The following is a 72,089-nucleotide window of genomic DNA, read 5'->3' as shown; positions in this document are numbered from 1 at the left end:
CGTTCTCGAATAAGTTCACTTTGATGACATTGTCTCAAAACAAAATCTTTGAAGTGATTTTGACGTCCATTTTGAATCTAAACCTGGCAAAGAATGACTTTTCCACCCTCTTCTTCTTTACCTTATTTTTTGTTCAACTTTAATTTTTTTTTTGTGACAACTTTAATTTGAATATAATTAATTAGTATTATGGTAAATAAAAAGGGAAAAAGTTGATAAATAACTTGAGTCTTTTATTTGAAAGTTTCAATTAAGCTTCCTTGAGTGTTCAGTTGTGTAATTGAGCTGATGGGTGGTTAGGTAAATGCTGCATTGTTGTGTGACGCAAGTCATGGAAGGCTTATGATATAGTTAAAAGCTGTAATTTGTTGAAGATTTCAATATTCTTGGTTGAATTATTTGGTTTGACGAAAAATTATTGTGGTTTCTGTGTTTTGTTTTAGCTCAGATTCATACTGATTTATGTTTAAGGGTGACACCATAATTATTTTTAAACTACACTTAATCTTGTTATTAATAACACCCTTTTGAATTTGGAAGGTCTGAATTGTGAAGGGAAGGTCTAAATTGAAATTGGAATTGTTATTTTATTCTATTTTATTGTTTTTAATTAACAAGAGTATTTAAGTAATCCTACTTGTTTCGATCTCTATATTTATCTTAAACCAAATAAGATACTGAGACATAACTCAGTCATGTATACTTTACATCAAACACAATATCAAGACTTAATTTAGTCTCTGTCTCTTAGTATCTATTTCTCAATCTCAGTCTATCTTGTAAACGTAGCCTTGCATACTAAATCCCATTTGGTTTTCAATACCCCAAATCTAAAACTGTAATTTTCCTAATATAAAACCTATCTCTATTTCTCTTCCAAAAATGGCAGAACCATTTTTGCTCCATTAACCATTTCTTTCCTAACTACTCTAGCAAAGGCTTCTTTTGCAAGAATTTACCATTTCTTCCACCAGCCATCACTAACAATAATGACAGCAGAGCATAGTGAAAGTGCGACTTAATTAGGTGAAGAATCCAAGAAAAGATAGCAGTGGCAGAAGTTGTAGAACAGCGCAAAATAGAGAAGATCAGAAAGCGAAGTAGGACCATACGGTGGCTCTAGCCCATTTCAGCAGTGGCGACAATAACTATAGAAATGATTGTGACAAGAACAACTTCCCCTTCTTCTCTACTCCTTGCGTCTCTTTCTTTTTTCATTTTGTTCTTCTCTCTTGTCTCTCTTCGCCAATTTTGTCGATGGCAACGACATCGTCCTTCTCTATCGTCACCGTTTTTCCCTTGATAAATCCATATTTTACGATGATTTTTGGGTTGAAAAGAGTATAATTTATCAACTTGCATTTATTCATGAAAAATGCATACTTTTGTGAATTTCTCCTAATTGTATTTAGTTGTTAGAAACATGCTTTTTATGCTTCAAATTGTCAAATTTAATTCACTTTTATTCTATTCAATGCCTTGATATGTTTGTTTGAGTGATTTAAGGTTTAGGAGACAAGAATGACTTGGAAGGATAGAAGAAAAGCATGTAAAAGTGGAGAATTCATGAAGAAATGAAGTTGTGAAAATCTGTCAGCGTGCGTATGCATCACTCACAATTCGTACGTATGCATGGGTCATGCGTACGCATCACTCCAGTCTCGTGCCTCACTTAAAATGGCACGTGACTGGCGATTTTTGGCCCATTTTGGGCCCAAACTAACTTATTTATAAAGCATTTTAAAGCAAGAATTCAAGGGGGTCAACCAAGTAGTCTTAGTTTAGGTTTTTTAGTATGGCTTAGTTAAAATTCTAGAGAGAGAAACTCCAACTTCTCTTTAGAATTCTAGAGTTCTAGTTTAATTTCTCTCTAGTTTTAGGTTTTAATTTAGTTTTCTCTATATTATCTTGTTCTATCATCTTAGTTTACTAGGTTTCTCTTGTTAGTTTCTTATTTTTGCTAGTTTTAGTTTATGAACAATTGTTGAATTCTTATTTTCTTTTAATGCAATTGATGTTTCTATGCTTAATTGATGCTTACTTGACTTGTTATTATTGTTTTCTTGCATTAGATAGTTGTAGATTTTACTAATTCTTGTAATTTATGATGCTTTATGTTTATGCACTCTAGGTATTTGATAAAATACTTGAATTAGTTTTTGAGTAGATTTTTATCCTTGACTTGGGATTGAAAACTTAGGTGACCTTAAGTCATTGATGTCCAATATTGATTGGTGATTTAGGATTGTTAGTTAATCTTGTTCCCATTGACATTAATCTTTTACTAATTCAATTAGTAAGTTGGTTAGGACTTATGGATTAGGATTAATTCTGCCTACTTGATTTTTCTCAATGTGTAAAGGTTGACGAAGTGGGATTAACTCTTCATAATTGCCATGTTTGTGGTCAATGACAAGGATAGTAATCATTGACTCTCAACCCTTTCCAAGATCTTTTTAGAATTTGAATTTGTTTTTCTTCCCTAGTTAATTACCTTATTTGCTCTTAGTTTAATTTCTTTTGCGATTTAGATATTGTATTGCTTCTTTAATTTCTTGCTATTTATATTTCTCGTTTATTTCACTCAAAACCCCAATTTTTTCCATAGCCAACGATATGCACTCAATTGTGATTCCAAGGGAGAACGACCTGGGATTAAATTCCTGGTTTTTTATTTGAATTGTGACATTCTAAACTAAACTTTAAAAAGCATTGAATTCCGGTTTAGAGCTACAACAAAATTGAGCTTTCAAACTTGTGAATTTTCTAAACCGGTAATTAGCCCTTGTTCACCCCTTCTTCTCTCTCTCTCTCTCTCTCTCTCTCTCTCTCTCTCTCTCTCTCTCTCTACATTTCATTTCTATTTTGCTGCCTCTTATCGAGCTCTCTCTTTCTTTCCTGGCTTTACTTCATGTCCCCCCTCTCTATTTCATGTCTTGCTTTGAATTCGCTCTCGTTCGAGGCTTCCATAATGCATTGTTAATGGATTGATGTGGAGAAGGAGAAGCAGTGATGAAGAGGCTAGAGAAGGCTCATGCGGTAGAATTTTGGGGTTAATGATATCAAATTGAGAATTTTAGGAATCTAAAAAATTGAAAATTTTGGTGGATGTGATGTGTTGAGTCAATGTTCCTTGTGATAACAAACATATCCTAATATACTTATTTTCTTTATGAGCATTGTAGGTATTAATGGATTGACAATCAAAGATCACAATCAAGTATTTCATGATTCAAGCAAAAATAACACATGATTGATTCTTTATAAGCAAGAATCAATTCATATATGGAGAGAAATCTGCTACACATTGGATGGAACTAAAGAAGGAATGATTTTTTCTTCAATGCTAACGGCTACAACTATATTAATGTGCAAACAGCTAGCTTGATCAAATTAGGAATGATTCTTACATTGAAGAAACCAATGAAAAGGCAATCATTTTCATGCATATTAAAGAATAGACAAACAATCCTTGTTTTTCTTATTTTTGAGTGTGTTCTTATTTCTCTTTTGTCTAAATTCAAGCTTACTTTGAGAGATATAAAAGGTAAAGAGAGTAGTACAAAAAAAAATCATTTAACCTTTGTTTGAGTGTTTTGATTTCGAAAGTATTCTAGATTAGAGTACACTTGGTTTTCCTTAACTAGGTTGGGTAGCATCTAAGTAATTTACTAAGCTTGGGATAGCTTTGGTAGTTTACAAGAGTGTGAGTCTCTTGGAATTGGCGTTTGTAATCAATCTTGATTATACTAAAAATTCTACCATTATTTTGGTGGAAACTGGATGTAGGTCACATTGCACTAAGTGGCCGAAGCAGGATATATCATGGTCTCACTACTCTTTTTCTTCCTTTTTCTCTACCATTTCAATTATGTTCTACTATGACAAGACAAAATTGAAAATAATCTCCTAAAACTAAAATTCTTCATAACTTATTTATTCAAATCTAAAAAGTAGTTTTTTGATTCAACTCTTCCTCCTTAATTCACTTGAAAACCTTCATGACGAGAGGGAGAAATTGGATGAGGGTGGTGGAAAGAAAGCAAGAGCGAGGTTGCACAGTGAGCATAAAGAAGGGAATTGGATGAAACGGGATATGAATATGATAGGATTCCATCTATACATATTCGTTTGCCACCTCAATCGATTTCATTAATGAAAAATGCTTTTTTTTATGGTTGGACATTTTATAGCATTTTTAAATACATAAGGGGTATTTTTATCATTAATAAAAATAAAAATTATTTTTGTCAGTATTTTTATAAATCGAAATTGAATTGCTAGTGTTACTTGATAGCATTATTGCCACTACTGTTATTTAATGTCAGTTAGTTGTATAGTTGTTAGTTGGTAAGCTGTACAGAGTTAGTTAGTGAGGTATACAGAGTTAGTTAGTGTGACAGTTAGTGTAGCTATAAATAGATAGTCATAAAGTTTATATTCTTTGAGACTCTTCATTAATGCAAGTTTCATTACCTAATTTCTTCTCTCCTTCTCTGATCATGTGTTCTTCTCCAATCTCACATGCAATTTAACATGGTGCGGTAAGCGTGGATGGAGGAATATGGAGATTGTAGATTGAAGAATAGATAGCTTGTTCTTTGATTCACGATCATTTGGCATGATTTGAGAAAATCTGAAGAGTCCAGCTTTACAGATAATGCAATTTCTCTGTTCTTCTCTGCCTTCCTCGATCAGATCTGAAACTTTCCTCTTTGATTGATCTCCTCTCATTCTTCATTTCTTCAATTAGATCTGGAATTGCCTTCCTCTATCAGATCTGAAACTCTCCTCTTCGATTGATCTCCTCTCATTCTTCATTTCTTCGTGTATTTTCTTTTCTTCTTCTCTCTCGAACTCGCACAACAATGTTTGATAAGAGCTTCATTAATTCACCTTTCTTCACGGTGACGTAACAAAGTGTTCCGATCAACGAGATTGAGAGAGAAATATTACGAGCCAATCGGTGAAACTCGCACTTATGGCTGAGAAATCAAGAAGCAGATCTGGATCTGGAGGTGTTGGTGCGATAGATGCTCAGCAGTTTGCGGCATTCTTCAATCAAGTTGCATAGATCCAGAGTCATCTCAACAAGACAAATCCAAATCAAGATCTTTCAAGTCCTTACTACATTTTGCCATCTGAAAATCCAAGTATACATATCACCAATGTCACACTCACTGGTTCAAATTATACTGCATGGAGCAAAGCTATGATGAATGCACTTTATTCTAAAAACAAATTCGAATTTGTTGATGGTACGATTTTGAAGCCTGAGAGAACGGATCCAAATTTTAAGGCATGGCAACGATGCAACACGTATGTAGTTGCCTGGATTAATCTCTCCCTTAGCCCTGACATATATCAAAGTGTTTTATGGAATAATGTAGCTTATGATTTGTGGAACGATCTTAGACATCGATATTACCAAGGGGACAGGTTTAGAGTAGCCAAGTTAAATGAGGAGATTTATGCGCTCAAACAGGGAGACATGTCCGTTACTGCCTATTTTGCTAGGCTTAAGAACCTTTAGGAAGAGGTTGATGATTTCAGATCGATCCCTGGATGTGACTGCGTTAAGTGTGAATGCGGTTTAGGCATAGTAAGGCAGCAAAGAGAAGAAGATAGAGTCACAAAGTTTCTTTGAGGTCGTGGAGAACAGTATTCAACCATTAAGTCTCAGGTGATGCTTATGGATGAATTGCCTAGCGTTAACAAAATTCTGTCCATGATTACTCAGCAGGAGAGGCAACTTTCATTTTTGATAGTGCTTTGGACACAAAGATTTTGGTGAGCTCCTCAGCCTGTCCTTCTCAGAATGAAGTGAAAGGGAAGAGCAAAGGAAACAAAGGCCAATCTACCAAAGGGCGAAATAGGCTACAATGCACTCATTGTGGAAAGAGTGGACACATAGTGGATGATTGCTACAAGAAGCATGGTTATCCACCAAACTTCAAGCCTCGATTTGATAAGAAAAATCCTGTTCTTAATTGCTTGACAGCAGCTGATGCTTCTAAGGATGATAATGACAATCTCAGTGTTCATCAACTAGCAAGGAGTGAACCGACCATTAATGAATTCACTCCAGAGCAAAGAGAAGCGCTTCTAGTTGTTCAGCAGACAAGATCAATCTCATTCTCATAGCATTAGCCAGATTTCAGCCAAAAATAATCCTTCACCTCATAAAGGTAGAATGGTTCACATTTTGTATTTTGAATCTCATATCATGGCTCTAAACATTTCGACTCAGAAACACAAGCCTTGGGGTATAGATACTGGTGCTACAGACCATGTGTCATATTCCTTGGCAGATTTTCAAAATTATTTCAAGATAGATCCCATTGTTGTTAGATTACCCAATGGTGCTCTCACAACAAGTTACATCATGGGAACTATTGTGTTTTCTAATGATCTTTACCTTACAAACGCATTGTTCATCCCTACCTTCAATTTCAAACTTATTTCGGTTTCAAAGCTCACTGCATCATTGCATTGTAAAATGCATTTTACTGACAAAGATTATGAGATCCAGGATCTGCACACTTTGAGGATGATTGGTGCAGCTAGTAATGTTGATGGTCTCTACATTCTGCACAAGGAAATCAGGACTCTCCCTCATATCACAGCAATTTCTGGCAACCATCACATTTCAGGCTCCTTGTGGCATGCTAGACTAGGGCATCCATCACATGATAGGCTAGTTGCATTGCACAAGTATTTTAAATTCATTGATTGTAGACAGAGTGACACACCTTGTCATTCATGTCATGTAGGTAAACAAAAGATATCACCATTTTCTGTTAGTTCAAATGTAGTAGCTGCTGTGTTTGACATTCTTCATATTGACATTTGGGGACCTGTGTCCATTCCCTCTTTTACTGGAAAATGTTACTTCCTTACTATAGTAGATGACTGTTCTCGTTTTACTTGGATTTTATTCATGAAAACTAAAGCTGAATCTTCTCAATTGGTTAAGGACTTTGTTGTTTTTGCTAAAACTCAATTTTCTGCAAGCGTCAAGACAATTCGCACAGATAATGGCCCTGAATTCTTAATGCCTACATTTTACAGCTCTACTGGTATCACACACCAAAGAACTTATGTGGAAACGCCACAACAGAATGGGATTGTTGAGCGCAAGCATCAGCACATTCTTGCTGTGGCTCGTGCTCTCATGATTCATGCTCATTTACCAAAATCAGTTTTGTATTATAGTGTTGGGCATGCAGTTTATCTAATAAACAGATTATGCACTCTTTTTTTGAAAAATCAATCTCCTTACCAAGTTATCTACAAGTGTCTACCAGATATTTTAAATTTCAAAGTCTTTGGTTGCTTAGCCTATGCTAGGACTCTTAATAGACATTAAGGTAAACTTGATCCAAGAGCCAGAAAATGTCTGCATCTTGAATTCAAGGAGGGTATAAAGGGCTATTTGCTATTCGATTTGCAAACTCGAGAAATTTTTCTATCTCGAGATGTGCAGTTTTATGAAAACTATTTTCCTTATTGTCACAAATCAGTATCTCACAAATCAGTTTCTAGTAACAAAGTCACTTCTAAATTTCCAGCGAACTTATCTCATCACTTTGATTATAGCTTTTTGGATGGAAACGAAATTCAAATTCTAAATCAGAATAATTCCAACCCTCGAGATAATGTGAATCAACTAAATTTAAAAACTCAACTTGATGAAGCACCTCATAATTTGAGTGATAGTGAGGATGTCTTGCCTTATGCAGAAATTCATGATCATATAGACACAGGTTCTGCATCAACATTTGCATCTGCATCACATGATCATGTAGACATAGGTTCTTCACATGTCCCTTGTCAACTCGTGCCTGAAACTGCTGGGATAAGGAGGTCCACTTGGCATACTAGAGCTCCTTCATATTTGGCAAACTATAAATGTAAGACCATCCGCACTTCTCCATCCAATTCCCTGCTCATTGCTCAAAGGTATCCAATTTCAAATGTTCTGTCCTATTCTAGACTTTCTCCTATGCATCTTGCATTCTCTCTTGCTATTCAAAATTTAGAACCTAAAAGCTATGAGGATTCTATAACTCAAGTCTGTTGGCAAGAGGCTATTCAAGCTGAGCTACTTGCTTTAGAGGAAAACAAGACATGGAAGCTAACCTCCTTGTCATTTGGTAAAAAGGCAATTGGTTGTAAATGGGTGTTTCGCACCAAATATCACCCTGATGGAATGGTTGAAAGGCACAAGGCCAGGCTTGTTGCCAAGAGTTTTACCCAAGTAGTTGGTATTGACTACAGAGACACTTTTAGTCCTGTAGTAAAGCTGGGGACATTGAGAATTGTGTTGGCCATTACAGCAGTCAAGGGCTGGTATCTCAAACAAATTAATGTAAACACGGCCTTCCTGCATGGAGAACTCGAAGAAGAAGTATATAAGTAGGTTCCCCCAGGCTTAGAAGCTTCATCAGGGCAGGTTTGCAAACTTGAGAAGTCCTTGTATGGACTGAAACAAGCAAGCAGGCAGTGAAACTACAAACTAAAATATGTCTTGCTTGAGATGAATTATACTCAATGCAAATCAAATTATAGTTTATTTACCAAACAAACTTCTTTGGAATTTACAGTAATTCTTGTATATGTGGATGACCTGGTACTAGCGGATGATGATTTAAATGAAATTGAATCAGTCAAGAGAATCCTTCATGACAGATTTAAAATTAAAGACATAGGAAATTTGAAATATTTCCTTGGATTGGAAGTGGCAAGATCAGAAAATGGAATTGCTTTGTATCAAAGAAAGTATGTCCTTGATCTGCTCAAAGAAACTGGATTTGAAGGTTGTAAACCAGCCACCACTCCCATTTACTATGGAGCAAAACTCAGCAAAGGTGTTGGGGAATTGCTTCATGATTTCTACTCAGTATAGAAGAATCATTGGCAAACTTCTATACTTGTCTAATACCAAACCTGACATTAGCTATACAATTGGCAAGCTTAGTCAGTTTCTGGATTGTGCTACCAATGCACATTTAAAGGCAGCTCATCAAGTACTGCGCTATGTGAAGGGATCCCCATCTACAGGTCTCTTCTTCTCGGCAAAGTCGGACTTGCACCTCACCGGTTTCTCGGATTCTGATTGGACCGGGTGCCCTGATTCTCGCAGGTCTACTTCTGTATATTGCTTCTACCTAGGACCCTCTTTGGTAACATGGAAAAGTAAGAAACAACTCACAGTTGCAACCTTCTCTTCTGAAGCTGAATATCGAGCTTTGGCGTTGGCAACCCGAGAAGCTCAGTGGTTAACCTATGTTCTTCATGATCTTGGTGCTCCAATTCAAAAACCAATCAATATATACTGTGACATCAATTTAGCAATCTATATTGCCATCAATCCTGTATTTCACGAGCGAACAAAGCATATAGAAGCTGATTGCCACATAGTTTGTGACAAGCTACAAGAAAAACTGATCCACCTTCTCCCCATTTCAACCCACAATCAAGCAGCAGATATTCTTACAAAGTCCCTTGCTCCGGGTCCCTTTCATGCTGCATATTCTAAGCTTGGATTGTTGAACCTTTTCTCCCCCAACAATGCAAGCTTACAGGAGGGTGTTACTTGATAGCATTATTGCCACTACTGTTATTTAATGTCAGTTAGTTGTATAGTTGGTAAGTTGTACAGAGTTAGTTAGTGAAGTATACAGAGTTAGTTAGCGTGACGGTTAGTGTAGCTATAAATAGATAGTCATAAAACTTGTATTCTTTGAGACTCTTCATTAATGTAAGTTTTATTACCTAATTTCTTCTCTCTTTCTCTGATCATGTGTTCTTCTCCAATCTCACATGCAATTTAACATGGTGCAGTGAGCGTAAATGGAGGAACATGGAGATTGTAGATTGAAGAATAAGTAGCTTGTTCTCTGATTTACGATCATTTGGCACAAATATCATTTCATCTTAATTAATTACATATCACTCCTCCTTAAAGGAAAATCAAAGCTTCGGAATCAGTCATCTGTGATTCTGTCATGTGAATTATTGTTCACTTGCTAAGCTTTTTGGTACATGATAATAACTTCAAGTAGCTATATATAATTTTTTGTTCTAATCATGGCCAATGCATATATGGAAAAGCTTTGGACCAAAATCTTATAAAATTTAGAGTATCTTTTATATTACCCACTATTAATAAAGAAAGACTAGTATTTGGCTCTGGAAGGTTTCAAGGGAATGTAATTATCTGTTTAATTTTATCTAGGCCCTAAAGTCCAAGATTCCATCAATTTGCTTAATAATTTGCCTAAAAGTCTAGATAGTCACACTGACATATTCCACCCAAGAAACGGAGAGAGAGAGAGAGAGAAAGTGAAAGAGACTTCAATAAGCTTTATAGTTTACATATATAATGATCTTTCGGCAGAAAAATCACATTGACATAAATGCTTGTTAGACTTTCTGCATCATCATTATTGAAAAAGAAAGTGCTGTTATATATCGATACCCTAATTTGACATTCAGCTCATGGATCTTCTTGCTAACGTTTACAAAGGTATCAGAAAACTAGAAATATACATATCAAAATTTGGATATTTGATTTTAAAAATTTTATTTTTAAACATTAAAATCAGTTACTAATACAAAATACATACTAAAATACAAAATATATATTAAAAATAAATTAAACAACACATATATTTATATATAAATATATAATAATTAATTTTAGTAGCTAATTTTAGTAAATACATAATATTTTTTATTCTCAAAACATAAAAATTAGATTTACATTTAAATAATCAAATTTTATAAATAACATAATTAAACTAAATATATAATCATAATCAAATAAATTTATAATTATAATGAAATTCCATAACCATATATAATTAAATCATATTCACGGTAATAAAAATGAATATTATTGTATACATACAATAAGACTTTTCATATTAATTCCTATTTAATTTTTTTATTATAGAGATTTTTTAAATTAATTACAAAAATATCACCTTATGTTACTTCACTTCCTTGTTTTTATGATTTTCTTAAAGAATAAAATAAAAATATTTGTAATGTTTTATTATTATTTTTATATAAAACCAATACTACTAAGTTATATAAACAAAAAAAATCAACTATCTGTATAAAATATATGTCAAAATATAAAATATATATTAAAAATAAGTTAAACAAAATATATATTTATACAAAAAATACAATATAATTAATTTGATGGCTAATATGCATACATAACATTTTTGAAACCCATAAACAAAATCAAAAACAAGTGCATTTTTGTAATTAAATTCAAAACCAAGAAATCGAAACAAAAAAAAATATTTTCCAAAACGAAACCTTCTGTTCTTGGAATTCCAATCGACACAATTAAGAGACCCTCCACTCTTCCTTCAAGTTTATAATCAAGGAAAAAAAAAAGAAGGGACTGTAATGATAATATGCAGGATGATTAGGAGGTCCATGATTATTAGCAGAATAAGGAGCACAAAGGTGGAAGATCCCAAATAGGTTCGTTATTAGATTCCTGAAGAGTTTCCATGTACTCGTGAACTCCATTAATGGCATAAAGTGAAGCTGAAATTTGTCTTTCAACCTTCATTCTTTCAAATTCCAGAAGCTCCATGTCAGTTGTGCCGTCAAGTAAATGATTAGCAAACGGAAGGCGGTCGAAGATGGGTCCGAAATCCCACCAGAAACTATTACTTTGTTGTGGATTCATCTCGCAGCTGCTCAAGTCCGGTTTATAAGCATCATCACGCACTACTTGTGGAACAGACTTCTCAATTTTATCATTGTTTGTTGAACTTGAGCTAGAACTGCCAAGGATTCTTGGGGCGCAAGCAACAACACTGTTTTCTTGTTTTTTGATGCCTTTTTTGTCGTTGAGAAGGTTCCTGATGCGTGAAGCCAGGGGAGAATCCGTGGAGACATGAGTGATAAAGTTAGTCCGAGTGTTTGATCCGCGGAGGAGGCAGGCGGCTTCGTCGTAGGCTCTGGCCGCCTCTTCAGCCGTCTCGAATGTTCCGAGCCACATTCTTATCTTTTGTGTTGTGTCCTTGATCTCTGCCACCCATCTCCCTGAAGGCCTCTGCCTCACTCCAACAAATTTGTTTCCAGTGTTGTTGTTGTTGGTTTTGCTTCTTCCTTTGAATTTGTTTCCTTTGCTGATCCCAATTCCTGGATTCTTCTTGTTACTTTTGTTATTATGCTCAAGATTTGGTTGCTGGAAATGAATTTCCATCTGGGGAGTATAGGGTTTAGGATTATTCCTTAATGTTTGTGTTGTTGTTGGCAACCATTTGGGGTTTCTATATATATGTATGAAAAAGTTGCTAAGCTTTTTGAATAAGTTATTACATGCATGTTGTATTTAAATTTGGTAATTTGTTAATTTGTTGAAAGAATATTAGTATAAGTTTTTTGTGATGCAGACAAGTTAACCTTCAAAATTTCAAGAATTAATGACGCTCTTATAGTTGTCTTTTCTGGGCATAGCATTACTGAAAGAGTCGAGCTTTGGCTGTATACATCAAAAAGAGAATCAATTGATGTAATTTTTTTTAAAAGAATATTACTAATTAACCAATAAATCTTATATGGTAAACAGTCCATTATTTATTAAACTTTACAAGTGAGTAACTATGGTTTTGAAATGGTCTAGAATTGATACTAAATCACAAAGAATAGCGCGTGCATCAAATCCCAAAAGTAGAAACGGTTACACAGCTCAAAATGCAGTGAATAAGAAATCTTACAATGTCTCAAATTACATCCCAAAATCTCCCACTTCCTTTGTACAGTATTAAACCCCACATATAGAATCACACCCTTTCAACCCTCCCTAATGTACAACCATTTAACCTAAAGTTAGATCACTCGTCACGAAATCGAATAGCAAATCAAAATTCGTTTGTCTCAACTTTTTTCTTTCTGTAAAAAAATTAATTCATAATTTTAACAATCTTATTTACTCCATATTCGTACAAATAAAAAAATTAGATAATAAAAAAAATTTTGTATACCGAGACTTTATTGACCTAAAAAGAGAGAAAAAAAAAAAACAGTCAAAGGCGCTAACTCGTATCCTCTCAATTCAAACTCATTTAACTCACAAATTATATGAGCCAAACTAGATTTACTAACTAGACTTGCTCTTTTTTACTAGCAATAATCCGAACCAACTCGCGAATTACGTTTTAACGATTCTACGATAAAATCACATCCCATTTATTTTAGAAATTATTTATGAAAATATATTATTTTAAAATTTTAAAATTTAATTTATTGTCAAAATTAAAACTTTTATTCCCATACAAAAAGTGGGTATTTGATATTCTTTTGTCCAGCGAATAAGGATTAACATATATAATTATTAGGTGAATGCTACCCAACCCCCTCTAAAATAACATGTAAGTTACCATTCATTTTGTGTTACGTTGTAATTGGTCTTTATCTTAACCATAGTTGGGTTATTTTATAATTTATTATTTGAGATTTATCAAAGCTTCACTCCCGTTAATTGAAGCACATTCCAGTACTCCTTCCAAGCACCGTCGCGTTCGTGACAAGAAGCGCCAACGTCATCGCCATCTACTGCCCTCCACACAACCTCTCTTTCTTTAGTGCATCATCCCTTAGTCATCTCGTTGAATTCTGTCGCCAATAACTTCGTCGTCCTTACCAGTATAGCCAAAGTCTCTTTTTGCTATGGATCACTGCTTATCCACATAATTAATGGTTAATTTTGGTTATTAAATTTTTTTATTAAAAAAACATATCTTTGTTTAATTATGTGATGGAACATATATTTATATGTAAAATATAATATAATAAAATAAATCTATTCAAAGTATTTAAAAGTATAATTAAAATCATGAACATACAAATATAATAATAAAATTTGTACTCCAAACAAATAAACATATTTTTTTATCATACATATATTATTTAAAAAATAAATATATTATTAAAATTAATAACAGAAATTTAAAATGATAAAATTCAACTTTCTTACCGTATTTTTTATAATATTTTTATTTTTTAAATTTTTAATTTATTAGTACTTTATTATTTAATTAATAATTAAACAAATTATTTTTACGAAAAATTATTTTTTATATTATATTAGAGAAGAGACCAATATAGCAGTTTAAAAAATAAATTGTATAAATATTTAAGAGATATATATGAAATACATACCTAAAATAAATAAAACAAACAAAATAGGAGTACTCTTGAAAAATAGAGAATTATTTTTGTCTGTTTTATTTATTTTAGGCATGTATTTTATATTTATCTCTTAAATATCTATCTATATAATTTACTTTTATTTTAAAAATTTTAATATTATCTTTTTTTTATTTAAAAATCATTTTTATATTATTTTTTAAACTGTTATATTGGTCTCTTCTTTAAGATAATACAAAAAATAATTTTTCATGAAGATAATTTATTTAATCATTAATTAAATAATAAAGTACGAATAAATTAAAAATTAAAAGAATAAAAATACTATAAAAAATATTTGTAAGAAAGTTAGATTTTATCATTTTAAACTTGTGTTATTAATTTTAACAATTTATTTTTTTTAAAAATAATTTATGTATGATAAAAAATATATTTTTTTCTGATTTTAATTATACTTTTAAGTACTCTAAATAGAGTTATTATATTATATTTTACATATGAATATATGTTCTATCGTGTAATTAAATAAAGATTTATTTTAATAAAAAAATTTAATAACCAAACTAAACATTACTTAGGTATGTATTTCATATTTATTCCTTAAATATTTATACAATTTATTTTTTAAACTATTATATTGGTCTCTTCTTTAATATAATACAAAAAATAAATTTTTATAAAAATAATTTATTTAATTATTAATTAAATAATAAAGTACTAATAAATTAAAAATTAAAAAAAATACTATAAAAAATACGGTAAAAAAGTTAAATTTTATCATTTTAAATTTCTGTTATTAGTTTTAATAATATATTTATTTTTTAAATAATATATATATGATAAAAAAATATGTTTATTTGTTTGGAGTATAAATTTTATTATTATATTTGTATGTTCATGATTTTAATTATACTTTTAAATACTTTGAATAGATTTATTTTATTATATTATATTTTACATATAAATATATGTTTCATCGTGTAATTAAAAAAATATATGTTTTTTTAATAAAAAAATTTAATAACCAAATTAACCATTAATTATGTGAGTAAGAAGTGATCCATGGCAAAAAGAGGCGCTGGCTATACTGGGAAGAGAGGTTGTGTGGGAGGGCAGTAGATGGCGATCACGTTGGCGCTTCTTGTCTCAACTATGGTTAAGATAAGGACCAATTACAATGTGACACATAATGAAGGGTAACTTACATGTTATTTTAGAGGGGGTTGGCATTCATCTAATTATTATCATTATTTTTAATTATTATATTTCTTACTGAGGAGCTCTTATTTTTATTGATATTGAGGATATCTTAGAAATTAAGAATCTAATTCTGAAAATATGTATAATAATAAAAAATTTGTAATTTATTTTTGAAAGTATTAAAATCAATTTTCAACAACTATTTTAGTACGTAGTGAATAAACAAATTTTTTACAATACCCTAATAAATATAGTATTTCCATGTATGATATTTAGATACATTCTTTAAAATATATTTTTTAACATTAAAACAAACGCCTATTTAACGTCTCCAATTGATAATAACATGACCTAATGATATAATACACACAATACAATACAATGTCTCTAAAATAGTGTCACTAGTAGAGAATTTGAGAAAGAATCTATATATTTTTTTTATTTTTTGGTAATAATCAAACTATCAAAGAGAAACTGTTGGAATTGGTGACCCTATATCTACAAATCTACAAATAAATATATATAGAGATCATAAAATAATCCATTTTGGTCAATGTCCAAATTGGCATATGATCCCAAGACCACGCCAAGGAACATGGAATCACCACCACCATCACCATGACACAACCAACGATGGAAAAACAATAAAAACAAAAAAGTAGGCTTGGATAGAATTGAGGGTAGCCATGTCTTTGTCCTCAGAACACACTTTTAGCTAAGTCAAATTAAATAGTTGAAAGGTTTTCGTTGAGACATGAATGACTGCCACTTGGAAGCTCCAAAATGAGCCTTCACAAGCTCCCATAAACTAAGAGACTAATGCCATGCTTGGCACTAACATACATCAAGTCAATGATCATCTAACCTATCTGTCTACACATAATAATATATAGAAAAATCATCGTGGTGCTCAAAAAATATTGCTAACTTGTCCTCCTAATGTATTGTTGAGTTTAGAAAGTAATGAAGATAATAAATATATATTTATTAGTTGAGTTTAAAAATTTAAAAGTATGTATAATAAGTGTATTATTTCTGTATACTAAACTTAGTATTTTGATAATAAAAATAGCCCATTTTAGTAATTTACACGTAGAAAAATTTTTGGCTTAATAAATATAGATCAGGTTTTTCAATAGAAAATAAGGCAAACGAGGTCCCAACATAATTAAATATTGCTAGTACTTCCAGTTGCTGCACTAGATTGGATAGATGAAAAAAGTAAAAAAGAAAGTGAGTATTTCATCTTTGACACCAAATCATTTACATCAAAATATGATAAAGGAAAAGATTAAAATTTGAGACCAAACAAAAAAATTTAATGGTGCTGAATTGGTTAATACAATCAAGGATAAGATGTTATGAACAAAAAGAAAAAAAAAGGAACAATAAAGTTAGCAAGAACAACACACTACTACTCATGATTTTCTGCCACTGCAATATTATTCCTTTGCATTTTTGCACCTTCACTACTTCTGATGTAATACTCTGGTTTTAGGAGAAGAATGCAAGCACATCACTATCTTTTATGTTTAGAAATTGTTAGCCAGAACAGTTTCAAATTTTGGAATAATGTACTTATACAAAAGGGGCATTCGACCAAAAATTGAAGGCAAAGAGTAAGACCACTAATTCTAAATTTTCTATAGTATTTTTATTACATTTATCTTTTCCATCGTCTCGGTTCATTGAATATGTTACTTTTTTAACCAGGACAGATACATTCAATGGCTAGTGGGGGCAAATGTCCCCAGTAAAATTTTCAAAATTACTGAGTGATTTTTAATATGAAAGGTTAGTTGTCCCACTGCAATATTAATTTTGACTCCACTACTCTTTGAATTCCTAACTCTTCTCATTTTCCCCCTTTTCAATCTTCTTTTTCTGCTCCCCAACCCACTATCGCTTCCCACTTGCCTCGTGTCACTGTCGCGATGTTGCCGACATCGCTAACTCACTGTCCACTACAAAAAAAATGCTAAGAACCGTCAGATTTAGTGTCATAGAGTAACGGCAGATTTATTACCGTCAGATTTACCATCGATAACAACGTCGAATTCATAAGGTTATATAATTACCGGCGGATTTAAGTTTCTGACGGTAATTTTGCCAGCAATATTTGGAGGGAAATGACAAAAATAAGTTGGCGTGACCTTTAGCATCGGATTTACCGTCAGAAAAATCCGATGGTAAACCAACTTAGTGAAACAATACGTTTTGGTGACCCACAATGGTTTATCGTCAAATTTTTTCGACGGTAAATCCGACAATAACTGGGACATAAATTAAAAGCACAAACCCTCTTCCCCTCATTTGAATTTCACTATCTTTCTTACTTCTTCCACTCTCTCCATCACCATCATCTACCACTGCCGATACCACCACCATCATAGCTCCCTCTCCGTTACCGTCAACCCACCGCCGACCCCACCCTTCTTCTTCTTCTCCCCTCTTCTCCTTTCTCCTCGTAGCACAACACCACTCTCCCTCTTCTCTCCTTGCCATTTCACCCTTTTCTCTTCTCCCTTCTCGGAACCACCGCACCACAGAGCCACCGTCATCGTGCCGCCGCTGCCCAGCTTTGCCACAAGTCTAGCCTTTAGCGCCGCCGCTACCCAACTTTGCCCCTGTCCCAGTCTCTCGACGAGTTTTCCATCCTTCACCGCCGTTGCAACCCCTCTCTTCCCTCTCCTCTATTTCATCTGTTGCCCTGCATCACAGGTTTTTTATTAAACTCTATTTTTCAAATTCTGTTTAGTTAGTATTGATTCATTAGTTTGGTTTTAGTTAGTTTAGTTAGATTTAATTTTTTTTTGTTTTAGTGAATTTTAGGTTGTTAAGATAGGTTAGGTGTAAATTACTTGGTTCTGAGATTGCTGAAAGTAGTTGGATTGTCTGATTATATTGATTCGCTGTGTTACGACTGATTTTGCTCTGATGTGGCTATTTGAATTGCTGGATTTTGCTTGATTGCTGCTTGTTTTGCGTTAACTGTTGCTGGTGTGCTTGTTGATTTGGAATTAGGATTGTATATTGATGCTTGGTATTGATTTTTGCTTGTTTGATATTTTGTCACACCAACTGTTCGATAATATGCCTCAAAAAGTTCTAAATGAAAATTTGGTTCGATCTTTAAAAATCAATGTTTGCTTTTACATGATTAGTGTTATTATGCATTGATATGAATGTGAGTGTTTCTAATTTACCAAGTTTAGTTTGATATGATGGATTGTTCGAGATGCTATTTCTCATTAATTGAGTTTTGGGTGTATATGTTATGTACAATTGTCATGAATGGGTTAGTTAAAAATTGAATTTCAATCGCAACATCACACATTCTAAAACTCTTCTTTTGCATAATCCATCATATTACATCAATTCTTGGTTGGCCTAAGTGATTATTGAGCTTCTTGTTGCTTGTTTTCTTATTTTTAACTCGCAAATATTTTGAAATCATCTTAAGTGTACTAATTGAGTTGAATTTGAACTTTGAAAAGTGTTTGGATATCAAATGTTGAAATTAATGTTGTGGTATTAGTTATAAGAATTACATTGATATTATTATAATTTATTGTTGATTTGTTGTTTTGAATTTCTGTTAATTGGAATGCTATTTGCAGACGTCACTTTAGGTAGAGGTGTTGCGGATCAGGCTACTGGTCGTGGTCGTGGTCGTAGTAGAGGGAGGGTTTCCTCTGGTACCCCTGGGGATTCTGGATCTCTCCCTTTACTCCGACTACTTCAGTGACATCATAGGTTGCATGTTTATCGGACCAGCCGTTCATCATGATCCTTAACTCCAACTACGTCCCTCTATCTATGGCGACAACGCCGCCTCCAACCGCTCAGCAGCCCAATGCCACAGCGACGCCGCCTCCAGCGACGAACATCGCGGTCCTGGAATCCTCTCATGGAAGTGAGGCAGCTGATGCTCTTCCACCACCTCCCATCGTATGGTTGACTATTTGGCCTAATGGCAGAATGGGATAAGTATCACTTTAAGTCTTCTATATTTCCTGATTATTGAATTGCTGAAAGTGTCTGATCTCTAATTTAGTGAATTTAGTGGATTTATGATTGTTGATTCTTGATTATTGCCTGTTGTTCATTAATGGATAGAGTTTGCGGCGCATTCTAGTTATAGATGAAAGTCTGTCAAAATTTTTATAAAAATCTCTATATATTATGGTTATTTGCTTCTGAAGTTTTAATTTATATTGCCATATTGGTTTGTTTGTGGATTGTTGATAGGTTTGTGCTAAACATCAACGCATGTACTCAGGAGATGACCAACGTCATCAAGCTAATGTACGACCATCCCTGGCCCAGCTACAAGAAGATCTCCTCTGAGACCAGAGAGCGATAGCTTTAGAAGTGGGCGGTAATTAATAATTTTTTTTAGTTTCAAACCTTCTTAAGTAGTTTATATCTTCTATTTTGAATAACTAATTTTAAAGTTTCTTTGTACAACTATATTTTATATGGGACGTTGAGCACGATGCCATCATAAAGAAGATATACGACCATCGAATGGGTTGGCGGCTGTAGAAGATGCTGGAGGATGTTCATGAGGGGCGGGACCACCTCGCGACCTGGCTCTGCCCAGAAATAAAGAAGGCTCTGTTAGTTACGTTCACTGGGAGACCGATGAGGGGTTCAGGCATCAGCGTCTCACAAACAGAGCTAACAGGGCATCGGCCAGGTCTTCAAGTATACCGGTGGCTCAGCGACCATCATGAAGACTAAGGCCAGGCTGGTATGTAGTTTCTTTAATTTTGTAATTAACTTAGTTATATTCTTTTACATATCATTACTAGGCATCTTAATCATATTGTTTCAATGCAACATGTGTAGTCAAAGTCGTTGGATCGCGAGGCGACATTGGCGGAGACGTTCAAGTACACCCACACGTTGAAGGAAAACAAAGCGAGATTTGCTGATCAGCGGTCTCAGGATCATTATGTGAGTAAACATACATCTCGTCTTCTGATATAAAATTAGAGATTAACTGTATAATTGTCGTACTAATCATAATAACATGTGTTACACAGGAGTCCTACACGCAGAGACTAGAGGCTGCAACTCAGCAATCATAGAAAAGTAGGGAGGACGTCGATAGCTCTGCTGCTTTAGTCGTTGATCCTGATGCAGTTTGGCACGAGACCGCCTCAGCGCTGTACAAGAACCACATATACGGGCTAAGGTCGTTCTTTGCTAGCAGCCTTTGCACCTGCACGTTGAGGACATCGTCCGCCTCTGCCACCAATCGAGCCGTCGACCCTGAGGAAGCCATTGATTTGAGGCTGCAGGTGCAGAAGCTCATCTACAGCCTTCACCAGTAGGCTCAGGAGCTGAACAATTATCGGAAGAGGTATCAGAAGATCCTCACATGCGTGACGGACACGGATGGCCTCAGGCTGGAGTGGAGGGAGCAGTTGGAGCGGCTTCATCGGATGGAGGCTCAGATGCACGCCACTGGCATCATCCCTGCTGGTGGCAGCGGTCCTGCTAATGGCACACAGACATCACCGCTTTCTGTGCCGTCTCATCAGGGCCACAGGAATGAACGACGACGAGGACTACCTAGATCTTTAGTGATTAATGCTTCATTTTATTGTTTCATTGTATTTATTTGATTTACTTCACTTTTAATTTATTTGAATATTTGATCATTTATTTTAAATAATAGGTTTCTATTATTTATAAATTGATCATTAATTGTGTAAAGAGTATATTTAAATAAAAAAAATTAAAATTGACATTACCGTCGGATTTACCAAGGAAATAATCTGACGGTAATAGTGCGGAAAATAACATATTGTGGTGCCAACATTATCGTCGGAAAAATTCGCCAATAACCAAATAGTTTTTCGAGCAGGTAATCCATCGCAGAATCTGACGTTAAATATTTTACCGACGAAGTTTATACCGTCTGATTCCTTCTAACAGTAACTTAATTACCGTTGAATTTCGTTCGTTTTTTTTGACAAAAAATCCGACAATACTCAATATTTTTCTTGTAATGATCGTGCAGATTTTTCTCCTTGCGTCACTGCTCGGCTTCTCCATTATCCACGATGAACCATTTGTTCTACATTCCTCTTCGTCTCTGGCCAGTTGCCACTCCATCATCGTCTCCCACCAGTCGCCACTATGTCGTCGTCTCTGAATGTCTGACTCTCTCGAGTCTCACCACTCCGTCATCATCTCTCGTCACTCGCCCACTCCATCATTGTCTCTGACTCTCCCGCCTCTCTAGTTTCTAGCCGCTTCAGTTACCACACCTTACCTCTTCAGTCTTCAGCTTCTCGAGTCTCTTCATCCCTGTTGCTTGCTGCGCGCCGCACCCTCTTCGTCCTTGCTGCCTGTTGGGTGCCACACTGCTGCTGGTTACTGCCTCCTCCTGCAGACTGGAGTCTTGGACAGTTGGACGCTTGGTAGTTGGTACATTCACAGATTCACTAATATGCCTACTTCATTGCTTTGATTTGGTATTTTGTTTAGTAAAATTTGATTTTATCTTATTTAGTAATAAGAATTTGATTTTGACAAAAGATTGTGTGAATTGTGATATTGTTCTTGCTGTTTAAATAATTAAATGATTTATGTTTGTGTATATTGAGCGTATAAATGGTATAATAATTGAATTAGCATATTGCACTTTAAACAATGTTGTGGGATGTGATTTTTGAGATTTACTCCAATCAATTGGTACCTCACGGTCACTTGTCATTGGTCACTGTAGTTGTGCTGTGCAGCATCTATATTCTTGAATTATTTTACTATCTACATTCTTAATTTAATACTATATTATTGTGTATTTTTTCTTATTGTTTGGTTTATATTTTGTGTTTATAATTTTATATTGCACTTTTAAATTTGTATGGAATTATGAATTATTTTTATTAATCAATTAACTTAGTTTTATAAATTTATCTTTTCAGTAATGAAAAAATATTTTAAAAGAACATTATTGTTGGAATAAAATTTTAAATTATTTGTTATTATTTTAAAGAGTAAAGTATCGTTTTTATCCTCCAACATTTGGGGTAAATCCTAAAGTTGTCCCTAACGTTTAAATCGTCCTATTTAAGTTTCTAACGTTTTAAAATTGGTTCAATGCTGTCCTGCTGTTAGGGATCCGTTAACAGAATTGACAGTCCTGCTGTTAGCGATCCGTTAATAGAATTGACAGCATGACAAAATTGAGACTATTTTGAAACGTTAGGGACTTAATTAGGACGAAAACGTTGGGGACAAAAACGATACATAGAAATAAATTTTAATTTTATCCTTTAATAATATCAATTTTTTATGGTACATAGTTATTCAATTATTTTTTAATCACATTTAAGTAAATTAGACTTAATCACATTACTTTTATTTTAAATAAATTTATTTTTTTATAATTTTACTTTTAAAAATTTTTACTCATCATAAAAGATTTTTATAAATTATGAGTAAAAAAATGATGAGTAATAAAAATAAGTTATAAAATTTTTATTTAGAATTATAAAAATGATGAGTAAAAATAAATTATAAAAATCTTTCGTGATAAGTAAAAATCTTTAAGAATAAAATTATAAAAAAATAAATTTATTTAAAATGAAAGTAATATGATTAAGTGTAATTTACTTAGATGTGATTAAAAAATAATTAAATAACTATATACAGTAAAAAATTGATATTATTAAAGGATAAAATTAAAATTTATTTCTGTGTATCGTTTTTGTCTCCAATGTTTTTGTCCTATTTATATCCCTAACATTTCAAAATCGTCTCAATTTTGTCCCGCTGTCAATTCTGTTAACGGATTCCTAACTGCAGGACAACATTGAACTAACTTTAAAACGTTAGGGATTTAAATAGGACGATTTAAACATTAAGAACAACTTTAGGACTTACCCCAAACGCTGGAAACAAAAACAATACTTTACTCTATTTTAAATTATTATTTTATTATTTTAATATATTGGTTAAATAATTTAAAAAATATTAATATTTTATAATATTATAGTACAATTATAAAATTATTATTATATTATTTCTAAAATTAAATAAAAAATAAATAATTCATTAAATCATATAATTGTATTATAACATATAAATAATTTAGGAGTAATAAATACATGTTTGAGTACGATATATTTTGCTTGTTTGAGTACATTTTATTTAATATTTGTCTCGTTCGTTTATTTATTTAACTAGTATTATGCTCAATTTTATCCATAAAAATGGAACCGAACAATCATGATTGAGGTACTTTTTAATTGTCACTCAGCTATTATATTTTTTATATTATATATGACAAAAATTAATTATATAATAAATATTTTTAAAAAATTTGTATTCTCTATTTTTTGAATTAATTATATTTTAATTATGTAAATTATTAATATAAATATAAATTTTACTTAAAAATTTATTAATATGCTTGATTTATTTTGAGGTTAGTATTGTGATTAAAGTGATCTATTTTAATATTAGTGTTAAAATTTACTGATATTATGATTAGATGATAAATTTTGTGAATTAATTGGATAATATACTCATATAATTGTTACTCTTATGGTATTAAATTAAGATATTATTGTAATAATACTAACAAATTTTATATTTATTTTTATATTAATTATTTTTAGAATTTAAAACTTAATTATTCTTAAATATTAATAAAAATATGTATTTTAAATTTAATTTTTAATTTTTAATTATTTTATATTTTTATATTTATATAAAATCAAATCAACCAATTTAACCAATAATTTATCAGTTGAATTAATAAATTCTTGACCGATTCGATTATAAAAACTATTATTTTACCGCATATAGTATAAAATTTGTAATACATTAACTTCTCCAAAACAAACTATAAAATTAAGTAGTCGATTTCACTTTCTTGATCCTTTATAATTTTAAAAGTTTTTATTCAATTTGGATAATTATAGGTAAAATAAAAATCAGTCCACCAATAAAAACAACTTTTAGTATCATCATTACAATCATCATCATCAAATACAAGAGCAACACCAAATTTCCTTGGGAATGATGTCATCTTCTTCATCTATCCCAAAAAACTATCAACCAGTACTAGTAGAGTAATAGTGGTTTGTTTCACTCATCATCACTCATGATCATACACTTTTAGTTTTTTATTTCATTTTATTTAATAATAATAATAATAATAAAGTTTAATTACTATGTTAGTCCCTATAGTTTCGCGAAATTTTCAATTAAATCCTTATACTTTTTTTCCTTTTAATTGAATTCCTACACCAATTTTTTTTTTCAATTAGATCCTTACCGTAACAAAACCGTTTGATTTAACAGAATATTCCATTCCTAAATTGAATATTTCCTCAATTTTTTTCTAAATTCATAAATTGTGTCTCTTTTTTATTTTGAGAAAGACAAAATTAACCATTTACTCTTTTTCCACCTTTTCGTCTCCCTCCTCTGCTCCTGCTTCTCTCTCTCACCTTCATTCCTCCCACCTCCACCGCACCCCCTCATTCCACCCCTGACCACCTTTCCTTCTACTTCCCAAACTCGATTCACCTGCAGCTCATACTTGATCACATACTTCTCCAAGAAACTGGCAAAGTGGACAAGCTCAACTTCCTCTTAATCAATCCCTTCATCAACAAAACCTTAGCAACAGAGCACCTAAGTTTAATTCTCTTCTCCAAGCTAAAAAACAACACCACTGGGCACCTAACAATCATCCCTGAAAGCCAACCCATCTTATTCACCAAGTAATCCATTGTCTTCATTATCTTATCCTCTGAAAGTATCATACAATGTGGGTGCTTCTTGAATGCCATAAGGATGTCATCATCTGACCAACCCCACCTCTTATAAACCTCGTAACAGCGGTTATATATGGATTTGTTACCCTCACCTGAGAACACATGAATGGCCAACACAAAAGTTGTCTTTTTTGGATTAAACCCCATTTCTTTAATCTCCTTAGAAAGCTTTGCAAAGTTTTCCTTTTTCTGCATCAATGCCTCCGGAAAATGAGTCAGTAACAGCGTAACACATGATTCAGGAACATCCATCTCTTTTAGGAGATTGAGGTTTGGTACGAGGTTCTTCTTGTGATCTTCGAGGAAGACCCAAGATGTGTGCTTCAATGAAGCTGCAACCTTTTCATCAGAAATCAACACACTCTTGAGGAAATTGTAAGAGGGTATGATCTGTTTCTCCAAGCTCCGGGTCAAAAGGGTTGGGTCAGCGGTTAGGGTTCTTGCGAGGTTGGTATTGGAAATCCCAATGGAGAGAAAAAATTGAAACTTTGGCAAGAGGATATCTAGGTTTGCTAAGAGGAGCAATGGGCGTTTTCTGATGAGATTTGAAATCTGGGTATCTATGAAACCATGCTCCCTGAGAAGGGTGAGAACTGAGTCTGGTCTTTGAAGGTGAAGCTTTTGGAAAGTAAGAGTAGCAGTGTCTGGAGAGAGACCACATGAGTCAATCAGGTATGAGATTGTGAAATTAGGGTGGTGAGATTGGACTATGCTGTAGCGGGAGATCATTGGTTTAGGGAGTGATAATGATGATGATGGTATCTAGAAGTGGATTGTGGGATGAAATGTGTCATAGTACAAATTGGGAGTCTCAGAATGGAAGTGTAAAGTGTGAAGTGATAGCAAATTGTGTTGTATGACCATTTTTTCCATGAAAGAAGGGAGCTTGTTGGTAGAAGAAGGGTGGAGACAGAAAAAGAGGGCGAGAAGATGATGGAGGTGAGGGTGAAAGAAAAAAGAGAAGGGGTGAGGGTAAATTAGTAAATTTATATTTTATAAACGTTTTTTTAACTTTTACCGTTAATAAGAACTTAATTAAAAAATTTAATATGGTATAGGGACTCAATTAAAAGGAAAAAAAGTATAGGGACCTAATTAAAAATTTTGCAAAACTATAGAGACCAACAGAATAATTAAACCTAATAATAATAATAATAATAATAATAATAATAATAATAATAATAATAATAAATTTATACTACAGAAACAAAAATTCCGAAACTTATGATTTAGGTGAACTAGATCAAGCCTATATGTATTTTGTCTACATTAACAAAATTTTCTGAATCTATTACTGTTTTTTAGTATATTTTTTTGTGTTTTCATAAAAAAAGATAAATATGTAACACAATAATAAAACTTTTTTTTTGAAGGAAAATAAGTTCAACACAATCAATGGAGCATACAAGAAACATAAAATAAAATTTTGCAACTTCTACATTATTTCCGACATAGCCATCAACAATATCGGTTACTTTTTGCACCACTCTCTTGAGCAAGAAAATGTCCTAACAACACAATCTACCACTTTCACTGCCTTGTTCTGAAAAATGACCTCATTTCTATACAACCAGATGTTCCATATAACTGAGAAGAATCCCACTAACCATATTTTTCGCACATCTTTTCTCAAAGTCATCGTCCTCCAGCTCTCAAAATGTTCTTTTACGGAGCCTGGGATGCTCCAAACACTACCCACATGACTTATCTATGCGCCCCACACCTGCCAAGCATATTCACACATAACAAACAAATGTTGTACATTTTCAATTTCCTTACTACACATAACACAAATATTATCACTTTGTTTGATAATGCCTAATCTGCTCAAGCAATCCTTTGTATTAACTCGGCCTAGAAGCACAAACCAAGCAAACAACTCTACCCTAGGCGAGACAATTCCTTTCTAGATTCCGTTTGTGAACTTATAGCTGAGAATATCATTTGTCAATGTCTGTACTTGCAAAACCTGCACAAATGAGTTAGTAGTATAAACGCCTTCCTTATCAAATTTTCACACCACTCTATCTTGTGTGTCTGCTATCAGTCTCACAGCTTGCAATGTCTCAAGCATTTAGTTCAAACTGTCAGTCTCCCATTGACGGAGTTCCCTCCTCCAATGGAAGTTCTAAACCCACTATATCCCATCCCAAAATCCACAGTCCCCAATCACAGATCCCTTATTATCTGAAATTAAGTAGAGTCTTGGAAAGGAGTCTTTCAGCTTCCCCAACTGTAGCCATGTATCTTCCCAAAATATGATTAGTCTACCATCGCCTACTTCTATAGCCAACCCGTCAATCATCCTCTGTTTAACATGTTGATCCTTGATTTGCAAGTGACAAATATCTCTCCACGAACATGACTACAATTTACCAGTATCAACCTAGACTTGTCAAAGTTGATGCTCAAAACCGACATAACTTCAAAACACCTCAGGAGTCTCTTGTAATTTCTCACTGTCTCCTCCTTTGGTGGGCAGAACAGTATAGTGTCATCAACAAACTGAAGGTGGGATAACTCTATATTGTCCCTGCCAACTAAGAGAGGAGATATTCTCCTATTTCTTACCGCCTCCCCGATCATCCTGTTCAGCACATCTACAACGAGAACGAATAGAAAAGGTGATAACGGGTCACCTTGTCGAAGCCCTCTTTTCATCTTGAGCGGTTTTGATGGAGCTCCATTAACCATTAGAGATATAGAAGCTGATCTAATGCACTCTGTAATCCATGCCCTCCGTCTTCTTCCGAACCCCATTTTTTCCAATACAATATCAACAAAATTCCATTTGACTCTATCATAGGCTTTCTGGAAGTCTAATTTGATTATAGCTGATGCCTTCTTCTTCAGTTTCAGCCACTGTATAGTTTCACATGCAATTAATGCTCCATCATGTATTCGCCTGTCCTTGACAAATGCACTATGTGATTCTCCAACTAACCCTAGCATTACACTCCTCATTCTTCTTGTCAATACTTTTGATATGACCTTGTAGATGCAGCCTACCATACTGATCGGTCTTAGGTCCTTTATCTCCTTCGCGCCCACATACTTCGGAGCCAACGCTACCCAAGTAATATTGGAGTCTGCTGGAAATCTCTCCGTCTCAAAGAAGCTCATCATAGCTTTAGTGAATTCCACTCCAATCTCCTCCCAACATCTTTTTATAAAATTCATATTGTATCCATCACTACCCAGAGCCTTAGATGATTCACAGTCCCATACTGCCTCCTTTATTTCCTCCTCCGTCGGTAACACCTCTAGTGCTTGAGCTTCCTCCATCTCCAAGCGATTAACTAAACCATCTCGAAAACCGATATTTGGCGACTCGTCCTTGTGGTATAGCTTCCTGTAGAAATCTCTAATAGCAACCTTAATCCGTGCATGATTCCTTACCAACCTTCCATTAATCATTAAAGACTCGATCCGGTTATTCCTTCTTCTTGCTGATGCAATATTATGAAAGTATCTGGTATTCCTATCCATCTCCTTGGCATGCTTAGACCTAGACATTTGCTTCCAGTGTATATCTTGCCTTTCATACCATACCTCACGGCATCTTACCAATGCCTTTCTTCTTGCTTCTACTGTAACATCATATACTCCGTTGCTAACTATATCATCCACTTTCTTGATCTCGTCCTCAAACCTTTGGATCTTGTCACGTATATTTCCAAAGTGCTGCTTGTGCCATCTACCCAGTGGTTTTGTCAGCGCTTTCAGTTTATCCAAGAACTGCACATCTCCCAATCCCCTCCATTCTTCCTTCATCATCTTTAGAAAGCCTTCATGCGTGAACCATGCGTTTAAACTCGGAACGGTCTTGGTCCTTGAGCTATTCTTCTATCTTCCACTATCAGAGGACAATGATCTAATAAGCCCCGCGGGCCTCCTCTTGGGCGAGTATTTGGGTACGCATCTAGCCATTTCAAGCTAACCAGGCTTCTATCAATACGACTGCATGACTGGCCTCGAAACCATGTATACTTGCGATCATTGATTGCCAAGTCCACCAACTCCATATCATTTAGCCATGCTTTGAAATCTTCAGCAGAAGCTGACAAGTTGGTCGCCCCTTTTCTTTCCTCTACACGCACAATCTCGTTGAAATTTCCTATGTAGCAAAATGGAGTTTGACACAATCCTGTAATATAGCTTAATTCCTCCCACAGTAAGAGTTTTTCGTCTCTCACATGCGGGCCATACACCAGACAAATTGCACAGTGAAAATTATCTTTGGTCATCACTCCTTCTACACATAACCACCTATCTCCTTTATAGTAATTCATCAATTTAATGCTAATTCATCCCAAATTAATAGTAGACCTCCGAAAGCTCCAACAGAAGTAACACACTCCCAACAAGCTCTATCATTACCCCAAATTCTATCTACATCATATTTGTTCACCACTTCTTTTTTTGTTTCTATCAACCCCAACATATCTAATCTAAACTTATTTTTGAAGTTTTTTTATCATGTTCAGTTTTGCAACACCTCTCAACCCCCTAACATTCCAAGAGTTTAAAATCATTTATAAACTTTATTACACACCTGCTTACGGCATTTTGGACGACTTCTTCTGGTTTTCTCCTTTTGTTTTGACTGTCTTCACTTCAGAGCTATGGCCTCGTTTTTCTCCTGAAAGATTGCTATGATGTCTTCCTCATCACTGCATGGTATTGCTCCTGTTTCGACCGCCAGTTTCCAGGCTTTTTTATTCTCTGCCATTTCCTCCTCCCAACTCCGCATTTGCTTATTACCTCTGCACATCGCTGTGTCTTCGTGTATATCCACCTCTGAGCCAAACTCTTCCACTACTTGGTCCTCAGGTTCTCTTGCTTTCCCAATCCCAAAATCTTCTCCCAGACCCACGACTTCCCCTACCATGAACTTCCTGCCTCTTCTGTATCACCGGTTGCATTTCCTTCTTCTTGTGCACCCATTTTTGTCATTTCAATTGTACCTTCATATAACATATGTACTTCTCTAACCAGCCCTCTTCCTTCCATCTCAACTTGCTCCGAATTACTGCTCTTCCTATTGGTAATTTCTAATTGGTGGTCAGTTGTAGCGTCTCCTGCATCCTATTCGTGCTCCTCATGTCCGCACCTTGCTTCGTCCTCCGCCTCGACACCGGCATACTGACCATGGCTCCCTTCTTCTACAGTGTCTCCTGGCACTTCGCCACAGTCACGATGTGCTACTACTGCAAGCCCGCATAGTATCGCATCCTCTTCTCTCCGCTGACGTCCTGGAAGGGTTAAGGGAGACGGTGGTTTCCGAGGGCACTCGTTCAACCGGGTCACAGCCTGTTCGCACTCCTCATGGCTGCCTCTTAGTCCGTCCTCCTCGTCCACCACTGCAGGTCGTCCCTCGCGCGTTGCTTCTCCAACGGTTCCTTGCACTACGCCGTGCTCAATTTGGATGCCCGCACGCTTGCCCAGGTTCTCTTCATCTTCTCTCTGCTGGCGTCATGCAACTGCTAGTGGATGCGCTGGGTTCTTCGCACTTACACCAAACCGGGTCGCTGTCTCTGGAACCGGGTCAGCCCTACCCGGATCTGATAACACAAGGCCAACCTCCTTCCTTTGGGCCTTGGTCTTCTTATTTTTGCCACCATCATGTTTTAATTTGTTGGGCCTTTTTGTTTTCAGCCCGTTAATAACTCTCCCCTTGAATTTTGAATGCCTTTTTTCCTGACCAAAAAAGGAATAATATCTTCCAATCTCCTCGTAATTATATGATAACGTGCAATCCAAGTCATCGTCTGTTTGATTTGCAACTGACGCCTTGAAATTTTCCTTTCCCTTAATTAGGGCATCATTACTACTCACATAATTGCTATTTGAATTTTGGAAATTCCATTCATTTAATTAATACGGTAGAATCCCGACTCTGCCGGATCCCTACTGACTGCCATTGGCTCTGCTCCGCTACTAACTTCGTCTCTTCCATTATCCTGCTGCTTATCTTCCCTTACCACTACGCGACCAGCTTCTTCGTCGACCTTCAGGTCCGGAAAGCATTCTTCTCCATACACCTCTCCACCCGCCTCTTTTACAAGGACATCGAATCCGCTCGTTCCAATAGTGATATGAATCCACTCATTAATCATACCGAACATACAAGTGTCAATCATAACTCGTCCAACACTAAACGAGTTACATGATTTTAAGTTGTCACACTTTACCACCTCCCCCCATTGATCTCCCAGTTTGGTAAAAGTCTCTGTTGACCAAGCATGCAGCGGTACTCCATAGCATTCTAACCATATTCTTCTTGTCTCACTCCTCTCACTCTCATCCCATCTCCATATCATATGTAACAGTTTTAAAAGCTTGTTCATTCTGAAAGTGTATGCTTCCTCCGCACTAGACACCGTGTCAAACGTTAGCATTACTTTGTAGGCGCCCAATTCCCGTACATGCGTTACGCATGGCCATTCATTATGAATCTTTTGTCGGAGTGTCTGAAAATTGATCATCGTCTTTGTTCCACCCACAATACTCCTTTGTAGCCATACAACATTATCTTTTGCCACTGAAATTTCTATTTTCTTGGTCCACCCATTCTTATTTGTGTCCTTAACAACCGGCTCTCTCGGAGTCTTTTCCACCTTCTCTTCTTCCTTTCTTGGCTCCCTATGCTACTGCTGTAGGCTACCTTCTTCCCTTTGTCTTGTAACGCTTTCTACTTCTTTTCCTTTAGTCTCTTTCACGTCGGATCTTCTTCTGTACTTTGCTTCTGCTACGAACATTCTTTTCCCCCGCAGCACCATATTATTCATTTATGCAATAGCCTTCAACGCTCCTCCCTTTGTGGTATACCGCACAAATGCAAAGAGATATATCTGTCCATTCTTGTTCTTCCTTGACAGGTAAATGTCTATAATCCTGCCTGTTCAATTGAACAGATTGAAATTTTTCTTTTTGATATATCCACCGGAAGATTGTCTACAAATACAGAGAAAGAATCTAGCTCCAATCGATGATACTCTTCCTTGTTCCAGATTCTAGGGTCCTTTCCGTGATTGGTCGTTTGTCTATTGCTACCCCTCTCATTGTTCCCCCACCCCATGTTTCCCCTCACTTGCTCTCTCTCTCTCATTCTCTCTTCTAGTTCATACCATAGAGCCACTATAATTCTCTCATTCTTTCATTCTCTCTCATTTTCTCATTCTAACACATTAATAAAACTATTAAGAGAAAAGACAAAGAGAGATTTACTTAAAAAAAAAGTTATTAAAATATGTCAAATTTTTTATTATATTTTTATTTTGTGTCATAAAATTCAAATTTTTTTTTTGTTAAATTGAAATAATACTTTAATATTAAAAGTCTAGTCTAGAAAATTATTCTTCACTTAAAATATGATAGTACAAATTATTCTTCTTTGTTTTGTCTTTTATTCTATTTTTAGAAGACAAAAATAAAAGATCTCTTACATAATTATTTTAATAGATATTATAACATCTAAGATTTAACCTATTTTAATGATTAAGTTCAAAAAATTTAAAAAGTGGTCTTAGATTCAGCCTTTTTTTTTAGGCCATTAACAACTTTCGTCTTTGCGTATTAATTAGCAATTTTTATTATGGACAATTAACAGTGGAGATGATGGAGAGGACGTACTATCTCACAAAGAATGGTTTGAGTTTTTTGTGGTCAAAATAGATAATAATTTAGTCGGTACTCACTTTTATATAGAGAAAAAAATTCGAACTCATATCTTTATAATATATATTTCGGTTCTTTTTACTTGTAAGAAATTTATTTAGCAAAATATACATTTTAAAAATTTTACTACTTTATTTCGAACCTTAGCCAATTTAGTTTAGCATTCTACTTAACTAAGGTTACCCAAGATTCCCTTAATGACATATATATTTGATATAACTATACTAGATGTACGTTAAAATCAATTATTAAAATTAGTCATTATGATAAAATACATATTAAAATATAAAATATATATTAAAAAAAGTTAAATTATATGTAGAGAATTTTTTGGGGCCAACAATTTTAATATTTTTGACCATCATTTGATAAATACAAATACTAAATTATTATTTTACTAATTTATGTGTACAAATTTTAAAAAAACATAAATGTAAATTATATTGATTCATAGGTACAAATTATATTAATTCATATATGTAAAACTCAAGTAAATATACGTGTAAATTATATATTTTTTGTATAGAGTATAAATTATTATTAGCTGAGTGCTAATTAAAAATAATAATATTTACTAATAATATAATATTACTCTTATTACACATATATAAATACATGTTGACTAATTCTAATAGTTTATTTTAGTGTGTAAATAATATTTTTTTATCCGATATATCATGCGTGATGCGTTTGTTGTTGGTGGTAACACTATCCTCTCGTCACCATTAACGAAACCCTTTGTTTCCTCCTTGTTTATAGATTCTTCAACCAATCTCATGTTTATTATAATCCCTCATATGGGATTGTCCTTGTCTTGTTTTTTAATTGATAGAGAAAGACAATTAGTTTCTTCAATCAATTCTTTTATTATTACATGATGAAATTTGCAATAACTTTTTATATTTATTGGATGCCTTTATGAAAATTTCATAGTGGATCTCACGTCAGACAATAATGAAGATATGGAGAAACAGACACAAGTTTATTAAATTAAACAAATTACGCATGGTAATGTTAACATGGAAATATCTCTTGAGGATTCAAGGTTAACAAAAATGATATAATGGCCATAATATATATTTTTTAAACTGTTCTCATAATTTATTAGTCCCATAAGAAACTTAAAATAAAATTGCAACTTTTCAGTTTGGATAAATTGTATCGTAAAGAAAATATATCCATAGAAATAATCTCCACGTACAAGCTTTTTTACTATACAAATTTTACAAGTCCTCAATATTTTTTATCCCTAAAACGCGCTTCTTATAGCACGTATGTTTCACGCGCTTTTTTAACAGATTTTTCAATCAATCAACGCGCGAATATATAGCTTCCTTTTTCGAAAGGATTTCGTTTCCTTTTTTGAATTTCTTCTGCATTTTCTTGCCTTCTCTCTTCGATCTCTTTCGTGCGTTTTCTCTCCCTTCTCCTTCGCCATTTACATAAGTTTCTCTCTCTGTTCTCTTTCTTCATTTTTCTCATTTTCCATTGTTTCTGAAATAAAGCTCTGAAATCGTTTTGAAGATAATGGATGATTCAACTTCAGATTGTCAGCTGAACTAGAGCGAAGTAGATTTCGAATTTGAATCCAATGAAGTTCCTAAGGTGTGGTTTAGTTCCAGTTAATAATTGAATCTGAATTTGATCCAGTTAGCAGTTTATAATTGTGTAGCTAAATAATGCATGAACCTTGTCTGTGAAATTTGCTGTTCATTATTTTTTGTTTGAATTGAATCTAATGTACTAGTTCTGATGAATTTTCTACATTTTATATCAGACGTTCGAGTATAAATCATGAATATTTGGGTGTATTTCAGGAAAGTTTTGGTGTATTTACAGTTTATGACTTTTCATCTCACTAAGGGTGAATTGTCTTATTGTTTTAGTTGGATTGTTTTAGTTTCTGTTTAATGATGATTCATGAATCTGATTTTTGTCATTTTTTTATGATGGTTTTATAGTTGTATTTGCATTCTATAGTTTATGCTTGTTTTAATATGGTGTATTTTTTGTGTATTTTACAATTCCTCTGTGGTGTTTATGAGCAGTTTGTTCTCCACATACAAGTATTTTTCTCATACAAGTCTTCTCCTCTTTTTATTATTTTGAATCCAATTTAAGTGGTTGAGGTGTGGTTTAATTTAGAAGAAAAAAATGCAGTATTAAAGGAAACATTTTTCTGTACAAAAATGCTATTTGTACACTAAAATCAGCAACCAATATATTTGTGTATAAATACATGTGTGGTTTAATTTATTTTCAATGTATATTTGTATTCCAGTATATATTTTATACTGGTGGTTGACTTTGATGGCTAATTTTAGTGTACACGTAACATAACTCATTTCTATATTTGCAGCAAATTTGGGTGTAAAATGACGATATTTGGGTGTAACACGAAGATATTTGGGTGTAAAACGAAGATATTTTGGTGTATTTTTATTCTGATAAGTTCTGCATAATTCAAAACTCTTCCTCTTTCTCCTCCTTATCTTCTTCTGCTGCCTCTTTTTTTTTCATCATCATCACCATCTTCTTTTTTTTATTCATTTTTTCCTTTTTGTTTTACCTTCTCAAGTTTTTTCTTGTTTTACTCTCTTAACATGAATAAAAACAAAAAAATCAAACAAAGAAGAAGAAGAAACACATAATGCTCCAAAATTACTTAGAAGAGGATGAACTTACATTCATTTAACTATAAGAAAGAAAGAAATAAGAAAAAGAAGAAGAAAAAAATGCAGCATTAAAGGAAATATTTTTCTATACAAAAATGTTATTGGTACACTAAAATCATCCACCAATGTATTTGTGTATAAATACATGTGTGGTTTAATTTATTTTCAATGTATATTTGTATTCCAGTATGTATTTTATACTGGTGGCTGACTTTGGCGGTTGATTTTAGTGTACACGTAGCATAATTTATTTCTGTATTTGCAGCAAATTTGGGTGTAAAACAAAGATATTTGGGTGTAACACAAAGATATTTGGGTGTATTTTAAGAAATTTTAGGTGTATTTTTATTTTGATAAGTTCTGCATAATTTAGAATTCTTTCTCTTCCTCCTCCTCATCTTCTGTTGATTCTTTTTTTTTTTCATCATCATCGCCATCTTCTTTTTCTTCTTTTTCTTATTCATCTTTTCCTTTTTATTTTACCTTCTCAAGTTTTTTCTTGTTTTACTCTCTTAAATAGAATAAAAACAAAAAAATCAAATAAAGAAAAAGAAAAAACACATAATGCTGCAAAATTACTTGAAAGAGGGTGAACTTACATTCATTTAACTAAAAGAAAGAAAGAAATAAGAAAAAGAAGAAGAAAAAGAAAAAAAATGCAGCTTTAGAGGAAATATTTTTCTGTACCAAAATGCTATTTGTACACTAAAATCAGCTACTAAAATCATCCACCAATGTATTTGTGTATAAATACATGTGTGGTTTAATTTATTTTAAATGTATATTTGTATTCCAGTATGTATTTTATACTGGTGGCTGACTTTGGTGGTTGATTTTAGTATACACGTAGCATAACTCATTTCTGTATTTGCAGCAAATTTGGGTGTAAAACGAAGATATTTGGGTGTAACACGAAAATATTTAGGTGTAAAACAAAGATATTTGGGTGTATTGTTATTCTGATAAGTTATACATAATTCATAACTCTTCCTCTTCTTCCTCCTTATCTTCTGTTGCTTCTTCTTTTCCATCTTCTTATTTCATATTCTTATAATTCTTTTTAGGAGGAAAAAATCAAATAAGAAGAAAAAAATACATAATGTTGCAAAATCAAAAGAAGAAGGAAGAGAAACACGACGATGAAGATGAAACATGCGAAGAAAAAGGAGGAGAAACACGGAAAAAGGAGAAGAAGAAAGAAGAAGAGGAAGATGAGGAGAAACGCGAAGAAAAAATGACAGTTGTAGTTTTCATTGAGGAAGAAGAAGAAAAATCGTTCATAATGATGAAAGAGCGCTTTGGAAACGTGATGCGCGTGTTAACACACTTTTGTGGGTCAGCGTAGTTTTTGTTGGGTTTAGTCCAACTTATAAAACTTATAAGTCAAAAAGACTTATATGTGTAGTAACTGTAACAAAATAAAACAGGTCCTTTCTAAATTTCTGTTACATTATTATACTTCTGATTTATGGTCACCAAAAATACTTCTGATTTATTGGTTTCTAATAAAATGATAATAGACTAGAGCTGCCTTTCTAAGTTAATAGAAAGTGATTTCTTTTTCGAGTTTCGAAAGTAATAATAAATCCCTTCAAGAATAATATAATTCTAATGCCATTTTATTTTCTATTATAAAGCTCATATTTTTAAATTAAAGACGTTTTTAGCCAACTTTAGTTTAAACCATCCAAATAGCACCCGATAATTTATATTGATAACAAAAATAATTTCAAAAAATACGAACAATAAATAAATTTTTGAAGAATTTAAAAATATTATAAAAATAACCAAAATATGATATTTTTAGAAGTGAAAAACGACTTTTATATTTAACAAATAACTTATTTATTTTATTCGAATTTTTATAAAAATATTTGGATAATTATATAAAAGGTGCATAAAAAATTAGACTAAAATTCAATTTTTAGGATTTAAAAAAATAAACTTTTAAAACATTTTGTTCATTCAACCGTTATCATATAATAGAATGAAGAAGAAGGCGTTAACAGATTATCGGCCCTCAATTTTAGACATTACATCGCCAATATTCGAACGCGGATGCAACATATTCAGAGACAAGTAGCCAACATATTTAGCCATTCAATCAAAACTTACCGTGAATAAAGGTTACAAGGCATGCCGATTATACAATTGAAGCCCACAGTAGCTATTCTAACATATTACAAATTTAGCCATTGTACATATTATCCCGTATCAAATTTTGTTTTTTTTTTTAAATTGATTTTGTAATTTTTTCTTCTATTGTTTTGGTTAATTTTCGTTCCTTCACACTGAATTTTTGCTATCACCATCCCTCCCTCCAAATATTTCTACAAACTTTTTTTTGCTTATGCAATAAGAATTAGTATTTTGCCATTGTTGCTGCTATATTATGGTTTATGACATTCTTAATTTGATACATAGAAATGTCGAGTTTTAGATTTTACTGATATTGAATTAGTAATTTTTTGTTTCTAGAAAATCATATTGATAAATTAATTAATTATGACATATTTATTTAAATCAATTCAACTACATTGAAGATTGAACCCCAATTTAACCATTAAATATTTGAACCAGTCTTTTAACCAATTAATTAATCGGATTGGTTATCATATCCTTGGTCTTATCACAGGACACAGTCACAAACCCAATACACCCTGAGGGTTTAATTTAGATGATAAAAATAATAATAATAAATCGTGTATCAACTAATAAGCAAACATTCTTATTACATAAATACAATGCAAAATCTTTTAATCAAATTCATTAGTATTAAGTAAGGAAAAATCTCCACGGCACATATATTCTTCATTCTTTTCTCTAACAAATCTATACAATTAAAATTCTCAAATCATTATTACATAGGGAGAATGCTCGAATTCGATTGTTATCTTTCCATGTAAGATTACAATCAAGAACATAAACTGAATTTCAAACAGAAACCATCTAAAATCAATATTTCATTTCAAGTGGTTATATAATTAGATGCACTTCTTAAGTCCTTACTGTGAAAATTTTACTAGCAGAAAGTGAAAACGCAAAGAGAAGAGCAAGGAAAGAAACCAGCAGATATACAAATTAATCAAAACTGTGACAATGTTTTATGACTCATCAAAACTGGTACAACTGAAAAACGAAAAAAAGAAAGAATGCTATGAAATTTTCCTGAGTCAAGCATGGCTCAGCAACAGAACCTCGTCCCATCATCCAAAGTCGACCGAGTTCCAAGCTGTTCATCCCTTAAACACAAAATCCCTTCCAAGTTCTGACACTTAAATGTACACAAATAAACCCCAAAACTTTGCTTCTCATCCAACCAACTCGGCGAGTTGCATTGTCAAATATGGATGCAGCAACTAAGACATACCAACCAGACACAGCTGCTGGTCTAAGAAAGACACTTTAATGCTTAAAAGGAACAGATTAGACCTCACCTGACATAGCAGCTACCCGCAAATGGCACAACTGCAATACCCAATGACTATAGACACGCGCATCTTTAAAGGTAACAAAACAAATATTACTAGGTTGATATCGATAGGATCGACTGCAGAGCAAGCTGCTGCTGAGGCTGCAAGGATGACCAGGTCGAAGCGAGGGTATGAGGCGGCAAAGTTTGTTGAAGTTGCCTCAACAAATTGATTATCCTACTGGAAGTTTGTTCAGTAGCCAGATCGTTACCAGCGCATAGAATCTACATTACGAAAATGCATGCATTAGAAATGAAAAGGAAGTTGAACTAGAACTAAGCAGTACTAGTAACATTCAAGTATCGTCGGCAGAATGGTTGTACCTCGGCAAAAACCGCAACTATTTTGGGAAGATATTGATTGTTTGGCCCTATGAGTTCTCTATCAGACCTGAAATTGAATGCAATAGTTTATCCACCAAGAACATAGTTGGCAGCATATTAGGTAAACAGTCTAAGTCAACGCATTCTGCATTAGAACTCTACCTTTCAACCATTGAACAAAGTTGGTCATGCACAACCTTGGCCTCGATTAAATCACCTTTAATAGGCAAGCAACTTAGCCAGGCAGGAACAACCTGCTACCAAGCAATAATCAAATGGATGTTAGAAACCAACGGCACAACTGATTGCTGCTCTAAACTTTTCTGCTAGCAATTTACGAATGAGTAAACTTAGAAACGATTTTATACTAACACTTTCAGGACCAAGTATCCAGAGCAAATGGTAAGAGATTGAAAACAGTGAATTATAAATTGCAAAATTTTTAGTGTCCAACATAACTAAACAAAGGGATTGTCTACCAAAAAAAATCAATTGTTGGTAAAATTATGCTGATCATTTACCCAATGGGATTGTGCGATCATTTACCCAACAAAGTCACAAAGTTTCAGCAAAAGCTGAAACATGACACCCCTCGTTATACTATAAATCAACATGTGTGCACAACAAATAACAAGAACTTCAAAAGAATAGGAGCCTGAAGCACCAAATTTAAATCACCTGGGCTGCATTTATGCTATCGCGGTGGAACTGACATATTTTTCCAACAGCTGAAACAGCATTGTCATATGCCATTATGTTATCAGAATGCAGTGCATCCGGATGCCTTATAACAGCATCTAACCTTGAGAGCGCCTCTGCAATGGAGCACAAAAATTGATCAAAACAATATACTAAAACGCATATTTACATTTTGGAGAGGGAGGGAGGGGGGCGGTCAGCAATTAACCTCCAACAAGGGGTTTGAAAACAGATCCGCCATACTCCGCACAAACACCAACCCCATAAACAGCTGCCTGGAAAAATAATTGATTTTGTGGAATCAGAAAGCCAATTATCTCAAATAAATAAAACCTAGATACAAATTCTAGTTAAAAAAAAGAACCTGCCGAACATCTGGATATTCATCATTGCAAGCCTCAAGTAAGAATGGAAGGTAGGAATCATAGTACCTGTATCCATAACATAAAGAGCTTTCAAAAACATAGAATAGAACACAACCATTATTCAAATACAGTTTTGTATTTTTCTGCTAGGTAGGGTTAGCTACTTAAATCACACAATATGATTAATTCATATATCATGAACCATATCTATAGACAAGCTATTAAAAGTTAAAAGAAAGAAATCAAAACAAATGGAATAGAATAAGCGTTGTGCATGAAAATTAAGACAATAAACATAAAAATAATAAAAATAAAGGGGTTCTTACTTGAGAGCTGCCTCACGACAATGCTCAGCAACATCGTCAAATATACAAATGGCAATCCTCCTTTCCTCTGAAGTTTTATCTTTACCCTGATTATTATTAGCAATAAAAAATAGAATTTAAGTTCGAAAGTCAAAGTAAATATTGTATTCACAAACATGAGGAATATTAGAGTAGTTGTATATAGCAACTTATCCTTGCAGCTGGTAACAATTTTACAGAAAATTCACTGGTAATTCATAACAAAAACCCAAAATAAAAAAATGACTCCCCAGCCCAACCAAAAAGGGGATAAATTTTCCACCTAAGCATACAAGAAATTCAAAATCTTACAGATTTCTTTACACTCTTATAATTTTAAATATTTGAACCAACGACTTGTTAAGATGCTTCTAAGCACCACATTATTTAGGTGAGACAGCTAATAAGAGTACTAATAGTATAAGCAGAAAAAGATTTTTCCAATATGATAAATTTTGCTTCAGAATGTAGTCTGCCATAAGGAAAGACTTCAATGAAACTATGGAAGACCAATGATGACAACATAGAACTTTCAGGCAACAACTAAACTCGAGGACTCATTCCAGCAGCAACATAAAATACAAAGTGAGGCAAGTGGAGAGTAACTTACAAACATGGGCGTCAGGTACGATGAAAGCTCATCGAAGAAAGGCAAGAAAGACCCTCTAAATGTCTTTATCAAAGTGCCCAAGCAATCGCCAACCTAGAACAAAATGATACTCAATTTAAGAGGAAGGTAAGCAAACATGAAAAATATATTTATTCTGATGAGCCAATAATAATAATAATAATAATAATAATAATAATAATAATAATAATTTGAATATATACTTGATCAAAAAGTTCTTCTTCTTGCTCATTTTCTTCTTTGAGTAGTTCTCTTTCCTCAGCATCAAAGTCCTCTTCCTTGGCCCTCTCTGCTCTTTCGTGTTTTCTTGATGAACTGGCTGTAATGACTTGTTTTATCTCATCAACAATGCTTCGTACTTGCTTTTCATCTAGATGTGGTCCAGAGACCTGTCAGACAAAAGTCCAAGCTATCTTGAGGATCAAACAGCTTACAGAAAATTGAAAACCTGCATAAATAATATAAGTTATTTGACACCATAGATGAATGTCACAGACCTGTATGCATTCATTCAATGCATCCAACATGCTTGCACAAATTTCTACCTCTGGCTCCTGAAAGATAGATGAAAAAATGCATCAATACAAGCACAAGAAACCACTGATTCCACATCAATAACCTGAACAACGGGAGGACATTAACCTTGTGTAGAGCCTCCACCAAATTTGGTATTATATAATCAGACAGCTGTTTTATGTAGGTCTCATCACGACCTTGTGCTTGCCCTTTTTCTACAGCTGATTTTGCTGATGATAACAGTTCCGGCATAGCTATCGGGGAAAAATGATAACGGATAAGTGGGATTAAAAACATGAATTCAATAAGGGCTACCAAAAAAGACAAAAACCACTCTGTTACAGATTCTCCCTCAGGTTAGACAGGAAGCTGAAACTGGCATGATAAAATAAAAAAGGAAGAAAAAAAAGGACAACAAGCTAGCAGTAACACTCGGATCTTAGATACTAAAAAAATTACCTGAAACTGCCGCCTTCCTAACTTCTTCATGGAAGTAAAATTTAAGAAGAGGAACCAATGTAAAAGCAACCTAGTAGATAATTAAGCAAAGTTAGCCCCTGACCAAAACAATAATTATGATAATAGCAATTATGGGTATGGAAAGTTCCAATAAAATGTAAGAGAAAGTAAACCTGTTCAATCCAAGGAAAGAATCCTTCCTTCAACTCATCTGCATAGCAACAAAGCATGTTACAGGCTGTAGCCTTCTCCTCCAGGACACTTGTCTTAATTCCTATCCTTTTATCCCCAAGAGTGATTGTTTCGATGCTACAAATATTCAAGAAGGTGAACAAATCAATCAGTATAATCAATTTATCTTTCTTCTTAGAACTGGCTCAAATTATCTAAGAACAAGTGCTTATTCCCCAATATTTCATGATATTGACCACAATGATAAATGGACCTGAAAATACATGGTTAAATTTTTTCGTGGTGGGGGGGTTGCATGCCAGCGATTCTCTTGAGTCTACTAGGTCCTATTTAAAATGAACAAATCTCCCCATGAATCACACATACTTGACACTTGACAGTGTCCTATCAAAATTTACTTTTCACTCAATCTGAATTTAAGCTGCTCTGTTTCCCTCCATGTGTTCCACAAACTAAGGTTGAAAACAATTCAACCATCGAAAGTATCAAAGTAAACAGTCCAAAACGAAAAATATGAAAATATAAGCAGAATCTAAAATGTGAAACTCTTGTCAATGATAATGCCATGCAGATACAAACTAATAGTAGAAGCAATGGGCCACACTCAAATTATCTCAAAAGATCTAAAGTCTAAACCATTTTAAAAGAACCACGCAATATGGAAACTCAAATAAAATACAGTGAGCTGAGTAGAAGAGTTAGAAACAGTTAAGTTGATTTGTTAGGCAGTGAGCAAGTGTTAGCTAGGCATAATTCCCCTAATTAACTTAGGCATGTAAAGACTCTTCTACCCTTTGCACAAGCTTGCTGAACAAGATTGCCCTCTATGTATATAAGCACAGACTTGGTGCTTTAGCAGTTAGTGATTCGAAATAACACTTCACACTACTCTCTCTGATTCAGTCTCTTTCCATCTCACTTTCTCTCTTCTCTCTCTTTCTGAAACACTATTATTATGGTATCAAGAGCTTCACATTTCAAAGCATGGATGCTCCTCCATTGGTAAATATATCGTCACCAATAATTCCTCCTCCACCTCCTCTACCACGTCCTCTTCTAAATATCTCCGACTCAACGAATGGAACTATCTTCCCTACCGTCGACAAGTTCTATCGGCAATCAAAAGCAATTAGGACTTCAGCCTCATCGATTAGTGCGCTCTTCATCCTCTAAAATTTGTGTCACCAAAGGGTGCTCTGAACAACCGCATCTCAAGGAGTATGTACTTTGGGAAGAGGCACACCTCCATAGACACTAGATCTGAATCTGAACTTTGTTGCCTAAGGATGCTCTCAACAACAGCTCTCAACTTCATCACCTCCATAGACACTAGATCTGAACCTTACTATGTGACTTAGGTAGAGGCACACTTCATGACTCACGAAGCTGAAGCTGAAGCCATGGGCAGAGGTCCTTTGTACCAGCGCTTCAGGCACATAGTGCGTCTCAAGCTGTCACGAATTCCAGAGGAGAATATGGTGGCTGTCATGGTGGTTGTTTTGGTGGTGGCAGGGACGCAATGGATGCTTCAACCTGTCTGCTCCACAATAAGCCAGGTCATTCCAACTTTAATTGCTAGCACAGGTTCGATCAGGATTTCCAACCCTCCTACCCTCCACCTCCAACATATGCCATTTTATGTCTATTGTTTCTCACTCTCCTAATTACACTACTAATTTTCTACCAAATCATAGCTCTGCATATATCTCAATCATGCAACTACATCATCTTCATTTCCCCCGAATCAATCTCCCTCCTACACCACACATGCTCCTTCTAGGACTCCTATACCTTCAATTGTTGCTCCTCACTATTCTACTACCATAGCCACCTCTGAATCAGTTGTTACAGATTCTGCCTGGTATCTGAATTCTGAAGCTACGTCTCGTGTCACTCCGGAATATTCAAAACTAATGCATGCATCATCGTATCACGGACCTCATCTCCTCCATGTCAGCAATGGAACAAGGTCTGTCTATATCTCATTGGAAATTCCAACATTCACACACCTAATATCCACTAAAATTGAACAATCTTTTGTAAGTGCCACAAACAACTAAAACTTGATCAGTGTGAGTAAATTTGCTTTTGGATAATCATTATTTTTTCGAATTCTGGCATTGTGACGGTATATAAGCACAGATTCAGTGCTTCAGCAATTAGCGATTCAAAATGAACCCTTCAAACTACTCTCTTTGTTTCACTCTCCCGCTTTCACTTTCCCTCTCAAACAATATTATCAAACGTGGGTTGTGGAAAGGACTTTGCAAAAAAGCAAAATGAAGGATGAATTAATTCCAGAAACATATAATATCATGTAAAACCATGGAGCCAATATCAATCATTTATAACATTTAAGTTAAAACTAAATCTGAAGGAAAACCTGTCATCATCATTATCGAATTCAGTATCAGAATCTGCTGATGTAATGGTCACATCTGGCTTAAGTTGTGCAGACTGTAGCAAAGGAGGCATGACAAAACCCATATATGGTAGAAAATCCTGCCCAAGGCATTTGCAAAGCCGTGCCCATGCCTGAAAGCACAAAAGGCAAATGAAAATTTTAGGTTCTAATTGATATAAGCATATTGTAGAGTAGATGCCAAAACTGTATAAGGCCCATACTTGTAACATGTAACTTGAAGTCGGATCATCAGCCTCCAACTGGGATTGTTGCAGCGACATCAATACATCCATGACCTAGTAAAAGAAAAAGCATAAAAACCATATATCATCAGAGAAAAGGTGATCTATAATCGTATAAAATAGAATCTTGACTTTACAACCAGTAGCAGTACAGAGAAAAGAACAAGGAACACAAGAATGCAATGAACAAAATTAAAAATCACCTGTTTGGCATCATCCCTGAACTTCTCCTTTCCAACAGCCATTCCTACTAAACTAATGCACTCCATTGCTTTGGCACGAAGCATTCGATTAGATTTATCATTTGCATTCATCAAAATAGCCTTTAAGTAAGGAATCACAGCATCATAATACTTCTGAAATTGCTCCTGTTGACACAAGTATTTTTAATTTATTTAAGCACAGAAGTTGAAAATGTTGTAATTATGTTGGGCAGGATTGACAGCATAAATCACCTGTGACGAATCAGCAACTGAAGCTAAAGCTGTCAAAGCCGCTTCTTGAACCATTTGCTTCCCATTCTAGAACAAAAGTCACAGATGAAAAAAATATACCATAAAGCTCCATAGATACCATCTTAAATGTAAAACATATAAACAGGTACCATAAAACATTTCAGAATTATGAAACCTTAACAACAATGGATCAAATATACTGATAATATATACAAGGGGCACATATAATTTACAAAAGGATTTTTATTAAAAACACGTAATTATGAAAGGAAAAATTAATAAACTGACAAACCTAAGGCTTACACTAACCAGTGTCATCATAAAGTAACAAGTCTTCCTCACTAGGTAGGACTCTAGTACCGGAATCAAAGAACATCATAATGTCCTATCATAAAACATGTCTAAATCTAATTGTTTACCGAATCTGATCAACTTCCCTTCCCATGCCTTATGCATGTATTTTCAATAAATGATGTAATCACCTTAAGAAAAAGACTACCATCTTTCATAGTAGGTACTACCCCAACTTGTCTCTAAGTACACGTTCCTAATTCTCTTTCGTCTGGTGTGTTCACTTTCTAATTCACGTACTTATCTCTACAGTATTAAGGTTATTCTCTAGATAGCTACCCAACATTCAATCTGATACAATATATTCGAAATTCAGTTGAGACAAAATAAAACTAGATAAAGCAAAGTGCAGATCCTGTTGTAGCTTAAAAAGAGAACCAGAAACAATCAATAAAGTGAAATTTATTTCAGACCACATTGAGATGCCTAGCAAGGTAAAACACCATATAATCTCCAAGTTAAGACTTTAAATTAAAATATTCCAAGCTATTTCTGCCAGCTAAACATGTACAGTAAAATACCTGCAGGAGTACAAGAAGCTTGCTCACAATCCCATCTAAGTAAGGTGTTAGGATCTCCGGGGTACAATTCTCAGTGAAATTTAGAACTGCAGAGGCAGCATGAGCCTGCAATATGCAAGTACCAAATGGAGACAGCATTGATGTCTTTTTTCATGCAAATGAATTATCAAAAGACAACTGTGCAATTGGAATACAAATACACAAAAGATAGATAGATCCCATATTAGCCTAACATGGAACACATAAAGTCATATACAACAAATTCACACATTTCTTTTGGTGAAAAATGGAGAAGCCTAAGTGCCTAACTTGCATTACTCCACAAGAGAATGTATCTGGTCTATGAAAAGGGGCAAACCTGCACACGGGGATTTTGAAAATCATCCATGGCACCAGCTAACGCTGGCAGCACTAAGTGATGATATTTAGTCTGCAAGTCTGGCCCCAAATCTGTGGACAATTGACCAATTGCATTTATAGCTGCCCATCGTGCACGCGGGTGAGCATCACTAAATGAACTTAAAACCATTGATAACACATGCTCCAAATTCTTTATCATCACCTGAACACATAGAGAAGTATAGTCAATTAGTCATTACTTTCTTCTTTTCATCTTAACGGCTGCCATTTACACAATGCACAGGAAAAACACACTGATACCATACTGACACTAATGCATTAAAATTCAATCAAAATTACAATAATCCAAGCTCATTCCATTAAGTGAAGCCATCTACAAATATTAGACAACACATTGTGTCTTATCATAAACCATGTCTATAGCCAAACAATTAAAATCTAACCAATAGTTAATACATAATTTTGCTTCTCCAGCATTGGTCTAATTCTAATCCTCATTTTATGTGGGCATTCTCCACATATTACAAAGGCCATGTTCTTGTAATTTTCAAACTAGATACTGAACGTCTGAACCAACATTTTTTCAAATTTTTCATTATTAATCCTGTTTTGCCTACCGTGTTCACTCCTCTAACACAACATCATCATAGCACTGACCCCATTTTCTGGTTGGTCTCTCACTGCTGAACATTCAACCCAATATAACATCAGCACATTTATAATTGTACAATGAGGACTTCCTTTTAATCTTGAGTACTACCTTTTTTATCACAAAGAACATTTGAGTGCTACTCATTTTCCCCATCCCTATCCATCAGTGTAACATTTAATATCATGTGCCCAAGATTCTTTAACCTTATGCTTTGCAATATGATAGCATCACCGATTCCCACCCTTAAACTACAATTACTGAGCCTCCAGCTGAACATATATTCATTACATACACTATAATTCTTCTCAATATTACCCAAATTTCCAAGTCAAGTCAATCAACAATTTCAATTATAAATATAAAAGCCATCTCAAGAGTTTCCAAGAAACAACATCCTAATGGTAATCGATGCAACAAATTAAGCAAACCACCTATGAACCAGCATCATACCTTTGAACAACCCTCCGCAATTTGCGCAAGTGCAATGAGGGCAGCATGGTGCTTCTGCCACTCAGGAGCAGCCAAGTAACCTGGCAGAAGCTCGGAGGCAACCGGCACAATCGTGTTCCCACCCAAAGAAATAGCCAGCCTATCCAAACACTCCTGTCCAAAACCATAATTGCTGGTCTCCCCAGCATCCTCATTCTCCAGCTCGGCACTGTGCCAAGTAGGATCATCCTCCACATCAAGCAACAAATTCATCAGAACCCCAAACAGCCTCCTAATAAACTGTGGCAACTTCCTCATCATCCCCGGTGCCCTTTCCCTCGCCTCAGCCAAAGTCACCACAAATTCAATAGCCAAATGCCTTGTCCCCTCCTCCAAGGACTCAGCCTCAGCAACCTGCAGCATGGACCCTACCACTTCCACAATTTGCCGCCGGAGGAACCTTGGCTCGGTACCAGCAAGCTCAATCAAAAGCTCCAGCGCCTCCTGTGCAGTAGCCTCCTGACCGGAATTCAGCGCCTCCGTCAGCGTCTGCATCATCAGCGGAAGCAAATCCTGGAACCTGTCCCTATCGGAGGAACTCGTCAACCTCTGCACGAAATTAATGCTGGCTGCCAGGGCGGCAATTCTGACATCGGAGGTGGACGAGGGGCCGAGGCAGCGGAGGAAAACGGCGTGGAGGGTCGTCAATTGAGGAATTAGGGCCTCGCCAACGTAGTCTGCAAGCTCGGCGAATATGAGGAGGGAAATCTCCTGGAGCTTGGGTTGGTCGGATGTCACCCACTGGAAGAGGAGGGGGAGTAGGTCAGGCCAGGCGTTGTCGGGGAGGAGGGCGGAGGCGAGCTCGGCGACTGTATGTGAGAGTTTCTTGGCGATGGAGGTGACGGGCTCGCGGTGGAGGGAGGTGAGGAGGAGGGACTTGAGGGTGGAGTGGGTGGAGGGGGAGAGGCGGGGCCAGAGGAAGGACGAGGAATCGTCACCGCCTCGGGGGGTGAGGTGGCGACGGAGGAGGACAGCGGAGACGGTGCGGGTCTCGGGATTAGGGGAGGAGTGCAGGAGGCTGGCAAGGCCCAGGCAGAGGGAGTCGGGCTGGGCTTGCCTGCAGGCGTTGAAGAGGGACTCGGCCTGGGCCCGCTGGTCGTTGGTGGTGGCTGACGTCAGCGTCTGGATTAGGGATTCGAGGTGAGTCGGGTCGGAGCCAAGGATCAAGGCCACTTGCTGCTCCGTCGCCATCGCTTGAATTTTGGATCGAAATTCAATTCAATAAAATCAGAGACAAAGAGAACCGCTCACAGAAACAGGATTATGTTGTGTTCGGTTTTTGTATTTATTATATTATTATTGGATGCGGTTGCAGAAAGTGGGGGAGGTAGTTCTTCTGTTTGTGTTTTGGAGTGTTGGGTTGGCAGCAGGAGAGGAGGGAAGACTTGAAAGAAGAGAATATGTGAATGTGAATGTAAATGTGTGTGCGTGTGTGTGTGAGAGAGAGAGAAGAAGGGTTTGTGTTTGGATTTTGTAATTAGGGATTTTATGCTAAATGGCGGGGAGGTTGGGCGCCCGGCACTCTCTTTCTCAAGTTGCTTATCCTTCGCCTTTTATACCGTTGCCCCAATAGGGTTTAGCCGCGTCTGATTTTACATATTTATCCCTTCTCTTTTGCTTTTAATAACTTTTTTTTTTTTGTTATCCACGTTATTCTTCGGTATGACGGACAAAAATTAATTTGTCGTAAATCTGAGTTTCATTTAAAGTATGTTATTGACAAATAAATTACTATATATATAAGATGAGATTCAAATTTTCGATATTTATTTAAGTAGACGAATAAATTGACCACTCAACCAATCTAAATTAATTTAAATAAATTTTAATCTTCTGCAGGAGAAGAGTAGAAGATTATATTAGATTAGATTTATTTCCAGTTTGGTAATTGTTGGCTTTTAAATATGCATATTTAATATATAATTGTTTAAATTTTTATTATAAATGTGAATTTAGTTCGACCATAATGTAAATCTTTATGATAAATGCTTCTATCGAAAGAGAAGAATCAAATCATGAGGCACAAGTTTGTCTTATAGTAAATCAGATGACATCAATGAGGTATATTTTTTTAAATTATCAATTGAGAATTTGTATTATTTTAATTATTTGTTCCAAAATTTTAAAAATATATTAAATGTAAGAGAAAAAATGAAGATCTTAAAATTGAGAATGTCTCTCTCAAAGATCAATTGAATATAGTAGAAATTTGATGCATAAATATTTTAAGTACTTTTTTTTAGTATTTTTTAGAGAAAGATGATAATTTTTTATTTGTTAATTATATAATTTTTAAGATTATTTTATTAGTACTTTGAGTATTTTTGTGTTTTGTTAATTGTAGGAGAATGACAACAAAAGAAAAGTAAGGAAATTCAACTAGGAAAGTATTTTTTAAGAAGCAAAGAACTGACGTGCAACACGCCAAATGTAACACACTAATAGCCTAAGCCTTATCTCGCGCCGTAAAGCGAAGGATAACAATGTGTCACGACAGTTCTAAGGCTCATATAATATTATATATATATATATATATATAGAGAGAGAGAGAGAGAGAAAGAAATAGTAATACTAGAAATCCGATAAAGAAATAAAGTTCAAAGTTGCATAAAGCGAAATTACAATACGCGAAGCGTTCACACACGAAAACTAAAACGCTTAGGCACGGACAGAACAAGACATAATATATATATATATATATATATATATATATATATATATATATATATATATATATATATATATATATATAACTTTGTAGCTAGCTCCAAGATACACAAGGCAATAATTAAATTAAACAAGATGTATATATATAAGTAAGATGTACCGAAAAGAGGACTAGTCACAGCCTGCGGAGTTTAGGCCGGCTAATCAAACTGAAATACAAAGGAGTTTTGGAAATTTAAAACAGTTTATACAACTTATCTCTCAATTCAAGCCTCTAAGGCCATAAAGTCTAAAATAAAAATGTGAGAGAAAATACTACAACAAATAATCAAAATACAGAGACAACAAAAGATCCTCCGCTCTGTCACCATCTGCAAACTCACCGAGGTGGATTGCGACCTGCATCTGAAAAGCAACAACAATATATTGTATGAGAACTGGAGGTTCTCAGTATGGTAACAGTGCCCAATATATAAGATTTAAAGTTTTGGGACGCCAAAGGCAATCTTAGAACTTTACATCGAAAACAGATGTTCAAGCTTAAACAAAATAAATAACTTAAATATAAACCGTCAACAGGGTTATCTAAACTTAGGGAATTTCTAACTAATACTAATCACACCGCTGTATCCCACAGCCTTTGCCAACCTAACCTTCGTGCGATAGCATCGCCACCGCCTACCAAGCCTCCTCAATCCCAGCAGAAAACACAAGTAATGCAAATAAATAAAACACAAGTAATATACATATACAGCAAGTAATTCAACTAGCATTAAGGCATGTTATTCAAATAGGCATAGCTCAAGTAATCAAAGCAAGCAAGCATATAGAAGATGCATATGATAAATGTCTATCCTATTTGGCTCGTGATATCACTTGTCGATCCATAAATGCCAATCCGACACATCCTTCCGAAGGTAGCCTTCCTGCCACGCTCAGAGATATAGGCTCTGCACACTCATGCAGCAGAGAAATCTGCCATGTCGGGGATATAGGCCCCGCACACTCATGCAGCAGGGAGTCTACTACGCCATGGATATAGCTCCTACACACTCATGTAGCAGAGAAGGAAACAACAACCACTGTCTCACCATAAATCATTCAAAGGTTATAGTGCCTGACACACTCTTGCAACATAGAAAAACAGCCACGCCAGGAATATAAGCCCTACACACTCTTATATAATCCAACAGATTCATCATTCTTTTCCAGGTTCTCAAGTTCCAGTCTCATCATAACCATCATCAACTTTTCATTTTCATCATAATCATTCTCCTTTCTCAAATTTTTCCCAAGAGATACTTCACAACTCAACATACACTAATTTTGTTCACAACATTCCATACCCTAAGTCTCCGTCTTCTAAACTCATACAGAAAATCACCAATATAATTCATTAACCCATCTCTATTAGTATTAAGGCCTAATTGCTAGTTAACAATCTTAAACCATGGATAAAGAAGTTTGGAAAGTTAGAGAACCCTTGAAAAGTAAAGAAAAATCATCTTTCAGCAAAACAGGGTGTATGCGTATGCATCCACATGTATGCGTACGCATACTTAAAATTTTGCCCATCATGCGTACGCATACCATAAGTTTGCGTACGCATAGCTACTAAATAGAATAGTACGCTCGCGTATAGGGTGCTCGCGTACGCATACCATCTCAGAATTGCAAAATTCTGTAAAGTTGCAGAAATCAATTTTAAACACCAAACTTTAAACGTTCATAACTTCCTCTCTAAAAATCTATTTTTATCAAACTTTATACCAATTTAAAGATCTTTAAATGAACTTTAATTTAAGACAATTTTTAATCAATTTCGAAAACAGAGGCTCAAGTTATGATCCATCAAAGTTCACCAAAAACTAGTTTTTACCAAATTCAACAAATATCTCTAGTTTCCAAAACTTCAAATCCAAACCAAAACAAATACACCCAAAACCAACACAAAGCCTCATACCAACATTTCTCAACCATCTCCCATCATTCACTATTAAAAACCATTCAACCCTCACTAACTTAGATTTTTATCAACCTCCTCACTTCCTCAACTCAATCAAAATCAAAGCTCACCATCACCACCAATTGTTAACAACACCAACCACAATATTCCATACTCATTATCGTCATTAACATTCATAATCAAACATAAACAATCACCGTCTTAGTCCATCAAAATCATCATAAACATCAATAATCATCAAATATCATCAACACCAACAATCCTCAACAATCACCATCACCCACAAAAATTAATAACCACCAACAATTAACATCAATCCATCATCATATTAGAAGCTACCACAATCATACCTAAACATATACATTTTTCTCAATCTCCATCATCATGCATATACCACAAACATAGTTCAAATAACCACATATCCAATTCAATCCTATCCTATGGTTCACTAGCCTAAGTTTACATAAACATTACATATTACATAAAGAAAACCGAAACCATACATTGGTCGATTCCCAAAATGCACCAAACACCAAAAGTTTGATTTCAACAAGATCAACAATCCTCAAGCACCAACACCATTTCCAAAACTCACCAAGTATCAAGCTATACATATATAACATACCAAGAATCAACACTATGGCTAGCCAAAACATCAAATCATAAGAGTTTGAAGAGACTTACCTTACCCAACGATATTAGGGGCAAGACCCAGCAATATTCCAATGCTAGACCACCCCTAAACAAACAAAATCACAAATCTACTCAAAAAACAAATCCAAAATCGTAGAAATGTTAGGGCAGAAAACTGGAGCGCTAGTTTCAAGTTCTTACCTACAAAACTTAGTTAGAAATGACGAGCTCGACAAGAGTTTCGCGTGGCCGCAAACGGCTCGCCATCGGAGCACCGTAGCTCTAATTATGGCTCCCGGAAGGTGACAATGAATAGTGACACCCATTTTTTCTCCTTCTCTCTCAATCCACATTTCTCTCCCTCTTTGGGGTGAAAATGATTTGAAAGCTCATTTAATGAGCATATATATGTTGAGCCTTGGGCCCGGTCCAACCCATTAGCGTTTTAGGTCTGTTTGGCCCACTTTTGGCCAAAACTTTTAAGATTAACGCCCGATTTTCAATTCTAAATTTATTTTGTCCTTTCAAAATAATAAATTCAATTTTTAAAATCTTATTTTCTCAAAACACGGTACCGAACAGACTAGGGCCGGTACTGCCAGCTTAAGCACTGGTACACATTTTTACAAAAATCTTTCGCAAAAGATACATTTTCCAACTCAGAAAAATTTATTGAATTCAAATTTCACCTTTATATTTTGAAAATAACATTTTTTTATTTTTGAACCTATTTTGGGTAATTAGATTATTATTTTATTAAAACAGTTTTACGTGAAAAACTCCGATTCTTACATCCTCCCCTCCTAATTAGGAATTTTGTCCCCAAAATTTGAATCGCGTGATACATCCTCTACGAAGCGTTCTACTACCAATCTTGTCAACTCAAACAAGTCGTCAAAGCCTCTCGTCCACCATAGCACTACCGTGTCGATATTCCCTCTCGCCTTCCGCTGCGTCACTCTGATTATTCGTCATTAATAACTCGAATTACTCCACTACATCAAACAGAATCTTTCCTTTAAACCAAATATCGCTTTTATAAAATTTTCCAAAACCTTTAAAACAAGTTCAATTTAAACGAGTTCGTTGTTAAAACTTTTCAAAAGAGTCAAAAATTATTTATTCGTAAATCAATCACTTTAAAGCATGATTTTCCTAAATTCATTAAAATTCTTAAATCATAACCTTTCAATTTAAATCCCTTTTGTTAAGTTAAGCTTTAAACCAAATTCACAAATTAACAAAATCATAAAACTCACTTTTCTTTTAAATAATATCATTTAATCAAAGAGTTCCGACCTAGTTTTAAAACCAAAGTTCCAAACCAAATTTGAAAATCATTCTAAACTTTAAAACTTTTTCAACATGATTCAAGATAATACTAGATAGAAGTTGAAAATCATAATTAAAAATCACAAAAGCATCAGTCAGTACTTCCCTTGCCACTAGTGCTGAACCGCACCCGTCAACCGATATGCCGCAAACTCCACGAACAGATTTTCGAGAACATGCTGAGCTCGTAACACATAGGCTAGGTTAGTCATCCTCACCACCTCTCCGTTAACATGATCGACCTCATTCATAAGTTGCCATTTAGGTTTTCTTTCCACACCAAACAATCGATATCAAGGTGATTAGTCTCAATATCTCAAACTCAGTGCTTCAATTATCCCTAAAGGCACTTACAAACAAGCATGTTTTGCATATCAAACAGATATTCTATATAGCACGAAAGAAAAATGACCCAGAGTGTGCAATGAAGCACAATCGGTCCATCCCTCAAGCTCACGAGGACAAACCACTCTGATACCACTAAATGTAACACCCCGTTAGCCTAAGCCTTACCTCGCGCCGTAAAGCGAAGGATAACAAGGTGTCACGACAGTTCTAAGGCTCATATAATATATATATATATATATATATATATAAAGAAATAGTAATACTAGAAGCCCGATGAAGAAATAAAACTCAAAATCGCATAAAGTGGAATTCCAATACGCGAATCGTTCACACACAAAAACTAAAACGCTTAGGCACGAACAGAACAAGACATAATATATATATACACACACACACACACACACACACGCACGCACGCACGCACGCACGCACGCACGCACGCACGCACGCACGCACGCACGCACGCACGCACGCACGCACGCACGCACGCACGCACGCACGCACGCACGCACGCACGCACGCACGCACGCACGCACGCACGCACGCACGCACGCACGCACGCACGCACGCACACACACACACACACACACACACACACACACACACACACACACACACACACACACACACACACACACACACACACACACACATATATATATATAACCTTGTAGCTAGCTCCAGGATACATAAGATAATAATTAAATTAAACAAGATGTTTATATATAAGTAAGATGTACCAAAAAGAGGACTAGTCACAGCTTGCGGAGTTTAAGCCGGCTAATCAAACTGAAATACAAAAGAGTTTTGGAAATTTAAAACAGCTTATACAACTTATCTCTCAATTCAAGCTTCTAGGGCCATAAAGTCTAAAATAAAAATGTGAGAGAAGATACTACAACAAATAATCAAAATATAGAGACAACGAAAGATCCTCCACTCTGTCAGCATCCGCAAACTCACCGAGGTGGGTTACGACCTGCATCTAAAAAGCAACAACAATGTATGGTATGAGAACCGGAAGTTCTCAGAATGGTAACAGTGCCCAATATATAAGATAGGTTCCGGAACGCCAAAGGCAATCCTAGAACTTCACATCGAAAATAGATATTCAAGCTTAACAAAATAAATAACTTAAATCATAAACCGTAAATAGGGTTATCTAAACTTAGGGGATTTCTAGCTAATACTAATCACAACGCTGTATCTCACAGCCTTCGCCAACCTAATGGTGCACAAAACTGACTCTGCACGTTTTGCACAGATAAACCGGCAAGTATACCAGGTCGTCCAAGTAATACCTTAGGTGAGTGAGGGTCGATCCCATGGAGATTGTTAGTTTGAGCAAGCAATAGATACCTTGCATATCTTAGTTAGGCATATAGAAAAGATAGTTGTCACGAGAAAATGAATAAAACAGATAACTAAATAAAACGTTACTAGATAGGTGTGAGATCAATGATATGAGAATGGTTGAGGCTTCGAATATGCTTCTTCCTTCTGGATTAACTTTTCTCACCATTTACTCTAACTTCTGATTGATTCATTCCATGGTAGGCTGTATATAATTAACGCCGAGTCAGCGGTCATTAATCTCCTCTGCTTCAGATTAAACGTCAGGTCAGCGGTCATCCAATCTGAACGGGGGTGAAGCTCTAGCAATCTATTCCCTTGGTGATCCTACTCAAAACGCCACAGACAAGGTCGGATCTTCCGGATCAGAGAACGTTGCTCCCTTGATTCTAGCCTATACCACAAAGGCCCTAATCGCCCCACACCTAGGCTGCACTGATGTCTCGAGAAGTACCCAACGAAGCCGTGGATTAGCCGCCTAAGAGATGTATAATCAAGCTGGTGGTTCAATACTATCCCGTCAAGGACTCGCAAGAACCCATGTAGAATTGGGATGACGGTCAAGTTACACTCCAAATCCATTAGGATGAAGAACGAAGATACATCTTAGAATAGAATCAAGCATAGATTGAAGTAGAATAGTGACATGATTAATTCATAAGAATCAGCACAGCTCCTAACCTTAACCTTAGGAGGTTAGTGACTCATACTGTACATAATGATGTTCGAATGGGTGAAGATAAAAAAGTTAGAAAGGAAGAAGATTCACTTTTTGGGCAAAAATTCACTTTTTGGGCCCACTTAGTGAGTGTTTGGGCTGAGCTTAGAGTGTTTGGGTTGAACGCCAGCTTGGGACTCCTATGTGGGCGTTGGGACGCCAGCTACTCCCCTTTGGGTGTTGGACGCCAGGAATGGGGCTGGTGGCTAGCGTTAAACGCCAGTTTTGGGCCTTCATTTCCAAAACAAAGTATAAACTATTATATATTTCAGAAAAGTTCTGGATGTTAGCTTTCCATAGTCGTTAAGAGCACGCTATTTGGACTTTTGTAACTCCAGAAATGGTCTTTCGAGTGCATAGAGGTCAGATCCTGACAGCATCTGCAGTCCTTTCTCTGTCTCTGAATCAGACTTTGCCAAAACTCCTCAATTTCAGCCAGAAAATACCTGAAATCATCATAAAACACAACAACTGAAAGTAGAATCCAAAAATATGAATTTTGCACTAAAACCTATGAAAATATAATAAAACTTAAACAAAACATACTGAAAACTATATGAAAATGATGCCAAAAAGCGTATAAAATATCCGCTCATCAGAACACCAAACTTAAATTGTTGCTTGTCCCCAAGCAACCAAAAACAAAGTAGGATAAAAAATAAGAGAAGGATACAATAAATCTCAGATTTCTCAATGAAACTCGGTTTGAATTAGATGAGCGGGACTTAGTAGCTTTTTGCTTCTAAATAGTTTTGGCATCTCTCTTTCCATTGAAGCTTAGAATGATTGGCATCTTTAGGAGCTCAGATTCTAGATGATACTATTGATTCTCCTAATTCAGTTCTTTTTTATTCTTGAACACAGCTTCTTTTGAGTTTTGGCTATGACCCTAACCGCTTTGTTTTCCAGTATTACCACCGAATACATAAACGCCACAGACACTTAACTGGGTGAACCCTTTCGGATTGTGATTCAATTTTGATAGAATCCCCAGCCAGTGGTGTCCAGAGTTCTTAAGCCCACTATTTGCTTTGGATCACGACTTTAAATGCTCAGTCTCAAGTTTTTTCACTTGACACCTTCACACCACAAGTATATAGTTAGGGAAGCAGTTCAATTGAACTGTTTAGGCCAAGATTTTTCTTCTTTTAGGCCCTCCTAACCATTGATGCTCAAAGCCTTGGATCCTTGCTCTTGCCTTTTAGTTTAAAGAGCTATTGGCTTTTTGCTCTTGCCTTTTGGTTTAAAGAGCTATTGGCTTTTTCTTTTTCTGCTTGCTTTTTTTTTTCGTATATACCCCCTTTTTTTTTTCTTTTATTGCTTTTTGCTGCTTTTTCTTGCTTCAAAAATCAATTTTTGGATTTTTCAGATTACCAATAATATTTCACTTTTATCATCATTCTTTCAAGAGCCAACATTCTTAACTTCAACATCAAACATGCACTGTTCATTCATGCATTCAGAAAGTAAAAACAATGCCACTACATCAAATAATTGAACTATTCTTATTATATAACTCAAAATTCATGCATCTTACTTTTCTTTTTCAAGTAAAAATTTGTCTTTTAAGTAAGGTGAGATATGCATGGAATATTTCATAGCTTTAAGACATAAAGTAAAGATGATCATGCACTAGAAACAGACAATAAGATAAAGGTTAAATTACACAGTTGGTCCCTATACTTTTTGGTGAAATTACAAATTGGTCCTTACACTTTAAAAGTTTGTAATTGGGTCCCTAAAGATAATTAAAATTTGTAATTTAGTCCCCGCAGTTCAAAAAGTGTTTGATTTAATAGAATATTCTCATAATATTTTCTATTTTGAACATGTGACCTGCACATGTTTGCAATAGGGACCAATTTACAATTTTAGTGAAAGTATGAGGACCAACCGTGTAATTTAACCATTTGAAAATGACCAAAAACTCCCTAGACTATCTGAATCCACCCTACCCCTCACCAGCTCTCTCACTCTCACTTTTTCACTTTCCAAAATGGCACCCCAACCCCAACGCTCTCTGTCTCTCACCTCGGCTCACCATCGTCGTGCCTCTCGCCTCCGTCACCACGCCTAATTCACTAATAAATTGAGTTACTATTTTTGTGTTGATTTGTTGTTATTTTTTCTTAGACATTAAATTGTTCGCTTTGAGCATGCTTGGGATTGGAATTGTTCTCTTTCATTTATCGTCAGTCTTCAGTATTGGGATTGAAAGAGAAGAAAAAGTTGTCGGATGAGAGAGGCGAGATGGAGAAAGGAGGCGAGACCCGACTCGTGAGCACAAATGCGGTGGATCCGGCGTAGCGACGGTAAACCGAGGTGAGAGATAGAGAGCGGTGGGGTTCGGGTGTCGTTTTAGAAAGTGAGAAAGTGAGAGTGAGAGAGTTGGGGAGGGTTAGAAGAAGGGGTATTTATAGGGGTGGGATAGCGTAGGATTCGAATGAATGAGTGGGAATTGGGTGGAAAATTTTGAATTTGAAGTGGGTGGGGGTTGGTGGGGGTTATAATGATTTTGGGAAGAGAGATGGATGTGATTGGTTGAGGATTTATGGGAAAGAGTGTGTGGGGAAGAGTGAAAGTAGAAGAGAGAAGAAAGTGGGGATAGGTGGAGATTCTGTGGGACCCACTGGTCTTCGGAGGCTAGGGAATTCGAATTCCCTGCCCCCTTGTGGGCGTTGAACGCCCAGCTCCTGCTCCTGGCTGGCGTTCAACGCCAGCTATGTGCTCCTATAGGGCGTTGAACGCCCATTAGGGTGCTCCTTCCTAGCGTTCAACACCATGTCTCTGCTTCTTTTAGGGCGTTGAATGCCCAGTCTCTGCCCCTGAATGCCAGCCTCATGCTCCCTGGCTGGCGTTCAATGCCAGCAAGGTAGTTACTCCAGGGTGTTCTGTTTCTATTTCTGACTGTTTCTGTTTCTGTTCTAACTGATGCACGTGATCACAAACTTAAACAAATATGAAATTAAACTGATATAACTAAAATAAAATTAATGAAAAAATAGGAATAACTTTAATTATGATTGAATTGCCTCCCAACAAGCGCTTCTTTAATGTCACTAGCTTGACGGTTAGCTCCTTTCGGAGATAGATAGAGGCTCAGAATTTTGCCCCTTGCAGTGAACTTCTTGCCTGTGCTCTCATGGATAAGTTCTACATGTTCTAGAGACAGGTTCCTGTTTACTGTATGTGAAGTGACTGGGTTGTCAGTGAAGATAACTCTCATGCTAGGTGAGAGGCCTTCAGTGGGGATTTTCTTATCCCTCCAGCCCTTGGGCACTTTCTTCTTACTGCCATTCCTCTCAGAGCTTAATGATGGTTGCCCCACACCAAACTTATAATTGGTGTCTGAGGGCTCTGTTAGGCTCTGTACTGAGAAGAGTGGTTGAAGCACTTCATGTTTGTTAATGGTGCTTCCTTCAACTGAGGTAGAATGAGATTTATGAAACTTGTCTAATTGCAGGACTAGTTCTCCTCTGTCTACATCAATCACAGCCTTGGCTGTAGCTAGGAAGGGTCTTCCAAGGATGATGAATTCATCCTCTTCCTCCCTAGTATCTAGGATTATGAAATCAGCAGGGATGTAAAGGTCTTCAACCTTTACCAAGACATCCTCTACCAGTCCATAAGCCTTTTTCATGGACTTGTCAGCCATCTCTAGTAAAATTTTTCCAGCTTGTACCTCAAAGATTCCCAGCCTCTCCATTACAGAGAGGGACATGAGGTTTATGCTTGACCCTATGTCACACAGAGCCTTATCAAAGGTCATGGTATCTATGGTGCAAGGAATTAAGAAGCGTCCGGGATCCGGCTTCTTCTGAGATAACTTCTGCTGAACCAAGGCATTGAGTTCCTTGGTGAGCACTGGAGGTTCTTCCTCCAATGTCTCTGTGCCAAACAACTTGGCATTCAGCTTTATGAGAAGTCCTAGGTACCGAGCAACTTGCTCTTCCCTAGTTTCCTCTTCCTCATCAGAGGAAGAGTATTCTTCAGATTCCATGATCTTCAACCAAGCATTCAAGGGAACTTCAATGGGCTCCTCGTGAACCTTGGGTTCTATAAGTTCTTCAATAGGAAAGTTCTCAGTGGGCTTAGGGTCGCCAACTACTCCTATTGTGGCGTTCAACGTCAGGACTTGTGTCTCCTGGGGTGTTGAACACCCAGCTTGTATCCCTTTACTAGCATTCAACGCCAGGAATGGTGCCGCTGTGGGCGTTGAACGCCCAGTAAGGTCCTCCTTTTGGGCATTGGGACGCCAGCTACTCCCCTTTGGGCATTGGAGGCCAGGAATGAGGCTGGTGGCTGGCGTTGAATGCCAGTTTTGGGCCTTCATTTTCAAAGCAAAGTATGGGCTATTATATATTTATGAAAAGCCTTGGATGTTAGCTTTCCATAGCCGTTGAGAGAATGCTATTTGGACTTATGCAGCTCCAAAAATGCTCCTTTGAGTGCATGGAGGTCAGATCCTAATAGCATATGCAGTCCTTTCTCTGTCTCTGAATCAGACTTTGCCAAAACTCCTCAATTTCAGCCAAAAAATACCTGAAATTATCATAAAATACAACAACTCAAAGTAAAATCTAAAATTATGAATTTTCACTAAAACTTATGAAAATATAATAAAACTTAAACAAAACATACTAAAAACTATATGAAAATAATGCCAAAAAACGTATAAAATATCCGCTCATACAATAGACATACTTCACAACATATCATACACTAATTTTGTTTACAACATTCCAAAACCTAAGTCTCCGTCTTCTAAACTCATATAGAAAATCACAAATATAATTTACTAACCCATCTCTATTAGTCTTAAGGCCTATTTGCTAGTTAGCAATCTTAAACCATGGATAAAGAAGTTTGAAAAGTTAGAGAACCTTTGAAAAGTGAAGAAAAATCATCTTTCAGCAAAATAGGGTGTATGCATACGCATGCACAAGTATGCGTACGCATACTTAAAATTTTACCCATCATGCGTACTCATACCATAAGTTCGCATACGCATAGGTGCCAAACAAAATGGGACGCTCGCGTATAAGGTGCTCGCGTACGCATACCATCTCAGAATTGCAAAATTTTATAAAGTTGCAGAAATCAGTTTTAAACACTAAACTTTAAACATTCATAACATCCTCTCCAAAAATCCATTTTTATCAAACTTTATACCAATTTAAAGATCTTTAAATGAACTTTAATTTAAAACAATTTTCAATCAATTTCGAAAACAGAGGCTCAAGTTATGATCCATCAAAGTTCACCAAAAACTAGTTTTTACCAAATTCAACAAATATCTCTATTTTCCAAAACTTCAAATCCAAACCAAAACAAATACACCCAAAACCAACACAAAGCCTCATACCAACATTTCTCAACCATCTCCCATCATTCACTATTAAAAACCATGCAACCCTCACTAACTTAGATTTTTATCAACCTCCTCACTTCCTCAACTCAATCAAAATCAAAGCTCACCATCACCACCAATTGTTAACAACACCAACCACAATATTCCATACTCATTATCATCATTAACATTCATAATAAAACATAAACAATCACCGTCTCAGTCCATCAAAATCATCATAAACATCAATAATCATCAAATATCATCAACACCAATAATCCTCAACAATCACCATCACTTACAAAAATAATAACAACCAACAATTAACATCAATCCATCATCATATTAGAATCCACCACAATCATACCTAAACATATACATTTTTCTTAATCTCCATCATCATGCATATACCACAAACATAGTTCAAATAACCATATATCCAATTTAATTCTATCATATGGTTCACTAGCCTAAGTTTCCATAAACATTACATATTATATAAAGGAAATCGAAACCATACCTTGGTCGATTCCCAAAATGCATCAAACACCAAAAGCTTGATTTCAACAAGATCAATAATCCTCAAGCACCAACACCATTTCCAAAACTCACTAAGTATCAAGCTATACACATATAACATACCAAGAATCAATACTATGGCTAACCAAAACATCAATCCATAAGAGTTTGAAGAGACTTACCTTACCCAACGATATTAGGGACAAGACCCAGCAATATTCCAATGCTAGATCACCCCTAAACAACACAAAATCACAAATCTACTCAAAAACCAAACCCAAAATTGCGGAAATGTTAGGGCAGAAAACTGGAGCGTGAGTTTCAAGTTCTTACCTACAAAAGTTTGTTAGAAATGACGGGCTCGACGAGAGCTTTATGTGACCACAAACAGCTCGTCATCGGAGCACCGTAGCTCAAGTTATGGCTCTCGGAAGGTGACAATGAATAGTGACACCCCTTTTCTTCTCCTTCTCTCTCAATCCGCGTTTCTCTCTCTCTCTTTGGCAGTGAAAATGAGCTGAAATCTCATTTAATGAGCATATATATATGTTGAGCCTTGGGCCTGGTTTGGGCCCAGTCCAACCCATTAGTGTTTTAGGTCCGTTTGGCCCACTTTGTGCCAAAACCTTTAAGATTAGCGCCCGGTTTTCAATTCTAAATTTATTTTTGTCCTTTCAAAATAATAAATTCAATTCTCAAAATCTTATTTTCTCAAAACACGATACCGGACAGACTAAAGTCGGTATGCCATCTTAAGCACTGATACACATTTTTACAAAAATATTTCGCAAAAAATACATTTTACAACTCAAAAAATTAATTGAATTCAAATTTCATCTTTATATTTTAAAAAGAATATTTTTATATTTTTGAACCTATTTCGGGCAATTAGATTATTATTTTATTAAAACAGTTTTATGTAAAAAAGTTCTGTTCTTACACCAAACAGGAGGGTGTACCACACGCCATACACCCTAAAGCAGAGGACTTGGCGTGCCACATGCCAACATGAGGGCATGGCACACTGGTCCAAAAGTACAGAACCCAAATTTTGTGCACAAAGTGGGCATGTAACACGCCAGCTACATGGGCATGCCACACGCCCAAAATCTCAACTCCCAAGATGCCTTGGTGGTAGCGTGTAATACGCCAGGTTCAAGGGGCGTGTAATTTTGACACACCTTTGATGGTGAAAAATAGATATTTAGTGGGTATCCAACACGCCCGCCTCTAGGCATGCCACATACCCAAAATTGATTCCCATGGGTGAGTTTTTAACTTGGCATGCAACACGTCGAGGAAGTGGCATGTCACAAGCCCAGTAAAGAAGAAAATTCAAGGCAATTCAAGAAGCTGACGTGCCACACACCAAGGCTTAGGCGTGGCACGTTGGGCCAACTTTCTAAAAGCTCAAACTTAAGACAAATCAAGTTTGAAGTTGGCGTGCAACACGCCAAGGAAGTGGCGTGTCACACGCCTAAGAAAGGAAGCTCAAATTAGAAGATTCAAGTTGGCGTACAACACACCAAGTGAGTAGGCGGTCACACGCCCAAAAGTGGGCTTCCATGATTTCATAATTCATGGCGTGCAACACGCCAAGCTTAAGGAGCGTGTCACTTTGGCATGCCTTCGAAGACTCAATCAATGCTAAAAGTTGGCGTGCAACACGCCAAGGTCTGGGCATGCCACATGCCAAGAAGTTTTCTCCCAGTGGTGTCAAGAAAATTGGCGTGCAACATGCCAAGCTACGGACGTGCCACATGCCAGAAAAGGTGTCTCCAGGGGATTGAAGACAGAGTGGCATGCAACACGCCAGTGAGTGGGCGTGCCACAAGCCCCAAGGCCCAAGTTCACAATGCTTGTAAAAGGCTCACCTCAAGCCCACATTGAATCACCAAGTCAATGATTAAATCATCAAGTCATGGACCAGAATCACTAGAAGGATTGAAGATTAATTGTGGAAGATTTGATTTTGGTTTTTGTTTTAATGAAGTTTGTATTTAATTCCTAGGTTTTGTTTTAGTTTGGAGTATAGAAGGAATCCTGAAAACCTTTTTGGGGGAACCTTCAGACCTTTTGGTCGTTTTTCAATTTGTCTTTGATTTTGAAGTTTAGCATGAGTCACTAATCTCCTCGATTAAGGTTAGAGCTCTGTTGATTCCTATGGACTAATGTGATAGCTTTTCTATTTTGAGTAATGCATTGATATTTTATTAAGAAAGAATTTTCGTTCTTCATTTAAAGGATTAAATGTGTTGGAAAACAATTCTCTTCTGACTTGAATTCTCTTAATATCTTGAAAAATTTAATTAATTGAATTAAGCTTGAAACTTCTTCTCATTATTCTTTAGGTTTTAAACTTGGACTTGATAAGTGACATCAAATCAACTAAGTTGGTTCTTGAAAATTGTGTGATTTTTAAATCAGTGAACATTTTTAACCTCTTGTCACAATTAATTAATCAAGGAATTGATAATTGATTAGGATTAGAAATTATTTTTCCATGAATCTGGGTAACCCACAATCCTAAAGCATATTTCTTTGGTGTGTTTCTTCATTCCACAGTGTGTGCAGGAGAGATGACTTTTATCCTCCTTGTCCCATGGTGACGAACGCTTGAAAGCAGTTTCTGAGCGATTACGTCCCTGTACGTCTCGGTTTGCTCTATTTTTTGCAGCTAGTCCGATCCTAATGTCTCCTTGTGATGCATCGCCTACGCCGTCGATGGTAGGCTTCAAGATCTGAAGTCGGGCCGCCTCCCTACGAATAGCGGCGTAGGCGGATTCGACTGAAAGAAATGTCTCTTGCTTCAATAAATCCCTTTTGATTGTTTCGAATTTTTTATCAATTCCAGTAAATAACTGATACAACCTCTGTTCTTGTTTTAATCAGTTGAAAATCAGAATATCTTCAGGGAATTTCATGGGATTTGGTTGTTTTCTGTTGATGGCCATCCATATGGCTTGCAATTTGTTCCAAAATTCCTCTAAGGTATCCTGTCCTTGTTTCTGAGTATTGGCTCGTCGATGTAGGTCGTAGATCTGCATCGGATCGGTACCGCTTTCATAAGTGGTTGCTGTAACACCCTAATATGCAAATCCTTATGCTCGAGTCATAAGTCAATGATATTACGGTGGTACGACTCTCAGGAGGATTTTTAATAAATAAATATAGGTACTTTCGAAAGGAGTATTAATCGAGAAGCCTGAAAAGAGTAGAAATAAAATCGCGAAGACGTATCACTCACATTTCGACAACAAAAGATAAACCGCGGAGCCGAAAATGTTATACGGACAAGGCGTAGAGGAGATTAAGAGATAGATAACAGATAGATATATATAACATAAGTAAATAGCCACTGGTCGCGACCCGCGAAGTTTAGGTCGGCTAGGGTACATTATGAAATTAGTTGACAACAGTATATCCTAATCTCTCCTGCAGGAAACATGAGAGCCTCTATAGGCAAATTCAAAGAGTTCAATACATAATATAAACTTTCCAAAACGAAGGTGGAGAGATTCTAATCAAAACACAAAGTAGAGGAAATAAAGATCTTCGCCGTCTCTCAGACGACCCACAACTCACTTCTGAGCACCTGGACCTGTATCTGAAAAACAAGAGATATATACGGAATGAGAACCCCGGGCCCATGGGTTCCCAGTACGGTAAAAGTGCCAAATAAATTCAATGTACTGCAATAAAAACTCACTAAGCATCCTAAACTTCTTCGCCAATTATTCATCCTAGGTTCTCGCTAATCCATGAATAGGCAACTGTCATAAGGGAGTGCTAAATCTAATTCATGTTTCACATGTTTCCCAACTCGCTGACTCTTCCACGAATCAGACTCAGAATTATAAACAAAACCATCACCAGTTGTTCTGCCTCAGTAATTCTATATCAATACATCATACACTCGCCTGGAGCTAGTGAAACCACATCACTGCGTCTACCCAGGGAGCTCCAGTTATCTCATTCAATAATCATCATCATCATGCAATCACATCATCAATTCATCTCATCAAGAACAGCCCTCAACACCCACCGACACCAGCATGAGGGGCCTCTCAGTTGTACAAACACAAGCAATACAGGCAAGTACTACACAAATATGGTACAAGTAGAACAAGTAGCATATAGTCAGGTAACATGGCATATATGATGTAGAAATCCAAAACAAATGGAAAACCCAAACAATTCAAACATATGCAAATGATGAATGCCTGTCCTATGGCTGATGATATCATCTGTCGGTTATATAGCCAACCCGACATGTCCTGGTAGCTAACCATTGGACAGAAACACCCTTGCGGAGCAAGTAGGTTTGAGCTACAACCCCCTTGCTACTGCCCGCTCAACCCAGAGCCAGTGAAATAATCACTACTGTGGCTACTACCCAGGCGGGTGTCTAAAAGCTCAACCTGGAGCGAGTAGAATCACCACTACTACCGCTACTACCCAGGCGTCACAATCTCTGACCTGGAGCAAGGGGGACGAACCACAACCCTTGCTACTACCCAGGGTCTCAATCTCTCTCCTGGAGCAAGTGGGACGAACCACAACCCTTGCTACTACCCAGGATCTCAAAACATACATTCGTTCAGTTTAGAAGCAATCATCACTGTTATCAAATCTCAAACATTAACCTGGAGCAAGCGGGACGAACCACAACCCTTGCTACTATCCAGGATCTCAAAACATACATGTATTCAAAACTCCATAATTAAACTCATTTATCATAAACATCCTTTCCCGTCTCATACCCGGAGCAAGTGGACAACGCCACTGCCTACTACCCGGGGTCACACATCACATTTCAACCTTTTTCATTGTTATCCGTGTAACACATTCATTCATTAATCATATATGCATTTATACTCAGCCATAAACAATAATGGCTTTGCCGTAACCCGGCAATAACTCAGCCATCTGGCCCATGGTTCAATCAAGAACCGGCCAATTATCAACAAATATAGCCCTTCGGCTCATGGCATACACGGTACTCCCACCGTCACCCTCCATATCTCATATAATCATCTTTGATCATCATTAATCATAACTTTTCCCCTTGCTTCACTCGCAAGTTACCACATCCCCTAGCTCCTTTCTCATTGCTAGGCATATCATAATGATTTAATACATAAGGGGTGAAATCGGAGGCTTAGAAGTATGAGATTTGCCTTTAAAAACTCAAAAATCAACTTTGGCATGAAAACAGGGCCACGCGTACGCGCACTCCACGCGCACGCGCAGATGGCCAAAAACTCATCGACACGCAAGCGTCATACGCGTGAACGCGCGGGTTAAAAAATATCCAAACGGCGCGCAAGCGTCAACCACACGTACGCGTGGGTGCTCTTGCGCCCAGGCACAAAACTGGCACAACTCTGGCACAACTCTCTGGAAAATAGCTGGGCATATGGTGCAGCGCATCGACGCGCCCGCACACCACGCGGACGCGTGGATGGTGCTTTCTGGAAGAACGGCGCGCACGCGCCAAGTGCGCCTACGCGCGTAGGGTCGTTCTGCTAAAAATTTTCTAAGTTAAAAGCTGCAGAATTTACAGATTCAACCCACAATCTTCCGACGGACATAACTTTCTCATTTAAAATCATTTTTCACCCGTTCTTCGAACGGCATGGACATCCCGGATCCAATTTCATTTCTAAATAGATTTGGCACAAAACAGAGATCCGTAATCCAAGTTATGTCCTATCAAAGTATGCCCAAAAACCATGTTTTCATACAAAACCACAAGGTACCATTTTCAAAACAAGCCATTTTCAACTCTTTTCAAAATCAACCAAAACATGCCAATTTCAACCCTTTTTGAAATCAATCAAAATGTACCAAAATCCACATCAAGCCATCCTCAACTCACACATTGACACTTTACCAAAAATTCCCAAAACCACATCCAACCATTTTAACACTTCTCAATCAAATGGCTAAAGGACAAACACAATATCATGTCATACATCCTTCCTCATCCCAATTTTCAATAATACCATTTCCAATCAACCATCATTATACATAATCAATATCATACTCACTATCATGTGATTTCACCCACAAATCAACCTTAATCATTCCCCAAGCATATATCACAACATACATATCTCTAATGCATCATCATACCATCAAGGCATCAATAATCATAATCACATATATGATCACATAATATATCTCAACCGAACCAAACATACCTCATCTACATAATTTCACCCAAAATTACCAAATTCCACACTTCAACTTCTCAAACCTTATTATTCAATAACTAACCTAATCATTCATATATTCATTATCTGAAATTCATCCAATCACTTGTGCCATCATACAATGCACACATCGACTTACCTTTCTTACCTCTTTCCGGCCTCCGACCCAAAATTCACGGCCTCCGGCCCAATTTTCACAATTTAAATGCATAAACCACAAATCAATACTCATTACCCAGTACATCAAATTCTCAATACACCAACCATACAAGGTCACACAATTCTCAACCCAATCATTAATTCACATTACATATCAACTATGCATATTAGCACCAACCATTTACACAATCCAAACTTAATCCTAGGGGCATCTAGCCTAGGAATTCTCATCACAACACACAGTACTTAAATGAAACTTAAACCGTACCTCTTGTAGCCAAACCAATTGAGCCTCTTCTTTGGAATTCTTCACCAACCTTAGCTCCAAGCCTTACCAAAGCTCCTCAAGCAATACCAATCTCCCAATTGTGCACCAACATCACCAAATACACTAACATAACCAATATCACATACATACATCAACCTATGGCTCATAAAAATGACAAATCACAAGGGTTTGAGCACTTCTTACCTCAGTCCATATGAAGTAGGGATAGAACCCACTTAGAATCCATGTTGGAGTATCCCTAAACACCCAAAATCACAAGATTTCAACACTAACTACCCAAAAACGTGTAACAGTGGAGAATTTCGAAAACTGGGCAGAGATGAATGGAATACTCACCACAAAACTTAGATAGAATTATAGAGGATGAGAAGAGCGACGCGTGGCCGCAAACGGCTCGTCAATCGGAGCTCCGTAGATCAAGTTATGGTGGTTTGAAGATCAAAGAGAGTTAGGTTTTCTCTCTTCTCTTCTCTCTTCTCAAATCAGCGCCCCAACCCTTCTTTTTAGGGTAAAATGAGCTGAAATGCTCACAACTAATGTTTATATATGTTGGGTCTTGGGCCCACTTAGGCCCGGTTCACTTATTTTTGCCCATTGACCCAATTTTGGGCCAAAACCTTTAAGATTAGCGCTCTAAATCGCACTTTAAATATTTCTACCTTCCCTAATTATAATTCCTCATTTCTTAATCTTATTTACCCATAATCAATTTCCTCAGTTGTAGTACTAGATAGATCTCAGCCGGTACTGCCGGTCAAAATTTCACTGCGCGCTTTTACGCAGAAAACTATATTTTCCGACTCGGAAAAATTCACTGAATCCAAATATCATATTTAAATTATCAAATTCCAATTGCCAAATCATCCAACCATATTCGCTCCTATTTAACTTATTATTTAATTAATTTCGATTAGACCGGGTATTACAGTTGCCAGACCATCCCATAGTGCTTTTGCAGTTGGAAATTGAGACACGTTCATCAGATTTGCTTCGATATTCTGGATAATCCAGGTAAAAAATGTTTGATCTACTTATTCTCATTGATCATATGCTGGTTCCGTCTTTGCCGATGCCGGAGGTACCCCTGTTAGGTGAACCTTCTTTCCTCTTCCACCAATTGTTTTTTCATCAGAGTTGCCCTTAATGGATAATTATCTCCATTTAATTTGAAACCAATTGACAAATTGTCATAATTGGTTTGTGATGATTGTATTCCAAGACTATTACATAGCATATTTGCAATTTGTAATGTCAATTCGTCAGAAATGGTTGATTTTGGATTGGTAGTGCTGCTGGTTTCTTCAGATACAAACATGTTGGGTTCTGGTAGTATTGCTGGGACAGTGATGATACTTCTGAGTTTCCATAATCTAACTCTGCTCAGAAACTATGATACGTTAGTACAAAGGGTTTAGGAAAGAAAAGAAGAATAATTTAGAAAAGTATCATATTCATTTCTTCACTTGATTACAAGGTTCTTACCAATATATAGACCAAGAGTACGCTAATGAGTATGCTAATTATAAAATAATATCCTAATAAATTATATTGATTTTTTTTCTGATTCTCTTTGATATTTTCCTGATTTTGTTCCCTAATTATGATATTATTCCCCCAAAGACAATATATCGATATGATCCTTCGATAAGGGAAGGTGATCGCCAAAATGTTTGGGATAAGAATCTTCGGTAAGGGAAGGAGACTCCCATCTTTTATACTGGTTTGAGTTCAATACCTTCCATAAAAGTTACGAGAAAAAGTAACGAAAAGTACAATGAAAAGTGTGATTATGATTGTTCTTTTTTCTTTTTGTTTGATTTATGATTATGTTTATGATCTTTATTTTATTCAAAGATCCATTTTGTTTGATTTATCTATGTCAATATTACTATTCTTCTCTTATTTATTTTACCTTGCTTTATGACCTACAAGAAAATTAAATCAAGGTTGATGAGTTTGCATTCTATATGTTTTAACATCATAGGCATTTCGTTATGTCACATGTGTCATAATATAAGTATATGAGAAGCATCTAAAAGTTACACCACTCTGACTAACAAAGACTTTTGGAAATAATAATTGAACAACATTACATCATCACTATTTTTATTTTTAAAATTCGGAGTGGCTGAAGATGGATACGATGACACCATATAGATAAACTACTGAGAAACTTTTGTTTCTCACCCCTCTTTCCGTACTATCTTCAGGAACGGTGTAGTACAAAGCAATACACTGCTCAGTTGAGGTGAAAAGACAAGTGCACTATTAAGAGCGAGATATCAAAGATGTAGATATGAAACATTAAGCGTTTACCCAAATTCATTTTAAGGAGGAAGAATAGGCGATTTTTTAGTTATAGTTATACAAATTAAGAGAATTAGAAATTTTTATGTGTCTTGTTTTATCTTTATTGAGTGATTGCAATTGTAACTATGATATTTTTATGATTATTTGATATGAGTAAAGTTTGTCATTGCTTGTGCCTTTTATAGTTTAGCACGTCCGTTTTT

The 72,089-nt window shown here is 35.7% G+C and overlaps 2 protein-coding genes and 1 pseudogene across 2 annotated transcripts; all 3 read right to left on the bottom strand.

The window, feature by feature from the left end:
- Positions 1-11,256: 11,256 nt before the first annotated feature.
- On the bottom strand, positions 11,257-12,260 carry LOC107648387 (ethylene-responsive transcription factor ERN1). Its single transcript, XM_016352270.3, has one exon. The coding sequence runs from the start codon at positions 12,239-12,241 to the stop codon at positions 11,468-11,470; it is 774 nt and encodes a 257-aa protein (XP_016207756.1). The 5' UTR covers positions 12,242-12,260; the 3' UTR covers positions 11,257-11,467.
- Positions 12,261-24,783: 12,523 nt separating this feature from the next.
- Positions 24,784-26,060, bottom strand: LOC107647366 (uncharacterized; annotated as a pseudogene).
- Positions 26,061-38,608: 12,548 nt separating this feature from the next.
- On the bottom strand, positions 38,609-49,556 carry LOC107604976 (uncharacterized). The gene is made up of 20 exons (XM_016306706.3): positions 47,986-49,556; positions 46,882-47,085; positions 46,524-46,628; positions 45,652-45,717; positions 45,400-45,564; positions 45,176-45,250; positions 44,934-45,085; positions 42,532-42,667; positions 42,359-42,428; positions 42,026-42,153; positions 41,881-41,937; positions 41,587-41,772; positions 41,366-41,458; positions 40,738-40,823; positions 40,411-40,477; positions 40,255-40,321; positions 40,026-40,162; positions 39,510-39,601; positions 39,348-39,414; positions 38,609-39,248 (listed from the first exon to the last, which is right to left on the bottom strand). Exons 1-20 carry the CDS (start codon positions 49,213-49,215, stop codon positions 39,078-39,080), a joined length of 3,354 nt encoding a protein of 1,117 aa, XP_016162192.2. The 5' UTR covers positions 49,216-49,556; the 3' UTR covers positions 38,609-39,077.
- Between the last annotated feature and the right edge of the window lie 22,533 nt (positions 49,557-72,089).

The sequence above is a fragment of the Arachis ipaensis genome, chromosome B6 (assembly GCF_059453495.1).
Source record: "Arachis ipaensis isolate K30076 ecotype BB chromosome B6, ASM5945349v1, whole genome shotgun sequence".
Classification (NCBI taxonomy): Eukaryota; Viridiplantae; Streptophyta; class Magnoliopsida; order Fabales; family Fabaceae; genus Arachis; species Arachis ipaensis.
Note: the sequence above shows the minus strand (reverse complement) of the source record. Positions and strands in the feature narration are given on the sequence as shown.

Coding starts and splice junctions, on each gene's coding strand:
- LOC107648387 (XM_016352270.3), bottom strand. CDS start 12,241: ATGGAAATTCATTTCCAGCAACCAAATCTTGAGCATAATAACAAAAGT.
- LOC107604976 (XM_016306706.3), bottom strand. CDS start 49,215: ATGGCGACGGAGCAGCAAGTGGCCTTGATCCTTGGCTCCGACCCGACT. Junction 40,322..40,410: donor AATATCCAGATGTTCGGCAG/GTTCTTTTTTTT, acceptor TTATTTTTCCAG/GCAGCTGTTTATGGGGTTGG. Junction 39,249..39,347: donor TAGTTGCGGTTTTTGCCGAG/GTACAACCATTC, acceptor TTCGTAATGTAG/ATTCTATGCGCTGGTAACGA.